Source organism: Bufo gargarizans, chromosome 2 (genome assembly GCF_014858855.1).
Source record: "Bufo gargarizans isolate SCDJY-AF-19 chromosome 2, ASM1485885v1, whole genome shotgun sequence".
Taxonomy (NCBI): Eukaryota; Metazoa; Chordata; class Amphibia; order Anura; family Bufonidae; genus Bufo; species Bufo gargarizans.
Genome location: NC_058081.1, coordinates 653710988 through 653783076, shown reverse-complemented (window position 1 = coordinate 653783076; position 72089 = coordinate 653710988). Strand labels below are relative to the sequence as shown.

The following is a 72089-nucleotide window of genomic DNA, read 5'->3' as shown; positions in this document are numbered from 1 at the left end:
GGAGCAGAGATTACGAATGCGATTGGCGCTGCGACTACCTCTACTGGGAGAGAAACCATTGATGGAGTGGGTGTCAGAGCTTGAGACACTGGTATGGCAGGAAACCTGGCTGGATGACGCTTACCAAGCACTATGGTGGGACACAGTACGACAGTCTCCATGGATGGAGGAGTACGCCAAGCCCGAAGGTGAGGAATATAATTGCCCTGGTTTATTGTGGGAGTCTTTTGAAGACATTGACTTTGGGAGCACAGAAGAGTCTAGATTTTGGGACATTACTGACTACAGGTGGGACTTGCTCAATTGGCCTACAACTAGTGGGGTGAGGGCAGATCTGACCTTTCTGGTCCAAAGGGAGTGGGAAGTGGAGCAAGATTATCAACAGTTGTTTCGCTCCATTCAAGCCCAGCACAAGATACAAGACAGTTGGATACCAGGCCCAGACCTGCAGCCCTACCCCTGGCAAGTCACAGCTGAGGTATCCCCTACTTCCTCACCAACTGTGGAGGTAGGGGACTTCATAGACTGGTACTGGGAGGAACCCCAGTCGGCAGGTGGAGATGGGACCGTAGTCACTCCACCGGCCCAACAGGGTGGCTGGGCAGGCGGCCCAGTTCCCCAACTGCCACTGGGAGTACAGGGAGAGGAGATTGTCGGTCCCTCATCTCTGAAACAATCAGAATCACTGGTAGTGGAGACAGTCGGTCTCACTACCCAGCAGCAGTATACTCTACATGGAGAGGAGACAGTTGGTCTCTCTCCCCAGCAGAAGATGGGGTATCCAGAGGAGGGGGTAAGTGATAGCCCCCCTCCACAGCTCTTTCCCAGCCCAATACTGAGGGTAGTGGGTAAGGCTTTAAACCCCACTGACCCCTCTCCAGCAGTAGAGCTGGCATCAGAGCAGAGCGCCGCTGGCCTCTGCCCTAACCGTTCATTTACTACCCAGCAGGAGTTGGCACCATGCACCCCAGCTGAAGCGCTTCTATCCTCTTCTTCACAGCTGGACTTCCCACAGGCTACCCCAGTGGAAGAGCTGGCATCTGGGCAGAGCGCAGTCGGCCTCTGCCCACCAAGTACCTACAGCTCCAAGTTAGAGAACCACAAGGAAGCAAGGAGTCGCAGATGCCCACTCAACAGCTGGGAACATACAGAACAGAGCCAGGCCCCAAGATTCAACAGGTCCAGTATTGGGTTGTGGTTGGACTGCCAGACTAACTCAGGTACTGACCGTGAGGTCAGGTATCTGGTTAGTCTTCCCTGGGAGGGGGAGATGTGTGGCGAAACCAACCTCGCCACTGGGTTTTGGAGGGGCCTGTTTACCAGCCTCTTGCCCCAGGATTATGGGCCCTCTCATCAGCCAGGCCTCATTTGTTCACAAAGGACTTGGACTAACTTGAACCTCTGGTCTAATTCGTGCCATTTTGGGATGTTAAATGTCTATGTGTATTGAAAAGGGTGTGACATTGTATGTTTAAATGGTGATTTCTGTCCTGTTGTCTCCACATGTGTATTGGCGATTTCCCTTTGTCCTGAGAGATAATTGAATTGCTCCTCGGGTGTCTCCAGGGCAGAGAGGAGGAAACCATGATGCATTGTGGGGATGTATTGTGTCTGTGTATCCTGAATTGCTACATATCTGTCCTGTGTAACAGTCTTCCTTCTGGTCCCTAAGGGCGTGTCCACCAGATGGGGACCTGCATAAATACGGGCGGGTAGCCTTCAATAAAGAGGCTGCTTTATACCTTCATGAAGTTTTGGCTCATGTTTGTGGAATGCGATAACTACACTCTTGGGGATTGCTATATCACAATACTCCCCTGAGTATAAGCTCTTGTAAGAGCTTGTTCATGGCTCCTGCTCTGTGGATGTAGGAGAGGTTTACCCATTGGAAGCTGAAACACGGTCTTGGGTGCAGCGTGGGTGGAGGACGGTGAGACCCCAACCAAGCTGCGGCGGTTCGTGGGGTCTGCAGTGCGTACGGTGTCAAGTGGAGTGCTTGGAGTCCTTGGAAAGCACTAGGAGCATCTATCGAAGGAGGTACCCGGTCGGGGTGCTAGGTGATCCGCTACAGCCAGGACTTCACTTCCCAGATGGCAGCTCCTTCTAATTGGGCTGGAAGAATTTCCATTTGCTGCTCTGTGGAGACAGGGTACAATCTGAACAAGGCACACGTTTTCTCTTTAAAGTCTATTAGGGTGTGAGTTTCCCCAGAGTATCGGGAGAACCAAGGAGTGCCAAAGTAGTAGGGCAGGTTAGTGGCATCATGCTGGCTGCTGCAGCGGCTGACGGTGTACTGGGGCCAACTGCGGCTGCTGCAGGGGATCAGCTGAGGTCAGGCTGCGCGGCCTCCTCCTAAACAGACATGGCAATGACAGTTTATTTAAGTGCGGCAGGCTAAATCTGACTTTATGCGATTTTTGAATGGGATTGCTATAGGCAACCATTGCAGGTGTACGGACACAGGGCATACAGGTACGTCCTGCGTAGTTCCGATCACCGCCTTGCTGAGGGTGGTGATCGGAACTGGGTGCCTGCTTAAATCAATCAGCAGGCACCCTGGGTCAATGCAGAGGGGGGTCCTGTGACCCCTCCTGTATCGGTGATCACTGAAAACCGCAGGTCAATTAAAAAATGCTGTTTTCAGTGCTTTTGGGGGTTTATGATCGGACCGCGAGGATCAGAAACTTCAAAATGCCTTTTTTTTATGTTTAGGCAGTGCGGACGGGCGATCAGCCGCCCACCCTCCCTCTTATTTTCAGGATGGCCGAGCGGTTAGCAAGCAGATTGTCAGCACATTGCTGACACTGCTTGAAACGGCTGACATCATCACACAGATGTCAGCCATTTAACCCCTTCCATGCCGCGGTTTGTAGGGACTGCTGTATGGAAGGGGGTTTACAGAGAGGGAGCACCCTCCCTCTCCCATCGGGGGCTGCTGTGCCTTTTCAGCCCCCGATTCTTGACGGGATCACAGAGGGAGGGGGCCCCCTCCCTCCCCATTTCCCGCTGCTCTGTTGTGGCAGCGAGTCATGGTTACCATGGCAACCGGATGCCTTCACAGGCTTCCGGCTGTCCATGGTGCTGATCAGACTTCTGCTAAAGGCAGAAGTCTGATCAGAATTTGTAAAGTGAAAATACAGTACAGTACACTATATAGTGTACTGTACTGTATTATACAGACATCAGACCCACTGGATCTTAAAGAACCAAGTGGGTCTGGGTAAAAAATAAGAAATGAAAAAAATAAAATAAAATAAAATAAAAAAAAACATTTATCACTGATGAAAAAAATTAAATTCCCTACACAAGTTTGATATCACCGCGTCCGTAACGACCTGATCTATAACACGGTCATGATACTTTCCCCGCATGGTGAACGCCAGAAAAAATAAAAAAGATGAAATTTAAATTTTGTCCACCTTACTTCCCAAAAAAAGTAATAAAAGTGATCAATGAAGTTGTATGTACGCCAAAATAGTACCAATCAAACCATCACCTCATCACGCAAAAAATGAGCCCCTACATGAGACAATAGCCCAAAAAGTAAATAAAACTATGGCTCTCAGGCTAAAACATGATTTTTTTTGTTTCACGTGTCCGTAAGAACCTGCTCTATAAAAATACCATATGACCTAAACCCTGAGGTGAACACCGTAAAAAAATAAATATAAAAACGGTGTCAAAAAAGCAATTTTTTGTCACCTTACATCACAAAAATTGTAATAGCAAGCGATCAAAAAGTCGTATGCCACCTAAAATAGTGCCAATCTAGCCGTCATCTCATCCAACAAAAATGATACCCTACCTAAGACAATTGCCCGAAAACTGAAAAAAATGACTCTCAGACTATTGAGACATTTTGTTTCAAAAATGATATTATTGTGTAAAACTTAATAAAATAAAAGTATACATATTAGGTATCGCCATGTCCGTAACAACTGGTTCTATAAAAATATCATATGACATAACCCCTCAGGTGAACATTGTCAAAAAAATAAAATAAAAACTGTGCTAAAAAAACATTTGTTTTGTTACCTTACGTCACTAAAAGTGCAATACCAAGCGATCAAACAGGCATATGCCCCCGACAATGGTGCCAATCTAACTGTCACCTCATCCCGCAAATAATGATACCCTACCTAAGACAATCGCCCAAAAAATAAAAAAAAATATGGCTCTCAGACTATGGAGACACTAAAACATGTTTTTAAAACCTAAATAAAAAATAAAAAAAGAGTATACATATTAGGTATTACCACATCCGTACGAACCTGCTCTTTAAAAATACCACATGACCTAACCCCTTAGATGAGCACTGTAAAAAAAAAAAAAAAAAAACGGTGTCAAAAAAGCTATTTTTTGGCTAGCTTACATCACAAAAAGGGTAATAGCAAGCGTTCAAAAAGTCATATGCACCCCAAAATAGTGCCAATCTAACAGTTATCTCATCCTGGAAAAATGATACCCAACCTGAGACAATCGCCTAAAAACTGAAAAAAACTATGGCTCTCAGACTATGGAGACACTAAAACATGATTTTTATTTTTATTTCAAAAATGATATTATTGTGTAAAACCTAAATAAATAGTAAAAAGGTATACATATTAGGTATTGCTGCGTCCGTAAGAACCTGCTCTATACAAATATCACATGATCTAACCTATCAGATGATTGTTGTAAACAATAAAAAATAAAAACAATGCCAAAACAGCTATTTTTTGGCACATTTTCCAATTTAATAAAAAAAATTCCGTAACAAAGCAAGGGTTAACAGCCAAACAAAACTCAATATTTATTGCCCTGATTCTGTCGTTTACAGAAATGCCCCATATGTGGTCATAAACTGCTGTATGGCCACATGGCAGGGCGCAGAAGGAAAGGAACGCCATATGGTTTTTGGAAGGCAGTTTTTGCTAGACAGTTTTTTTTGAGACCATGTCCCATTTGAATCCCCCCTGATGCACCCCTAGAGTAGAAACTCCAAAAAGTGACCCAATTTAAGAAACTACACCCCTCAAGGTATTTAAAACTGATTTTAAAACTTTATTAACCCTTTAAGTGTTTCACAAGAGATAATGGCAAATGGAGATGAAATTTCAGAATTTCTATTTTGTGTTACTTTGCCTCACAAAAAGTGTAATATAGAGCAACCAAAAATTATATGTACCCTAAAATAGCACCAACAAAACTGCCACCTTATCCCGTAGTTTCCAAAATGAGGTCACTAGATGAGTTTCTACTCTAGGGGTGCATCAGAGGGGCTTCAAATATATAAACTACAGAATCAGGGCCATAAATATTGAGTTTTGTTTGAAAGTTAACCCTTGCTTTGTAACTGGAAAAAAATTATGGAAAATCTGCCCAAAAAGTGAAATTCTGAAATGTCATTGTAACGGATCACCTGGCACCCCGACTGAGTGCCTCCGTTGCTAGATGCTCCTAGTGCTTTCCGAGGACTCCAAGCACTCCACTTGACACCGTACGCCCTGCAGACCCCACGAACCGCCGTAGCTTGGTTGGGGTCTCACCGTCCTCCACCCACGCTGGACCTACTACAAGGCTCCAGGCTCCAGTGGGTGAACCTCTCCTACAGCCAGAGAGCAGGAACAGCTCTTACAAGAGCTAGTAGTTATGCCAGGGGAGTATAGCAAATCTTCAGCGTATAGCAATCCCCCAGTTTGATCAGTTATCCAAACACCAGTCTCAACATGATGAAGGATAAAACAGGAACACTTTATTGAGGGCTACCCGCCCGTATTTATGCAGGTCCCCATCTGGTGGACACGCCCCCAGGGGACCAGAATGGAGACTGCGACACAGAACAGATGCAACACATCCCCACAATGCATCATGGTTTCCCCCTCTCTGCCCCAGAGACAACCGAGGAATAATCCAATTATCTCTCAGCACAAAGGGAAATTGCCAATACACATGTGGGGACAACAGGACAGAAATCACCATTTAAACACACAATGTCACACCCTCCCAGCAACCACAGACATTTAACATATTCCCAGATAGCTCAAATCTGAGTGCATATCATTAGGCGAATGGCACTCAGACCACACGAATACAATTAAACTAGCCATCTGGGTGCCCTCACATAACAAAATACAATTCCAAAGACAGATTTAAGCTGTGCGGCCGGCCTGTCTTCTTTAAAGTTAGTATGGGCCATAATCCTGAGGCAGGAGGCTGGCAACCAGCCCCCTCCAAAACACCGTGGTGAGGTTGGTTTCGTCACATGGGGGTCTGAGGCAGGCACTTTGGATGGGTGTGGGGGTCCTCTGGTCACCTCTGTATACTGGGGGATGATGTGTGTATGGGGGGCTGAGGCAGGAACTTTGGATGGGTGTGGGGGTCCTCTGGTCACCTCTGTATCCTGGGGGGTGATGTGTGTATGGGGGTCTGAGGCAGGCACTTCGGATAGGTGTGGGGTCCTCTGGTCACCTCTGTATACTGGGGGGTGATGTGTGTATGGGGGTCTGAGGCAGGCACTTTGGATGGGAGTGGGGGTCCTCTGGTCACCTCTGTATACTGGGGGTGATGTGTGTATGGGGGTCTGAGGCAGGCACTTTGGATGGGTGTGGGGGTCCTCTGGTCACCTCTGTTTACTGGAAGTGATGTGTGTATGGGGGTCTGAGGCAGGCACTTTGGATGAGGGTGGGGTCCTCTGGTCACCTCTGTATACTGGGGGTGATGTGTGTATTGGGGTCTGAGGCAGGCACGTTGGATGGGTGTGGGGGTCCTCTGGTCACTGTATACTGGGGGGTGATGTGTGTATGGGGGTCTGAGGCAGGTACTTTGGATGAGTGTGGGGGTCCTCTGGTCACCTCTGTATACTGGGAAGTGATGTGTGTATGGGGGTCTGAGGCAGGCACTTTGGATGAGGGTGGGGTCCTCTGGTCACCTCTGTATACTGGGGGTGATGTGTGTATGGGGATCTGAGGCAGGCACTTTGGATGGGTGTGGGGTCCTCTGGTCACTTCTGTATACTGGGGGTGATGTGTGTATGGGGGTCTAAGGCAGACACTTTGGATAGGTGTGGGGTCCTCTGGTCACCTCTGTATACTAGGGTGTGATGTGTGTATGGGGGTCTGAGGCAGGCACTTTGGATGGGTGTGGGGTCCTCTGGTCACCCCTGTATACTGGGGGGTGATTTGTGTATGGGGGTCTGAGGCAGGCACATTGGATGGGTGTGGGGTCCTCTGGTCACCTCTGTATACTGGGGGTGATGTGTGTATGGCGGTCTAAGGCAGGCTTTTTGGATGGGTGTGGGGTCCTCTGGTCACTCCTTTATACTGGGGGGTGATGTGTGTATGGGGGTCTGAGGCAGGCACGTTGGATGGGTGTGGGGGTCCTCTGGTCACCTCTGTATACTGGGGGGTGATGTGTGTATGGGGGTCTGAGGCAGGCGCTTTGGATGGGTGTGGGGTCCTCTGGTCACCTCTGTATACGGGGGGGTGATGTGTGTATGGGGGTCTGAGGCTGGCACTTTGGATGGGTGTGGGGGTCCTCTGGTCACCTCTGTATACTGGGGGGTGCTGTGTGTATAAGGGTCTGAGGCTGGCACTTTGGATGGGTGTGGGGGTCCTCTGGTCACCACTGTATACTGGGGGGTGATGTGTGTATGGGGGTCTGAGGCAGGCACTTTGGATGGGTGTGGGGTCCTCTGGTCACCTCTGTATACTGGGGGAGATGTGTGTATGGGGGTCTGAGGCAGACACTTTGAATGGGTGTGGGGTCCTCTGGTCACCTCTGTATACTGGGAGTGATGTGTGTATGGGGGTCTGAGGCAGGCACTTTGGATGGGTGTGGGGTCCTCTGGTCACCTCTGTATACTGGGGAGTGATGTGTGTATGGGGGTCTAAGGCAGGCACTTTGGATGGGTGTGGGGTCCTCTGGTCACCTCTGTATACTGGGGGGGTGATGTGTGTATGGGGGTCTGAGGCAGACACTTTGGATGGGTGAGGGGTCCTCTGGTCACCTCTGTATACTGGGGGGTGATGTGTGTATGGGGGTCTGAGGCAGGCACTTTGGATGGGTGTGGGGGTCCTCTGGTCACCTCTGTATACTGGGGGTGATGTGTGTATTGGGGTCTGAGGCAGGCACGTTAAATGGGTGTGGGGTCCTCTGGTCACCTCTGTATACTGGGGGTTGATGTGTGTCTGGGGGTCTGAGGCAGGCACTCTGGAAGGGTGTGGGGTCCTCTGGTCACCTCTGTATACTGGGGGGTGATGTGTATATTGGGGTCTGAGGCAGGCACTGTGGATGGGTGTGGGGTCCTCTGGTCACCTCTGTATACTGGGGGGTGATGTGTAGATGTGTGTATGGGGGTCTGAGGCAGGTACTTTGGATGGGTGTGGGGGTCCTCTGGTCACCTCTGTATTCTGGGGGGTGATGTGTGTATGGGGGTCTGAGGCAGGCACTTTGGATGGGTGTGGGATCCTCTGGTCACCTCTGTATACTGGGGGTGATGTATGTATGGGGGTTTGAGGCAGGCACTTTGGATGGGTGTGAGGTCCTCTGGTCACCTCTGTATACTGGGGGGTGATGTGTGTATGGGGGTTTGAGGCAGGCACTTTGGATGGGCGTGGGGGTCCTCTGGTCACCTCTGTATACTGGGGGTGATGTGTGCATAGGGGTATGAGGCAGGCACTTTGGATGGGTGTGGGGGTCCTCTGGTCACCTCTGTATACTGGGGGGTGATGTGTGTATGGGGGTCTGAGGCAGGCTTTTTGGATGGGTGTGAGGTCCTCTGGTCACCTCTGTATACTGGGGGGTGATGTGTGTATGGGGGTCTGAGGCAGGCATTTTGGATGGGTGTGGGGTCCTCTGGTCACCTCTGTATACTGGGGAGTGATGTGTGTATGGGGGTCTGAGGCAGGCACTTTGGATGGGTGTGGGGTCCTCTGGTCACCTCTGTATACTGGGGGTGATGTGCGTATGGGGGTCTGAGGCAGACACTTTGGATGGGTGTGGGGTCCTCTGGTCACCTCTGTATACTAAGGGTGATGTGTGTATGGGGGTCTGAGGCAGACACTTTGGATGGGTGTGGGGGTCCTCTGGTCACCTCTGTATACTGGGGGTGATGTGTGTATGGGGGTCTGAGGCAGGCACTTTGGATGGGTGTGGGGTCATCTGGTCACTGTATACTGGGGGGTGATGTGTGTATGGGGGTCTGAGGCAGGCACTTTGGATGGTTGTGGGGGTCCTCTGGTCACCTCTGTATACTGGGGGTGGTGTGTATGGGGGTCTGAGGCAGACACTTTGGATGGGTGTGGGGTCCTCTGGTCACCTCTGTATACTGGGAGTGATGTATGTATGGGGGTCTGAGGCAGGCACTTTGGATGGGTGTGGGATCCTCTGGTCACCTCTGTATCCTGGGGGTGATGTGTGTATTGGGGTCTGAGGCAGGCACGTTGGATGGGTGTGAGGTCCTCTGGTCACTGTATACTGGGGGGTGATGTGTGTATGGGGGTCTGAGGCAGGCACTTTGGATGGGTGTGAGGTCCTCTGGTCTCCTCTGTATACTGGGGGGTGATGTGTGTATGGGGGTCTGAGGCAGACACTTTGGATGGGTGTGGGGTCCTCTGGTCAACTCTGTTTACTGGGGGTGATGTGTGTATGGGGGTCTGAGGCAGACACTTTGGATGGGTGTGGGGTCCTCTGGTCACCTCTGTATACTGGGAGTGATGTGTGTATGGGGGTCTGAGGCAGGCACTTTGGATGGGTGTGGGGTCCTCTGGTCTCCTCTGTATACTGGGGGGTGATGTGTGTATGGGGGTCTAAGGAAGGCACTTTGGATGGGTGTGGGGTCCTCTGGTCACCTCTGTATATTGGGGGTGATGTGTGTATGGGGGTCTGAGGCAGACACTTTGGATGGGTGTGGGGTCCTCTGGTCACCTTTGTATACTGGGAGTGATGTGTGTATGGGGGTCTGAGGCAGGCACTTTGGATGGGTGTGGGGTCCTCTGGTCACCTCTGTATACTGGGGGTGATGTGTGTGACGAAACCAACCTCGCCACGGTGTTTTGGAGGGGGCTGGTTGCCAGCCTCTTGCCTCAGGATTATGGCCCATACTAACTTTAAAGAACACAGGCCGGCCGCACAGCTTAAATCTGTCTTTGGAATTGTATTTTGTTATGTGAGGGCACCCAGATGGCTAGTTTAATTGTATTCGTGTGGTCTGAGTGTCATTCGCCTAATGATATGCACTCAGACTTGAGCTATCTGGGAATATGTTAAATGTCTGTGGTTGCTGGGAGGGTGTGACATTGTGTGTTTAACTGGTGATTTCTGTCCTGTTGTCCCCACATGTGTATTGGCTATCTCCCCTTTGTCCTGAGAGATAATTGGATTATCCCTCGGTTGTCTCTGGGGCAGAGAGGAGGAAACCATGATGCATTGTGGGGATGTGCTGTATCTGTTCGGTGTGTCGCAGTCTCCATTCTGGTACCCTGGGGGCGTGTCCACCAGATGGGGACCTGCATAAATACGGGCGGGTAGCCCTCAATAAAGTGTTCCTGTTTTATCCTTCATCATGCTGAGACTGGTGTTTGGATAACTGATCAAACTGGGGGATTGCTATACGCTGAAGATTTGCTATACTCCCCTGGCATAACTACTAGCTCTTGTAAGAGCTGTTCCTGCTCTCTGGCTGTAGGAGAGGTTCACCCACTGGAGCCTGGAGCCTTGTCGTAGGTCCAGCGTGGGTGGAGGACGGTGAGGCCCCAAGCAAGCTACGGCGGTTCGTGGGGTCTGCAGTGCGTACGGTGCCAAGTGGAGTGCTTGGAGTCCTCGGAAAGCACTAAGAGCATCTATCGACGGAGGTACCCGGTCGGGGTGCTAGGCGTTCCGTTACAATGTGTGTATGGGGGTCTGAGGCAGACACTTTGGATATGTGTGGGGTCCTCTGGTCACCTCTGTTTACTGGGGGTGATGTGTGTATGGAGGTCTGAGGCAGACACTTTGGATGGGTGTGGGGTCCTCTGGTCACCTCTGTATAGTGGGGGGTGATGTGTGTATGGGGGTCTGAGGCAGGCACTTTGGATGGGTGTGGGGGTCCTCTGGTCACTGTATACTGGGGGGTGATGTGTGTATGGGGGTCTGAGACAGGCACTTTGGGTGGGTGTGGGGGTGCTTTGGTCACCTCTGTATACTGGGGTGTGATGTGTGTATCGGGGTCTGATGCAGGCACTTGGGATGGGTGTGGGGTCCTCTGGTCACCTCTGTATACTGGGGGTGATGTGTGTATGGGGGTCTGAGGCAGGCACGTTGGATGGGTGTGGGGGTCCTCTGGTCACTGTATACTGGGGGGTGATGTGTGTATGGGGGTCTGAGACAGGCACTTTGGGTGGGTGTGGGGTCCTCTGGTGACCTCTGTTTACTGGGGGTGATGTGTGTATGGGGGTCTGAGGCAGACACTTTGGATGGGTGTGGGGTCCTCTGGTCACCTCTGTTTACTGGGGGTGATGTGTGTATGGGGGTCTGAGGCAGACACTTTGGATGGGTGTGGGGTCCTCTGGTCACCTCTGTATACTGGGAGGTGATGTGTGTATGGGGGTCTGAGGCAGACACTTTGGATGGGTGTGGGGTCCTCTGGTCACCTCTGTTTACTGGGGGTGATGTGTGTATGGGGGTCTGAGGCAGACACTTTGGATGGGTGTGGGGTCCTCTGGTCACCTCTGTATACTGGGGGGTGATGTGTGTATGGGGTACTGAGGCAGGCACTTTGGATGGGTGTGGGGGTCCTCTGGTCTCCTCTGTATACTGGGGGGTGATGTGTGTATGGGGGTCTGAGGCAGGCACTTTGGATAGGTGTGGGGGTCCTCTGGTCACCTCTGTATACTGCGGGTGATGTGTGTATGGGGGTCTGAGGCAGGCACGTTGGATGGGTGTGGGGTCCTCTGGTCACCTCTGTATACTGGGGGGTGATGTGTGTATGGGGGTCTGAGGCAGGCACTTTGGATGGGTGTGGGGGTCCTCTGGTCACCTCTGTATACTGGGGGGTGATGTGTGTATGGGGGTCTGAGGCAGGCTCTTTGAATTGGTGTGGGGGTTCTTCAGGCTAGCTGTATAATTTGGTTTTTGGGTGCTGCACCTTCTCTCTTGTAGTCTGACTCTGAATTGTGCTATACCAGGGAGTCGCCCTCTCCTGGCTCCTGAGGCTCTAAGCTTCTGCCTCCATCTCCAGCTGGCCTGGACAATGTACCTCCAGCAGGGACATGCACCTGCTGCATACCCTCCCTTGGCAGGAGGTAGAACTAGCCCTTCCCCTAGCAGGGGGTAAGCTGAACTAACTCTAAACTAAAACTGCTCCCTCCCTGCAGCAAGTGGGAAACGCCCTCCACACCACAGAGGGGGTTAGAAGGGAAAGGAAGGTTCCACTCTCTGTCCCTGCAGCTCTGCCATTTACGCTGCCACCTGCTGTTGAACCAGGAACATTACATTATAACATAAACAGCTTCAAAATAGGAAATGCACATTGCTTAGGACCTGGAAATAAATTCATTAATGACAGGCTAACCAATAAAGACCGTAGCAGGGTGCAGAAGTGGTAATGCGTCTCTGGGGCGTTACAGATGTGGTTAATATTTCACTCACTTCTCTGTGACTGTGACAATCCGATGTCACCAGCGATTCAGAAAGCAGCAAACCAGGAAGAAGAAAGGACAAAGTCTGAAGGAGAAGAAGTCACAGCAGAAGTGAGAGGAGAGCTGGCAGCACGGAGCGCACAGGAGCCGCAGAATGGACCGGTACCAGCCCATCCTGGCCCTCATCCTGCTGCTGGGACTGACAGGTAAAGCCACCGCTGCAGGCTGGACATGAGGTCCTCGATGTGACACGGACGGGGGGACTTTCCTCTGTATATATTGTATAGAACTTATACTACAACCCGTCACTGACACCACACAGAAGGTGTCCATAATAAGGTGTCAGATAACGGATACAACGTAGCGTCTGTAGCAGAGGAATAGAACCCCGGCCTCTCCGCGGACTGACAGGTAAAGCTACCGCTACAGGCTGGACATGAGGTCCTAGATGTGTCACGGACGGGGGCACTTTCCTCTGTATATATTGTATAGAACTTATACTACAACCCGTCACTGACCCCACACAGAAGGTGTCCATAATAAGGTGTCAGATAACGGATACAACGTAGCGTCTGTAGCAGAGGAATAGAACCCCGGCCTCTCCGCGGACTGACAGGATCAGTCTGAGATGTTTCTTCTGCGTCTCTCATGAATGAAGTGCAAAGAGTTAAATGGAAGCCGTTGTATATTACATACAGGAGATGTGTATACCGTTATATCTCCTCAGTGTACATTGTATATTACATACAGGTGATGTGTATACCGTTATATCTCCTCAGTGTACATTGTATATTACATACAGGAGATGTGTATACCGTTATATCTCCTCAGTGTACATTGTATATTACATACAGGAGATGTGTATACCGTTATATCTCCTCAGTGTACATTGTATATTACATACAGGAGATGTGTATACCGTTATATCTCCTCAGTGTACATTGTATATTACATACAGGTGATGTGTATACCGTTATATCTCCTCAGTGTACATTGTATATTACATACAGGAGATGTGTATACCGTTATATCTCCTCAGTTTACATTGTATATTACATACAGGTGATGTGTATACCGTTATATCTCCTCAGTGTACATTGTATATTACATACAGGTGATGTGTATACCGTTATATCTCCTCAGTGTACATTGTATATTACATACAGGTGATGTGTATACCGTTATATCTCCTCAGTGTACATTGTATATTACATACAGGAGATGTGTATACCGTTATATCTCCTCAGTGTACATTGTATATTACATACAGGAGATGTGTATACCGTTATATCTCCTCAGTGTACATTGTATATTACATACAGGAGATGTGTATACCGTTATATCTCCTCAGTGTACATTGTATATTACATACAGGTGATGTGTATACCGTTATATCTCCTCAGTGTACATTGTATATTACATACAGGTGATGTGTATACCATTATATCTCCTCAGTGTACATTGTATATTACATACAGGTGATGTGTATACCGTTATATCTCCTCAGTGTACATTGTATATTACATACAGGAGATGTGTATACCGTTATATCTCCTCAGTGTACATTGTATATTACATACAGGAGATGTGTATACTGTTATATCTCCTCAGTGTACATTGTATATTACATACAGGAGATGTGTATACCGTTATATCTCCTCAGTGTACATTGTATATTACATACAGGTGATGTGTATACCGTTATATCTCCTCAGTGTCTATACATTGTATATTACATACAGGTGATGTGTATACCGTTATATCTCCTCAGTGTACATTGTATATTACATACAGGAGACGTGTATACCGTTATATCTCCTCAGTGTTCATTGTATATTACATACAGGTGATGTGTATACCGTTATATCTCCTCAGTGTACATTGTATATTACATACAGGTGATGTGTATACCGTTATATCTCCTCAGTGTACATTGTATATTACATACAGGTGATGTGTATACCGTTATATCTCCTCAGTGTACATTGTATATTACATACAGGGACGTGTATACCGTTATATCTCCTCAGTGTTCATTGTATATTACATACAGGAGATGTGTATACCGTTTATATCTCCTCAGTGTACATTGTATATTACATACAGGAGATGTGTATACGTTATATCTCCTCAGTGTACATTGTATATTACATACAGGTGATGTGTATACCGTTATATCTCCTCAGTGTACATTGTATATTACATACAGGTAGATGTGTATACCGTTATATCCCTCAGTGTACATTGTATATTACATACAGGAGATGTGTATACCGGTATATCTCCTCAGTGTACATTGTATAGTACATACAGGAGATGTGTAAACCGTTATATCTCCTCAGTGTACATGTATATTACATACAGGTGATGTGTATACCGTTATATCTCCTCAGTGTACATTGTATATTACATACAGGTGATGTGTATACCGTTATATTCCTCAGTGTCTGTACATTGTATATTACATACAGGAGATGTGTATACCGTTATATCTCCTTAGTGTTCATTGTATATTACATACAGGTGATGTGTATACGTTATATCTCCTCAGTGTACATTGTATATTACATACAGGTGATGTGTATACCGTTATATCTCCTCAGTGTACATTGTATATTACATTCAGGTGATGTGTATACTGTTATATCTCCTCAGTGTTCATTGTATATTACATACAGGTGATGTGTATACCGTTATATCTCCTTAGTGTTCATTGTATATTACATACAGGTGATGTGTATACCGTTATATCTCCTCAGTGTACATTGTATATTACATACAGGTGATGTGTATACCGTTATATCTCCTCAGTGTACATTGTATATTACATACAGGAGATGTGTATACCGTTATATCTCCTCAGTGTACATTGTATATTACATACAGGTGATGTGTATACCGTTATATCTCCTCAGTGTACATTGTATATTACATACAGGAGATGTGTATACCGTTATATCTCCTCAGTGTACATTGTATATTACATACAGGAGATGTGTATACCGTTATATCTCCTCAGTGTACATTGTATATTACATACAGGAGATGTGTATACCGTTATATCTCCTCAGTGTACATTGTATATTACATACAGGTGATGTGTATACCGTTATATCTCCTCAGTGTACATTGTATATTACATACAGTTGATGTGTATACCGTTATATCTCCTCAGTGTACATTGTATATTACATACAGGTGATGTGTATACCGTTATATCTCCTCAGTGTACATTGTATATTACATACAGGTGATGTGTATCCCGTTATATCTCCTCAGTGTACATTGTATATTACATACAGGTGATGTGTATACCGTTATATCTCCTCAGTGTACATTGTATATTACATACAGGGATGTGTATACCGTTATATCTCCTCAGTGTACATTGTATATTACATACAGGTGATGTGTATACCGTTATATCTCCTCAGTGTACATTGTATATTACATACAGGTGATGTGTATACCGTTATATCTCCTCAGTGTACATTGTATATTACATACAGGAGATGTGTATACCGTTATATCTCCTCAGTGTACATTGTATATTACATACAGGAGATGTGTATACCGTTATATCTCCTCAGTGTACATTGTATATTACATACAGGAGATGTGTATACCGTTATATCTCCTCAGTGTACATTGTATATTACATACAGGAGATGTGTATACCGTTATATCTCAGTGTACATTGTATATTAAGGGTATACCGTTATATCTCCTCAGTGTACATTGTATATTACATACAAGAGATGTGTATACCGTTATATCTCCTCGGTGTACATTGTATATTACATACAGGTGATGTGTATACCGTTATATCTCCTCAGTGTACATTGTATATTACATACAGGTGATGTGTATACCGTTATATCTCCTCAGTGTACATTGTATATTACATACAGGAGATGTGTATACCGTTATATCTCCTCAGTGTACATTGTATATTACATACAGGAGATGTGTATACCGTTATATCTCCTCAGTGTACATTGTATATTACATACAGTTGATGTGTATACCGTTATATCTCCTCAGTGTACATTGTATATTACATACAGTTGATGTGTATACCGTTATATCTCCTCAGTGTACATTGTATATTACATACAGGTGATGTGTATCCCGTTATATCTCCTCAGTGTACATTGTATATTACATACAGGTGATGTGTATACCGTTATATCTCCTCAGTGTACATTGTATATTACATACAGGAGATGTGTATACCGTTATATCTCCTCAGTGTACATTGTATATTACATACAGGTGATGTGTATACCGTTATATCTCCTCAGTGTACATTGTATATTACATACAGGTGATGTGTATACCGTTATATCTCCTCAGTGTACATTGTATATTACATACAGGAGATGTGTATACCGTTATATCTCCTCAGTGTACATTGTATATTACATACAGGAGATGTGTATACCGTTATATCTCCTCAGTGTACATTGTATATTACATACAGGTGATGTGTATACCGTTATATCTCCTCAGTGTACATTGTATATTACATACAGGAGATGTGTATACCGTTATATCTCCTCAGTGTACATTGTATATTACATACAGGAGATGTGTATACCGTTATATCTCCTCAGTGTACATTGTATATTACATACAAGAGATGTGTATACCGTTATATCTCCTCGGTGTACATTGTATATTACATACAGGTGATGTGTATACCGTTATATCTCCTCAGTGTACATTGTATATTACATACAGGTGATGTGTATACCGTTATATCTCCTCAGTGTACATTGTATATTACATACAGGAGATGTGTATACCGTTATATCTCCTCAGTGTACATTGTATATTACATACAGGTGATGTGTATACCGTTATATCTCCTCAGTGTACATTGTATATTACATACAGGAGATGTGTATACCGTTATATCTGCTCAGTGTACATTGTATATTACATACAGGTGATGTTTATACCGCTATATCTCCTCAGTGTACATTGTATATTACATACAGGTGATGTGTATACCGTCATATATCCTCAGTGTTTGTACATTGTATATTACATACAGGAGATGTGTATACCGTTATATCTCCTCAGTGTACATTGTATATTAAATACAGGAGATGTGTATACCGTTATATCTCCTCAGTGTACATTGTATATTACATACAGGAGATGTGTATACCGTTATATCTCTTCAGTGTACATTGTATATTACATACAGGAGATGTGTATACCGTTATATCTCCTCAGTGTACATTGTATATTACATACAGGTGATGTGTATACCGTTATATCTCCTCAGTGTACATTGTATATTACATACAGGTGATGTGTATACCGTTATATCTCCTCAGTGTACATTGTATATTACATACAGGAGATGTGTATACCGTTATATCTCCTCAGTGTACATTGTATATTACATACAGGTGATGTGTATACCGTTATATCTCCTCAGTGTACATTGTATATTACATACAGGAGATGTGTATACCGTTATATCTCCTCAGTGTACATTGTATATTACATACAGGAGATGTGTATACCGTTATATCTCCTCAGTGTACATTGTATATTACATACAGGTGATGTGTATACCGTTATATCTCCTCAGTGTACATTGTATATTACATACAGGAGATGTGTATACCGTTATATCTCCTCAGTGCACATTGTATATTACATACAGGAGATGTGTATACCGTTATATCTCCTCAGTGTCTGTACATTGTATATGACATACAGGAGATGTGTATACCGTTATATCTCCTCAGTGTCTGTACATTGTATATTACATACAGGAGATGTGTATACCGTTATATCTCCTCAGTGTACATTGTATATTACATACAGGTGATGTGTATACCATTATATCTCCTCAGTGTACATTGTATATTACATACAGGAGATGTGTATACCGTTATATCTCCTCAGTGTACATTGTATATTACATACAGGTGATGTGTATACCGTTATATCTCCTCAGTGTACATTGTATATTACATACAGGAGATGTGTATCCCGTTATATCTCCTCAGTGTACATTGTATATTACATACAGGAGATGTGTATCCCGTTATATCTCCTCAGTGTACATTGTATATTACATACAGGTGATGTGTATACCGTTATATCTCCACAGTGTACATTGTATATTACATACAGGAGATGTGTATACCGTTATATCTCCTCAGTGTACATTGTATATTACATACAGGTGATGTGTATACCGTTATATCTCCTCAGTGTACATTGTATATTACATACAGGTGATGTGTATACCGTTATATCTCCTCAGTGTACATTGTATATTACATACAGGTGATGTGTATACCGTTATATCTCCTCAGTGTACATTGTATATTACATACAGGAGATGTGTATACCGTTATATCTCCTCAATGTACATTGTATATTACATACAGGAGATGTGTATACCGTTATATCTCCTCAGTGTACATTGTATATTACATACAGGTGATGTGTATACCGTTATATCTCCTCAGTGTACATTGTATATTACATACAGGTGATGTGTATACCGTTATATCTCCTCAGTGTACAGTGTATATTACATACAGGAGATGTGTATACCGTTATATCTCCTCAGTGTACATTGTATATTACATACAGGAGATGTGTATACCGTTATATCTCCTCAGTGTACATTGTATATTACATACAGGAGATGTGTATACCGTTATATCTCCTCAGTGTACATTGTATATTACATACAGGTGATGTGTATACCGTTATATCTCCTCAGTGTACATTGTATATTACATACAGGTGATGTGTATACCGTTATATCTCCTCAGTGTACATTGTATATTACATACAGGTGATGTGTATACCGTTATATCTCCTCAGTGTACATTGTATATTACATACAGGTGATGTGTATACCGTTATATCTCCTCAGTGTACAGTGTATATTACATACAGGAGATGTGTATACCGTTATATCTCCTCAGTGTACATTGTATATTACATACAGGAGATGTGTATACCGTTATATCTCCTCAGTGTACATTGTATATTACATACAGGAGATGTGTATACCGTTATATCTCCTCAGTGTACATTGTATATTACATACAGGTGATGTGTATACCGTTATATCTCCTCAGTGTACATTGTATATTACATACAGGAGATGTGTATACCGTTATATCTCCTCAGTGTACATTGTATATTACATACAGGTGATGTGTATACCGTTATATCTCCTCAGTGTACATTGTATATTACATACAGGAGACGTGTATACCGTTATATCTCCTCAGTGTACATTGTATATTACATACAGGAGTTGTGTATACCGTTATATCTCCTTAGTGTTCATTGTATATTACATACAGGTGATGTGTATACCGTTATATCTCCTCAGTGTACATTGTATATTACATACAGGTGATGTGTATACCGTTATATCTCCTCAGTGTACATTGTATATTACATACAGGAGACGTGTATACCGTTATATCTCCTCAGTGTTCATTGTATATTACATACAGGAGATGTGTATACCGTTATATCTCCTCAGTGTACATTGTATATTACATACAGGTGATGTGTATACCGTTATATCTCCTCAGTGTACATTGTATATTACATACAGGTGATGTGTATACCGTTATATCTCCTCAGTGTACATTGTATATTACATACAGGAGATGTGTATACCGTTATATCTCCTCAGTGTACATTGTATATTACATACAGGAGATGTGTATACCGTTATATCTCCTCAGTGTACATTGTATATTACATACAGGTGATGTGTATACCGTTATATCTCCTCAGTGTACATTGTATATTACACACAGGAGATGTGTATACCGTTATATCTCCTCAGTGTACATTGTATATTACATACAAGAGATGTGTATACCGTTATATCTCCTCAGTGTACATTGTATATTACATACAGGTGATGTGTATACCGTTATATCTCCTCAGTGTACATTGTATATTACATACAGGAGATGTGTATACCGTTATATCTCCTCAGTGTACATTGTATATTACATACAGGTGATGTGTATACCGTTATATCTGCTCAGTGTACATTGTATATTACATACAGGTGATGTGTATACCGCTATATCTCCTCAGTGTACATTGTATATTACATACAGGTGATGTGTATACCGTTATATCTCCTCAGTGTACATTGTATATTACATACAGGAGATGTGTATACCGTTATATCTGCTCAGTGTACATTGTATATTACATACAGGTGATGTGTATACCGCTATATCTCCTCAGTGTACATTGTATATTACATACAGGTGATGTGTATACCGTCATATATCCTCAGTGTTTGTACATTGTATATTACATACAGGAGATGTGTATACCGTTATGTGGCGAAACCAACCTCGCCACGGTGTTTTGGAGGGGGCTGGTTGCCAGCCTCCTGCCTCAGGATTATGGCCCATACTAACTTTAAAGAAGACAGGCCGGCCGCACAGCTTAAATCTGTCTTTGGAATTGTATTTTGTTATGTGAGGCACCCAGATGGCTAGTTTAATTGTATTCGTGTGGTCTGAGTGCCATTCGCCTAACGATATGCACTCAGACTTGAGCTATCTGGGAATATGTTAAATGTCTGTGGTTGCTGGGAGGGTGTGACATTGTGTGTTTAAATGGTGATGCCTGTCCTGTTGTCTCCACATGTGTATTGGCAATCTCCCTTTGTCTTGAGAGATAATTGGATTATCCCTCGGTTGTCTCTGGGGCAGAGAGGAGGAAACCATGATGCTTTGTGGGGATGTGTTGTATCTGTTCGGTGTGTCGCAGTCTCCATTATGGTCCCCTGGGGGCGTGTCCACCAGATGGGGACCTGCATAAATACGGGCGGGTAGCCCTCAATAAAGTGTTCCTGTTTTATCCTTCATCATGTTGAGACTGGTGTTTGGATAACTGATCAAAACTGGGGGATTGCTATACGCTGAAGATTTGCTATACTCCCCTGGCATAACTACTAGCTCTTGTAAGAGCTGTTCCTGCTCTCTGGTTTTAGGAGAGGTTCACCCACTAGAGCCTGGAGCCTTGTCGTAGGTCCAGCGTGGGTGGAGGACGGTGAGACCCCAACCAAGCTGCGGCGGTTTGTGGGGTCTGCAGGGCGTACGGTGTCAAGTGGAGTGCTTGGAGTCCTCGGAAAGCACTAGGAGCATCTATCGACGGAGGTACCCGGTCGGGGTGCTAGGAGATCCATTACATTGGTGGCAAGCAGTGGGATGGCGTCCTAGTGTGAGGAGAAGCAGCTCGGAGACACCTTTCGTGGAGTATATTGAGGGCAACGCTAGTATCCGTACAACGCCCCTGGCTACAGCAGGATGGAATCGGCTAGTCTTCGAACAGCGTTCCACTACGAGGAGGATGATGACCCGGACTGGAGGGATGCAGTCCGGAAAGGCGTCTGGCACGAGGCCCTGGAAGATGTACAGCGTCGGCGGGGCGAGTGTCTCCCCAGTGAGGAGCAGCAGTTGCGGATGCGAGTGGCCCTGCGAATGCCCCTTCTGGGAGAGAAGCCCCTGAATGAGTGGGTGACAGAACTGGAGAGCCTGGTATGGAAGGAGCTTTGGCTAGATGACGCCTACCAGGCACTCTGGTGGTATGTGATTCGGCACTCTCCCTGGATGACTGAGCACGACAGACCCGAGGGTGAGGATTATGATGGCCCTGGCCTGTTGTTTGAGGGCTTCGCAGAACCGGAGATCGGAGATGCTGGAGGGTCCCGGTTCTGGGATATCTATGACTACAGAGAGGCTATGCATGATTGGGCTACAGCGAGAGAGGTGAGACAAGACCTGGCATCTCTAGTGACAAAGGAGTGGGAGCTGGAGCAAGACTACCAATACTTCTTCAGCTCAATTCGGTCCCAATATACACTGCCAGAGAGCTGGGTGGCAGTCCCAGACCTGCAACTCTACAGCTGGGAAGACCCGACTGAAGTATCCCCTGCTTCAGTACCAGCCACAGAGGTAGGGGTCCTCATAGACTGGTCCTGTGAGGAACCACAACAGGCAGGTGGAGACGGGACCGAGGGCTCTCCACCGGGATGCTGGGATGCTGGCCCAGACCCTCAGCAGCAGCTGGAGTTGCTAGCTGTGGACGCAGGTGGTCCTTACTCGCAAATGTTGAGGGACCTCACAGACTTGTCCTGGGAGGACCCACAGATGGCAGGTGGAGATGGGACCGAGGTCTCTCTACCGGCCCTACAAGGATGCTGGGCCGCCTGCCCAGATCTCCAGCGGCAGTGCATATCACAGGGAGAGGAGACAACCGGTCTCTCTCCCCAGCGGCAACCTGAGTTCCAGGGGGAGGAGATGCGGGGTCCCTCTGCCCTACAGCAACCAGAGTCCTGGGGAGGAGAGGCAACCGACCTCACCTTCCACCAGCAGCCGGAGATACCGGGAAAAGTGGAACACAAGCCCCTCGGCATGGGCGCAGATGAGACCGCGGGCTCGGTGCCAGTCCTACAGGGATGCTGGACAGTCGGTCCAGATCCCCATCCTTCTCCGCAGGGATACCAGGAGGAGGAGGTAAGCGAGCCCTCCCCTTCCCAGCTACTTCCCAACAGAGTTCTGGGGGCAGGGGATGAGCCTGCGCTACCCACTGATCCCTTCCCAGCAGAAGAGCTGGCATCAGGGCAGAGAGCCGCTAGCCTCTGCTCCACCAACCCCCTTGTTACAGGACTGGCTTGTACCCCCCTCACTGCAGCGGAAGTGCTAGCATCTGGGCAGAGCGCAGTCGGCCTCTGCCCTCCCCTATCCTCTTCTCCAGAGCCGGACTTCCCACAGGCTACCCCAGCGGAAGAGCTGGCATCAGGGCAGAGCGCAGTTGGCCTCTGCCCACCAAGTACCTACAGCTCCAAGCTAGAGAGCAACAAGGCAGCAAGGAGTCGCAGATGCCCACTCAACAGCTGGGGACATACAGAACAGAGCCAGGCCCCAGGATTCAACAGGTCCAGTATTGGGTTGTGGTTGGACTGCCAGACTAACTCAGGTACTGACCGTGAGGTCAGGTATCTGGTTAGTCTTCCCTGGGAGGGGGAGATGTGTGACGAAACCAACCTCGCCACTGGGTTTTGGAGGGGGCTATTTGCCAGCCTCTTGCCTCAGGATTATGGCCCATACTAACTTTAAAGGAGAAGACAGGCCGGCCGCACAGCTTAACTCTGTCTTTGGAACTGTATTTTGTTATGTGAGGCACCCAGATGGCTAGTTTAATTGTATTCGTGTGGTCTGAGTGCCATTCACCTAATGATATGCACTCAGACTTGAGCTATCTGGGAATATGTTAAATGTCTGTGGTTGCTGGGAGGGTGTGACATTGTGTGTTTAACTGGTGATTTCTGTCCTGTTGTCTCCACATGTGTATTGGCGATCTCCCCTTTGTCCTGAGAGATAATTGGATTATTCCTCGGTTGTCTCTGGGGCAGAGAGGAGGAAACCATGATGCATTGTGGGGATGTGCTGTATCTGTTCGGTGTGTCGCAGTCTCCATTCTGGTCCCCTGGGGGCGTGTCCACCAGATGGGGACCTGCATAAATACGGGCGTGTAGCCCTCAATAAAGTGTTCCTGTTTTATCCTTCATCATGTTGAGACTGGTGTTTGGATAACTGATCAAACTGGGGGATTGCTATACGCTGAAGATTTGCTATACTCCCCTGGCATAACTACTAGCTCTTGTAAGAGCTGTTCCTGCTCTCTGGCTGTAGGAGAGGTTCACCCACTGGAGCCTGGAGCCTTGTCGTAGGTCCAGCGTGGATGGAGGACGGTGAGACCCCAACCAAGCTATGGCGGTTTGTGGGGTCTGCAGGGCGTACGGTGTCAAGTGGAGTGCTTGGAGTCCTCGGAAAGCACTAGGAGCATCTATCGACGGAGGTACCCGGTCGGGGTGCTAGGAGATCCGTTACACATTATATCTGCTCAGTGTACATTTTATATTACATACAGGTGATGTGTATACCGTTATATCTCCTCAGTGTACATTGTATATTACATACAGGTGATGTGTATACCGTTATATCTCCTCAGTGTACATTGTATATTACATACAGGAGATGTGTATACCATTATATCTCCTCAGTGTACATTGTATTTTACATACAGGTGATGTGTATACCGTTATATCTCCTCAGTGTACATTGTATATTACATACAGGAGATGTGTATACCGTTATATATCCTCAGTGTTTGTACATTGTATATTACATACAGGAGATGTGTATACCGTTATATCTGCTCAGTGTACATTTTATATTACATACAGGTGATGTGTATACCGATATATCTCCTCAGTGTACATTGTATATTACATACAGGAGATGTGTATACCGTTATATCTCCTCAGTGTACACTGTATATTACATACAGGAGATGTGTATACCGTTATATCTCCTCAGTGTACATTGTATATTACATACAGGTGATGTGTATACCGTTATATCTCCTCAGTGTACATTGTATATTACATACAGGTGATGTGTATACCGTTATATCTCCTTAGTGTACATTGTATATTACATACAGGTGATGTGTATACCGTTATATCTCCTCAGTGTACATTGTATATTACATACAGGTGATGTGTATACCGTTATATCTCCTCAGTGTACATTGTATATTACATACAGGAGACGTGTATACCGTTATATCTCCTCAGTGTACATTGTATATTACATACAGGAGATGTGTATACCGTTATATCTCCTCAGTGTACATTGTATATTACATACAGGTGATGTGTATACCGTTATATCTCCTCAGTGTACATTGTATATTACATACAGGTGATGTGTATACCGTTATATCTCCTCAGTGTACATTGTATATTACATACAGGTGATGTGTATACCGTTATATCTCCTCAGTGTACATTGTATATTACATACAGGAGATGTGTATACCGCTATATCTCCTCAGTGTACATTGTATATTACATACAGGAGATGTGTATACCGTTATATCTCCTCAGTGTACATTCTATATTACATACAGGAGATGTGTATACCGTTATATCTCCTCAGTGTACATTGTATATTACATACAGGAGATGTGTATACCGTTATATCTCCTCAGTGTACATTGTATATTACATACAGGAGATGTGTATACCGTTATATCTCCTCAGTGTACATTTTATATTACATACAGGAGATGTGTATACCGTTATATCTCCTTAGTGTACATTGTATATTACATACAGGAGATGTGTATACCGTTATATCTCCTCAGTGTACATTGTATATTACATACAGGAGATGTGTATACCGTTATATCTCCTCAGTGTACATTGTATATTACATACAGGAGATGTGTATACCGTTATATCTCCTCAGTGTACAGTGTATATTACATACAGGAGATGTGTATACCGTTATATCTCCTCAGTGTACATTGTATATTACATACAGGAGATGTGTATACCGTTATATCTCCTCAGTGTACATTGTATATTACATACAGGAGATGTGTATAGCGTTATATCTCCTCAGTGTACATTGTATATTACATACAGGTGATGTGTATACCGTTATATCTCCTCAGTGTACATTGTATATTACATACAGGTGATGTGTGTACCGTTATATCTCCTCAGTGTACATTGTATATTACATACAGGAGATGTGTATACCGTTATATCTCCTCAGTGTACATTGTATATTACATACAGGAGATGTGTATACCGTTATATCTCCTCAGTGTACATTGTATATTACATACAGGAGATGTGTATACCGTTATATCTCCTCAGTGTACATTGTATATTACATACAGGTGATGTGTATACCGTTATATCTCCTCAGTGTACATTGTATATTACATACATGAGATGTGTATACCGTTATATCTCCTCAGTGTACATTGTATATTACATACAGGTGATGTGTATACCGTTATATCTCCTCAGTGTACATTGTATATTACATACAGGTGATGTGTATACCGTTATATCTCCTCAGTGTACATTGTATATTACATACAGGAGATGTGTATACCGTTATATCTCCTCAGTGTACATTGTATATTACATACAGGTGATGTGTATACCGTTATATCTCCTCAGTGTACATTGTATATTACATACAGGAGATGTGTATACCGTTATATCTCCTCAGTGTACATTGTATATTACATACAGGAGATGTGTATACCGTTATATCTCCTCAGTGTACATTGTATATGACATACAGGAGATGTGTATACCGTTATATCTCCTCAGTGTACATTGTATATTACATACAGGAGATGTGTATACCGTTATATCTCCTCAGTGTACATTGTATATTACATACAGGAGATGTGTATACCGTTATATCTCCTCAGTGTACAGTGTATATTACATACAGGAGATGTGTATACCGTTATAGCTCCTCAGTGTACATTGTATATTACATACAGGTGATGTGTATACCGTTATATCTCCTCAGTGTACATTGTATATTACATACAGGTGATGTGTATACCGTTATATCTCCTCAGTGTACATTGTATATTACATACAGGTGATGTGTATACCGTTATATCTCCTCAGTGTACATTGTATATTACATACAGGAGATGTGTATACCGTTATATTTCCTCAGTGTCTGTACATTGTATATTACATACAGGTGATGTGTATACCGTTATATCTCCTCAGTGTACATTGTATATTACATACAGGTGATGTGTATACCGTTATATCTCCTCAGTGTACATTGTATATTACATACAGGAGATGTGTATACCGTTATATCTCCTCAGTGTACATTGTATATTACATACAGGAGATGTGTATACCGTTATATCTCCTCAGTGTACATTGTATATTACATACAGGTGATGTGTATACCGTTATATCTCCTCAGTGTACATTGTATATTACATACAGGTGATGTGTATACCGTTATATCTCCTTAGTGTACATTGCATATTACATACAGGTGATGTGTATACCGTTATATCTCCTCAGTGTACATTGTATATTACATACAGGTGATGTGTATACCGTTATATCTCCTCAGTGTACATTGTATATTACATACAGGAGATGTGTATACCGTTATATTTCCTCAGTGTCTGTACATTGTATATTACATACAGGTGATGTGTATACCGTTATATCTCCTCAGTGTACATTGTATATTACATACAGGTGATGTGTATACCGTTATATCTCCTCAGTGTACATTGTATATTACATACAGGTGATGTGTATACCGTTATATCTCCTCAGTGTACATTGTGTATTACATACAGGAGATGTGTATACCGTTATATCTCCTCAGTGTACATTGTATATTACATACAGGTGATGTGTATACCGTTATATCTCCTTAGTGTACATTGCATATTACATACAGGTGATGTGTATACCGTTATATCTCCTCAGTGTACATTGTATATTACATACAGGTGATGTGTATACCGTTATATCTCCTCAGTGTACATTGCATATTACATACAGGTGATGTGTATACCGTTATATCTCCTCAGTGTACATTGTATATTACATACAGGTGATGTGTATACCGTTATATCTCCTCAGTGTACATTGTATATTAAATACAGGAGATGTGTATACCGTTATATCTCCTCAGTGTACATTGTATATTACATACAGGTGATGTGTATACCGTTATATCTCCTCAGTGTACAGTGTATATTACATACAGGAGATGTGTATACCGTTATATCTCCTTAGTGTTTATTGTATATTACATACAGGTGATGTGTATACCGTTATATCTCCTCAGTGTACATTGTATATTACATACAGGAGATGTGTATACCGTTATATCTCCTCAGTGTACATTGTATATTACATACAGGTGATGTGTATAGCGTTATATCTCCTCAGTGTACATTGTATATTACATACAGGTGATGTGTATACCGTTATATCCCCTCAGTGTACATTGTATATTACATACAGGTGATGTGTATACCGTTATATCTCCTCAGTGTACAGTGTATATTACATACAGGTGATGTGTATACCGCTATATCAGGTCAGTATCTCACGCTCTGTATATTACTTACAGGTGATGTGTATACCGTTATATCCCCTCAGTGTACATTGTATATTACATACAGGAGATGTGTATACCGTTATATCTCCTCAGTGTACAGTGTATATTACATACAGGTGATGTGTATACCGCTATATCAGGTCAGTATCTCACGCTCTGTATATTACTTACAGGTGATGTGTATACCGTTATATCCCCTCAGTGTACATTGTATATTACATACAGGAGATGTGTATACCGTTATATCTCCTCAGTGTACAGTGTATATTACATACAGGAGATGTGTATACCGTTATATCTCCTCAGTGTACATTGTATATTACACACAGGAGATGTGTATACCGTTATATCTCCTCAGTGTACATTGTATATTACATACAGGAGATGTGTATACCGTTATATCTCCTCAGTGTACATTGTATATTACATACAGGAGATGTGTATACCGTTATATCTCCTCAGTGTACATTGTATATTACATACAGGTGATGTTTATACCGTTTTATCTCATCAGTGTACATTGTATATTACATACAGGTGATGTGTATACCGCTATATCAGGTCAGTATCTCACGCTCTGTATATTACTTACAGGTGATGTGGACGCTGTCGTCGATGTGACAGGAATCACCGGGAGATCGGTTCTATTAGACGTGAATCCTCCACCCCCAGAAAATTCTGGATTATCCTGGACTTTTAAAAACCAGAATGTGGCTGTGAATTTTCCTTCTCCTGTTTGTTTTGATCAGTTGATAGGAAAATGTCAGCTTTATGTGAACGGATCTCTGAGAATCGACAGCGTCTCCTCCGCTAATGAAGGGACTTATTATCTGAATGTAGTAGCTCCAGATTCTTCACCACCTGACATTACAGAATACCGGCTCTGGGTGTACGGTACGTAGACTCCTGCCCTATATGTGACTCATGATGTAATCCTCGCCGTCTGATGTACTGACTGCAGAGATCAGACCCTCATCCTCCTCACTCCTCCGCCCTCCTCTGCTGCTGGAGGACACTGAACATTTGTTGGATGGGAGTCGGTCCGCGCACCTCCGGTTAGGAGGCAGCACGCCATGCACCCGACTCCCATTGGCCAAGTCCACCTTCAGTTTATCCACATCCAACCATTTTATCATAATCTACAGAAGAACTCTTGCAAAAACCATCAACCAATAAAGCAAAAAGAAATGTAGGGAGGAGAGAGGGACGTCCCTGACAGGCAGCCGGGGAAAGAGGCCGCACCCTGGTAAGACCGCATTATTTAACCCATTCTAGATGGGAGGGGAAAAGCAACCATGTTAGCCAACTCAAGGGGGGTGGCACTAACCCTGGTCTCCCGGGCAAGCTCCCGACTTCCCATAGCATAAATCACCCTGCGGGATGCATAGGTTTCCAGGAAAAAAGGGGAAGGGGTTTATTTTCCGAAACCCCATGGCAGCCACTCTTTCAAAGTCTGTGCAGTCAGGGACGTCCTCCCCAACCGTCCGGTGTCAATCAAACCTGTCATACATCATATGATGGTTCCTTATATGGTTCCGAACTCCAACAGCGGGTCTCTTTACAAAATCCCCAATTATCTGATGTCGTTATATAGAAACATAATTGTATCATCTCGGAAGTGTTTTCTCTGAATATCCGTATAATAGTTCAGATTTCACACCAGACACCGAAGCTTTGCTGTGTAGACTGAGGCAGAGCTAGCAGAGGATCTAGGGTTTAATAGCAGCCATTCTGCTGGATGACCGTGATGTCTGGTGTTTGGGGTGACAGCAGGGCATGCAGAGTTCAGGGGTCAGTAACCCAGCATGTGGAGGAGAATTAGACGTCTGCACAATCAGGGCCGTCTTTAATATTGATTGGACCCTGGGCAAAAATTTACTTGGGCCCCTGGATCCCGCCTTCCCACACCTTAGCAGGCAATCACGCCCTCGACCACAACACACACACACAAATCCACACATCTGGTAGAGTCCAGTGATATAAATACTGCCAGTTCTGAAGACTCCAGCGGCTCAGGATCAGTGCTCTGGGCTCAGGCTGGAAGTGGGCACCGCTCTGCAGGAAGGATACCAGGGCTCGGCTCACCCTAGTATTACAGTGCACCCCAGCACCCACAGTATGCAGTGTAGCACCCTATAGTATACAGCACCACACAGTATGCAGTATAGCACCCTATAGTATACAGCACCACACAGTATGCAGTATAGCACCCCACACTATACAGTACCCCACAGTATATAGTAGAGCAGTATAGCAGCCCACAGTATACAGCACCCCACAGTATACAACACCTCACAGTATACAACACCTCACTGTATACAACACCCCAAACTATACATGATACAGCCCCCCACACTATACAGTACAGCAGTATAGCACTCCACACTATACCGCACCCACAGTATACAGTATACAGACCCCCACAGTATACAGTACAGCAGTATAGCACTCCACGCTATACAGGCCCCCCCCCACACTATACAGGCCCCCACAGAGTATACAGGCCCCCACACAGTATACAGGCCCCCACACAGTATACAGCCTCCACAGTATACAGCCCTCCCACACTATACAGGCCCCCACACAGTATACAGGCCCCACACACAGTATACAGGCCCCACACACAGTATACAGGCCCCCACATAGTATACAGGCCCCCACACTATACAGGCCCCCCACACTATACAGCCCCCCCACAGTATACAGGCCCCCACACAGTATACAGGCCCTCACACAATATACAGCCCCCACACATAATACAGCCCCCCACACAGTATACAGCCCACCAACAGTATACAGGCCCCCACAGAGTATACAGGCCCCCACACAGTATACAGGCTCCCACAGAGTATACAGGCCCCCACACAGTATACAGGCCCCCACAGTATACAGGCTCCCACACAGTATACAGGCCCCCACACAATATACAGGCCCCCACACAGTATACAGCCCCCCACACAGTATACAGCCCACCACACAGTATACAGCCCACCCACAGTATACAGGCCCCCACACAGTATACAGGCCCCCACACAGTATACAGTCCCACACAGTATACAGCCCCCCACAGTATACAGGCCCCCACAGTATATAGGCCCCCACACAGTATACAGGCCCCCACACAATATACAGCACCCCACTATACAGTAGTTTACAGTATATTAACATAACAGCCCCTGTCACCTTTTTTTGATGTAATCTTCACACAAAAAAGCTCCACAGTTAACTTCTGCAACACTCCTGATAGGACCTGTGATGACCTCATAGCCATGTGACCAGTAATTGCTAGGTTACTAGTCACATGGTGATGATGTCATTAAGGTCCTAGATCACAACTTTAACACAATACGATCATGATGCCTGGACAGCTTGACACCCGGGGCAGTGGCTAGCGGGGCTCAAGAAGCAGCTGCCTTGGGCCCCCAGGAGCAACTGTGCCCGGGGCAGCTGCCCCTTTTGCCCCTTGGTAAAGACGGCCCTGTGCACAATATGTCCCACTAGAACATATGAAGTTCAGCAAGGGTGGGAGTGTAGACAGATGTGTGGTGTATATAAAGCATCCTCACTAGGGGGGCTCTAACTTACCAGGCTGGCCCTAGATCATTCTACGGAAAATGGCGAAGTCCTTGTCATCCACCCAGAATCTCCCTGCCTAGAACACTGATAATGTGGTGTTGGGCAGACAGGATCGGTGAGACTTGTCCTCCTGCGCATGAGGGCGCGCAATACCACATGTACACCTCAACACTACGGCTGGCCCCCCAAACCTAGGGACCCCCAGACTAAGGATGCAGAACTAGAGATGAGCGAATCGGTTCCTAACAAACTGGAATCATCATAAATTTCACAAAAATGTGTCTGCCAAATGAATCCAAAGTTTTAGCAAATCGCTTTAGATGAAATGTGCAAAACTGTAAGTGCCGTTTTACTTCTACAGAGAAGCGGCAGGAGGATGAAGCCGGAGGATCACCCGGTGGGGCCCAGGCCAGCAGACCTGCACATAATGCTTTGCAGGCAGCCTGACGGCCAATCAGGAAGCCGGATATTGGCTGGTCTATCAGGCTGTATGTTAGACGCCATTGTGAGCTCAGCCGCTGCTGTGACAGGACAGACACAAGCTGCCATGATAAGGTCCAGCAGAGATAGTGCAGGGATCACAAATAGTACATATATATATATACTTTTTATTATGACGTAGGAAACTCTTCTACCCTGACGAATTATCTTTTTTCCCGTTTTTATTTTTCACTCCCTGCCTTCCCAGAGCCATAACTTTTTTACTTTTATGTTCACATAGACATATGAGGCCTTGTATTTTGTGGGATGTACTTAATAATGGAACCACTCAGTATTGAAAACAATGCAGTGCAAAGCTGGAAAAAAAATTGAGATGGGGTGAAATTGTGAAAATAAAAATTCTGCCACAGTTTTATGGGTTGTGTTTTTACAGCGTTCCCTATGAGATAAAATTGACCTGTTCTCCTCATTCTCCGGGTCAGTACGATTACAGTGATACCACATTTATATAGTTTTATGGGTTGTGTTTTTACAGCGTCCCCTATGAGATAAAACTGTCCTGTTCCCTTCATTCTCCGGGTCAGTACGATTACAGCGATACCACATTTATATAGTTTTATGGGGTTTGTTTTTACAGCGTTCTCTATGAGATAAAACTGACCTGTTCTCTTCATTCTCCGGGTCAGTACGATTACAGAGATACCACATTGATATAGTTTTATGGGTTTTGTGTTTACAGCGTTCCCTATGAGATAAAACTGACCTGTTCCCTTCATTCTCTGGGTCAGTACGATTACAGTGATACCACATTTATATAGTTTTATAGGTTTTGTTTTTACAGTGTTCCCTATGAGATAAAACTGACCTGTTCCCTTCATTCTCCGGGTCAGTACGATTACAGAGATACTACATTTATATAGTTTATGGGTTTTGTGTTTACAGCGTTCCCTATGAGATAAAACTGACCTGTTCCCTTCATTCTCCGGGTCAGTACGATTACAGTGATACCACATTTATATAGTTGTATGGGTTTTGTGTTTACAGCGTTCCCTATGAGATAAAACTGACCTGTTCCCTTCATTCTCTGGGTCAGTACGATTACAGTGATACCACGTTTATATAGTTTTATGGGTTTTGTGTTTACAGCGTTCCCTATGAGATAAAACTGACCTGTTCCCTTCATTCTCCGGGTCAGTACGATTACAGAGATACTACATTTATATAGTTTATGGGTTTTGGTTTTACAGTGTCCCCTATGAGATAAAACTGACCTGTTCCCTTCATTCTCCGGTCAGTACGATTACAGAGATACCACATTTATATAGTTTTACTAGCTGATGACCCGAAGTTGCTCGGGTATTTATTTATTGCAATTTTATATTAAATAACAGTGACTTTAACAGTGGCCGCCCCTATAACAGTGACCACCCCTATAACAGTCACTTTCACAGTGGCCGCCTCTTTAACAGTGACTGCCCTTTTAACCCCCTCAGTCCCCCTAGCTTAAACCCCCTTAATGACCAGACCACTTTTTACACTTCTGCACTACACTACTTTCACCGTTTATCGCTCGGTCATGCAACTTACCACCCAAATAAATTTTACCTCCTTTTCTTCTCACTAATAGAGCTTTCATTTGGTGGTATTTCATTGCTGCTGACATTTTTATTTATTTTTTATTGATCGGAATTTACCTAAATTTTTGCAAAAAAATTACATTTTTCACTTTCAGTTGTAATTTTTTTTTTTTAAAACTACATTTCTATATAAATTTTTCTCTAAATTTATTGTTCTATATGTCTTTGATAAAAAAAAAGCAATACATGTATATTTATTGGTTTGGGTAAAAGTTATAGCGTTTATAAACTATGGTACAAAAATGTGAATTTCTGCATTTTGAAGCAGCTCTGACTTTCTGAGCACCTGTCATGTTTCCTGAGGTTCTACAATATTCCACTAACTTGTTACAAATATATAAAAAATTCCATGAACTCACTATGCCCATCACGAAATACCTTGGGGTGTCTGTGACGAAACCAACCTCGCCACAGTGTTTTGGAGGGGGCTGTTTGCCAGCCTCCTGCCCCAGGATTACGGCCCTTTGAGATACTTTTGCTAACTTTTAAACCCCTGAACCTATCCTAGTGAATTTTGGATAGGGTTGTCCCCAAGTTATACTGGTAAAATTGATGTAAGTTATATGTATGGACAATGTAAACTCACAAAGTTGTAGCAATTTATAATAAGTGTAACTTGTCAGCTTGGGAGGAATATGCTGGGTGTGTTTCTATTGTCCCATTGTCCCATTGTGTGTTTAAATGGTGATGTCTGTCCTGTTGTCTCCACATGTGTATTGGCGATTTCCCTTTGTCTTGAGAGATAATTGGATTGCTCCTCGGTTGTCTCCAGGACAGAGAGGAGGAAACCATGATGCATTGTGGGTGTAGCAGAGAGCTGATATTCCACAGCCAATCTCCACCTAAGATCCCAGTGAGGCTCAGGAACAAGTATCATAAATCCTAGGGTAGTAATTCCAGCAGGCAAAATAGTCCAATAATATCCCAAAAGCAATCCCAATGACTGGACGACACACAGCATCAGGAGCAGAACTCACTTTATTTGGACATGGCACACACTTTAAACCCCCCAACAGCCTTATTTACATACAATGGGGCACATAGATGACCATGGTACAAGGAAGGGTGGGGACAGACAATAGCAAGGGCTGATGGGAGATGGAGGAGGGACAGAACAGCTAGATTACTGGTCTCCCAGTGTCCCTGAGACCACACCCTGCTGGGAAAAGAATGGGACAGGAAAAAAAAAGGGGGAGGGGAGGAGGCACAGAAAAGCAATGCATCCAACACAGTAAACATTACAGTTTACAATACATAGCCATACAATCAACCGAATGTCGTCCTACATGATCCAAACAGGCCAGGCTAAATACAATCCGCTACACTGCTCCCCCTTGCCCACAAGCCGGCATACACAGTCTGATCCAGCATGGATCGGCTTGGGGATGTCCGGGGTGCTCACGGATCATTTCTCCAAATCAGTTTGTCTCGACAACCCGTCAGCGTTTCCATTTTGTTTGCCCGGGCGGTACTGAATATTAAAGTCAAAAGGCTGCAGCGCCAAACTCCAGCGCAGCAGCCTGGCATTGTCCCCAGCCACCCGGTTCAGCCATACTAACGGGTTGTGATCCGTGAGCAGGGAAAAGGCCTGTCCATATAAATACGGCTGTAACTTCTTTAGGGCCCACACCACAGCCAGGCATTCCTTCTCGATGGCGGCGTAGCTTACTTCTCTGGGTAACAGTTTGCGACTGATGTAAGCCACGGGGTGTTCTCCGCCATCGGCCCCAACTTGGCTCAGCACTGCCCCCAATCCAAACATAGAAGCGCCTGTGTGAACAAGAAAACGTTTAGTTGGATTGGGAGCTGCCAAGACAGGGGCATTAATAAGTGCATTTTTCAGATGTTGGAAGGCCTGCTCACACTCCGGGGTCCAGGTTACTTGGCGGGGAAGGTTCTTACGGGTCAGGTCAGTAAGGGGTTTGGCCAGGGCGCTATAATTGGGGAAAAACTTTCTGTAATATCCTGTGGTCCCTAGAAATGCCAACACCTGAGTCTTAGTCCTAGGGGTAGGCCATTGGGCTACAGCCTCTACTTTGGCTGGTTCTGGCTTCTGTTTCCCACAACCCACTCGATGGCCCAGGTACTGTACCTCGGCCATTCCTATACTGCATTTGGCCGGTTTCAACGTCAAACCGGCCTCCCTAATCCTGTCTAGAACCGCTCCTATATGGGTTAAGTGCTCCTGCCAGGTATTGCTAAAAATTGCAATATCGTCGAGGTAGGCACAGGTGTAGTCCTGGAACCCATCTAGAAGTCGGTCCACCATCCGCTGGAACGTAGCCGGAGCGTTTTTCATCCCAAATGGCATAACCTTAAAGTGGTATAGGCCGAATGGGGTGACAAAGGCTGACTTAGGGATGGCGTCCGGAGCCAGGGGTATCTGCCAGTACCCCTTACACAGATCAATAGTAGTGAGGTATTGGCCTCTGGCCATCCGGTCTAACAGTTCATCTATCCTGGGCATCGGATAGGCGTCTGATACAGTCTTTTCATTCAACCTCCGGTAGTCTACGCAGAAGCGGGTTGTACCGTCCCGCTTTGGTATGAGGACTACCGGAGATGCCTTTGGGCTGTCTGAGGGCTCAATCACCCCCAGCTGGAGCATCTCGTCCATCTCCTTACGCATATTCTCTCGCACCGCTTCAGGGATGCGGTACGGGGTCTGGCGCATGGGTAGTTGCCCTGGGGTTTCTACTCTGTGAGTGGCCAGAGGAGTGTACCCAGGCACATTGGAGAAGGTCTCCTGCTTCTCTCTTAGCAGCTGTTCTACCTCGGTACGTTCCTGTGGGCTCAGCCGGTCCCCCAGTACAACTTCTCCTAAATCCCCAGACAGCTGACCGTCCCCCAGTAAATCCGGCAGGGGAAGACTGTCAAACTCTTCAGAGCTGGGTGCACAAATAGCGGTCACCTCTTCTGAGCGTTCCTGGTAGGGCTTCATCATGTTCACATGGAGCATTCGTCGCCCTCCGGTCGCTGCGCAGGGGCCAATTATATAAGTGGTGTCACATCTCTGTTCCACTACTTTATAAGGGCCTTGCCAGGCGGCCTGTAACTTATCATGTCGGACAGGTTTCAAAATTAAAACTTTCTGCCCAACCTGGAAGCTACGGTCCCCGGCGCCCCGATCGTACCATGTGCGCTGGCGCGTCTGAGCCGCCTGGAGGTTTTCCTTTACCGTCTTGGTTAGAGCTTCCAAGCGATCTCGGAGCGCCAACACATATGGTACAATGGGGGTGCCGTCTGCGCTCCTGTCTCCCTCCCAATGCTCCCTAATTAAGTCCAGCGGTCCCCTTACTCTCCTCCCGAACAACAATTCGAATGGGGAGAATCCTGTGGATTCCTGCGGCACCTCCCGGTAAGCAAAGAGGAGGTGAGGCAGGAATCGTTCCCAGTCTCGGTGGGTCTCAGCAAAGGTTCGGAGCATTTGTTTTAAGGTGCCATTGAACCGTTCGCAGAGCCCGTTGGTCTGAGGATGGTAGGGGGCACTGATTATAGGTCTGATTTTGCAAAATTTCCAGAGCTGCTGGGTGACCTCTGCAGTGAATTGAGTACCCTGATCCGAGATGATCTCCCTGGGTAATCCCATCCGGGAGAAAATCTGCATCAGGGCCTCTGCCACGGTTTCTGCGTGGATGTTTGTCAAGGCTACGGCCTCTGGGTAGCGAGTGGCATAATCCACCACCGTCAAAATATACCTCTTGCCAGAGGGGGTAGGTTTCCGGAGGGGACCTACTATATCTATGGCTATTCTATGGAACGGTTCCTCAATTATAGGTAGCGGGTGTAACTTTGCTTTCCGCCGGTCCCCCCTCACGTATCACAGGTGCTGCAATATTTGCGTACTCCCTGGCTAATTCCTGGCCAAAAGAAACTTTGGGTCAGCCGATATCTAGTACGACTGACCCCCAAATGTCCGGATAACGGAATATCGTGCGCTATCCGGAGCAGTTCGGCTCGGTACCTCTGTGGTACAACTAGCTGTCTCATAACGATCGGGTCTGACCCAGCTACCTGCTTGTCTGACTCCCTGTATAATAGCTGCCTATCCCATACAAATCTTTCCCCCTCCGCCCCCGGTTGGTCAGAGGTGACTTTGTCTCTATATACCTGTAGAGTAGGGTCAGTGATCACCTCTGCCACAAATTCGTCAGGAGGGGCCCAAGGGACACAGTCTAGGGAAGGGGAAGGTTGTCTTACCTGGACCTCCGGCAGTGTGTTGTAGTCCTGGGTGCGGGCCTGTTGCCTGGTGACCACTGGATGTGCTTCCTCAGTGGTTGTGGTTTGTGGCTCAAATGCAGATGTGAGCTTTCCCAGGTCATTTCCCAGTATCACCTCTGCGGGTAATTGGGGCATCAACCCCACCTCCACAGTCCCTGACTCTGCACCCCAATGCAAATGAACCCTTGCTGTATTCAGCCGATATACGGCTCCCCCAGCAACCCTAACAGCCACAGTCTTATTGGTTTTAGCTTTGTCCGCGACCAAGTGGCTTTGGACCAAGGTTATGGTTGCTCCCGAATCTCTGAGTCCCTGCAAAGGTTTCCCCTCCAGGTATACTGTTTGCCTGTGGTGCTGCCGATTATCCGCCTGTGCTTGTAGTGGGTTGGCTTCGTGGAGTACTTCCCACTGTTCTATAGTGGTGACTGGAACTGCAGAGCCATAAGCGGTGGGTGTCTCCTCCTGATAGTGGTGTGCTGCTGCTCTCGGTGGTGGTCCTGGTCGAATCCAGGTGGATCGGTCTCTAAGCTCCGGGCATTCCCGCTTGTAGTGTCCCCACCTCTGGCACTGGTGGCATTGCACAGAGGAGGGTGGGCGAAGCCTCGGTTGAGCCGCTGTAGGAGCTGGTGGGGGTAACGGTCTCAGTGGTGTGTTGGTGCTAGCTGAAAATTGCTTTCCCCCTAGAGGTCGCACAGCTGGTTTAACACCCACAAGCTTGTGCTGCCTGCGGGCATCCATATAGTCATCGGCCTTTTTAGCTGCTTCTGTGATAGACGTGGGGTTACGGTCTCTCACCCATTCCTGCAGGTCTGCGGGTATCCCATCATAGAACTGTTCTAGTAGCAGCATTTGTAATAGGTCTTCCATGGACCGTGCCTGGTTTGCTTGTACCCATCCGAGGGCTGCCCTTTGTAAACGGCAAGCCCATTCTGCATGCGAGTCTTTTTCAGCTTTTTCCAATTCCCTGAACCGTCTCCGGTATGCCTCTGGTGTCATAGCATATCGGGCCAGGATAACCTCTTTGACACGGCTGTAATTCCTAATTTCCATATCTGGTATCGTACGGTAGGCTTCAGCTGCCCTCCCAGTTAACCGTCCTGCTAAGATGGGTACCCAATCTTTCATATGTATTTTATGTAACGTGCATAGTCTTTCAAAGTCTTGGAGGAATGCATCTATATCTTCCTCCGCTTCTACATACATTTTAAATGCCTGGTATGGAATTTTTGGCTTACCCTCTTGCACCATAGACACTGCTGGGCTTGGTGTTTGTGGTCTCCTTTGCCGCGTTATAAATTCTTGAACCTCTGTCATTGTCTTGGAGATAATGTCCACTGGTGGGTTCTCCCCATAAAATGACAATCTGAATACGAGCTGCCTTTGGAACTCTGCTTGCTCTGTTCCGTCTGTCTCGTCCCTCTGTGCAGTGACCGAATCATCCTCTGCTCGGATTTCTGCCATTATTTCAGAGATAAGTGTTGCCTTTGTTTTGTTGCTGGCTGAAATACCTCTTGCTTCCAGAAGATCTTTAAGTGTGGATCGTTTTAAAGTGGAGTAATCAATCTCCATTAATCCTTGTTCCTCTGTGAGTCTGGATCCCAGCGCTGCCAACCAATGTAGCGGAGAGCTGATATTCCACAGCCAATCTCCACCTAAGATCCCAGTGAGGCTCAGGAACAAGTATCATAAATCCATAGAGTAGTAATTCCAGCAGGCAAAATAGTCCAATAATATCCCAACAGCAATCCCAATGACTGGACGACACACAGCATCAGGAGCAGAACTCACTTTATTTGGACATGGCACACACTTTAAAGCCCCCAACAGCCTTATTTACATACAATGGGGCACATAGATGACCATGGTACAAGGAAGGGTGGGGACAGACAATAGCAAGGGCTGATGGGAGATGGAGGAGGGACAGAACAGCTAGATTACTGGTCTCCCAGTGTCCCTGAGACCACACCCTGCTGGGAAAAGAATGGGACAGGAAAAAAAAGGGGGAGGGGAGGAGGCACAGAAAAGCAATGCATCCAACACAGTAAACATTACAGTTTACAATACATAGCCATACAATCAACCGAATGTCGTCCTACATGATCCAAACAGGCCAGGCTAAATACAATCCGCTACAGTGGGGATGTGTTGTATCTGTCCTGTGTCGCAGTCTTCCTTCTGGTCCCCTAGGGGCGTGTCAACCAGATGGGGACCTGCATAAATACGGGCGGTTAGCCCTCAATAAAGAGTTGCTGTTTTTACATTCAACATAGAGCCTCGTCTCATGTGTATGGAGATTGCTATATGTGTATACTCTCCTGGCTATTACTACTAGCTCTTGTAAGAGCTGTTCCTGTTCCTGGTTCCTGTGGTGGTATCGGTGTCGAGCGGAGTGCTTGGAGTCCCCGGGAGGCACTGGGAGCATCCATTAATGGAGGTACCCGGTCGGGGTGCTAGGAGATCCGTTACAGTGTCTTCTTTCCAAAATGGGGTCACTTGTGGGGTAGTTATACTGCCCTGGCATTTTAGGGGCCCTAATGCGTGTGAAGTAGTTTGAAATCAAAATGCGTAAAAAATGCCCTGTGAAATTCTAAAGGTACTTGTGGCGGAACCTGCCTCGCCACTGGGCATTGGAGAGGCCTGGCTGCCCGCCTCCTACCTGCTGACTATGGCCCCTGGTGATTTTGTACGTTTGAATGCAATATTTGGGCATGTGGTATTTTATATTGCTGCTACTGGCCCTTTAATGGCCATGTTATGACTTTTAGGAACAATGCCCCTTTAAGACTGTGTAGCAGATTGCATTCAGGCTGTCTTAAATACTATGTATGTTATTATGTGTTCGGTTACATTGTATCTGTGTATGCCAGGGTTCAAGTTAGTCCATTACGTTTGGTAATTGTATTTTGTGGATTGCGTCTGAGACAATGCTATTGTGTTGGTTAATTACATCTCAGACAATGCTCATTGTGTTTTGTTTATTGCGTTACAGATAGAGGGAAGGGGATTTTGTGTACAATTGCTGGGAAGGTTTAAATACTGTAGATACATATGATTGGCTGTGGGTAGTACCTTGTTGGAAGATGTGTATAAATCAATGCTTGTGTTAAAATAAAGGGAGTTTCTGTTTTTACCCTCAAGGTGAAGTGTTGTCTCATTCTTGGGGGAGGATTTATTGCATGCTGTCCCAGTTTGACTGCTAGGAGTGTAAACCTATTCGTATGGTTTCCTATTCAACTGTCTACAGCATTCAGGCTTGAAGAGGATTTATATGCTGCTTTGGTTCGGTGATTGTGGTGTCTGCCAGAGTGCTTGGAGATCTCAGGAAACGCTAGGAGCATCCAGCAACGGAGGTACTCAGTCGGGGTGCCAGGTGATCCGTTACATTGGTGGCAAGCGGTGGGATGGCGTCCTGGTGTGAGAGGAACAACACCCTGGAGACACAGGAATTATTATGGAGCGGCATAGAACCAGCGAATCCCTGGACGACGCTCGAGGTAGAAAAGGAATGGAACCGGAGGTTACAGAACCTCTTGGCACCACTGGTCAAGCCAATAGGAGAGGCAACCAGGTTGGACTGCGGAGAGAGCGCCCGACAAGAGATGTGGGAAGAAACCCTAGAAGGTGTCCAGCGTTGGCGAGGTGAGCGTCTTCCCAGCAAGGAGCAGCGGTTACAAGCCAGAGTGGCCCTACGGATACCTATGCTGGGAGAACAGGCCCAGGAGGAATTGGTGAGGCAACTTAATTCACTGGCATGGAGGGGACTGGGTCTCGATGATGCATACCAAGCTCTACGTTGGTACGCGGTTCAGCGGGTTCCCGGAATGGCCAAATTTGACAAACCCGAGGGCATGGATTATAATGGCCCTGGCTTATTATGGGGGGCCTTTGCAGAACCGGAATTTGGGAGTGCGGCAGATTCACGGCTTTGGGACATTTTTGACTATAGAGAGGCCGTGCTGGATCTCCCTATGGCCGAAGACCTAAGGCCAGACCTGATTGAACTGGCTGTCCAGGAATGGGAACTGGAGCAGGATTACCAGCACCTGGTCAGCTCCAGTCAGTCACCCTATACCCTGCAAGTACCACCAGAGCAGTGAGAGATCAAACAGAATTATGCGGACTTATATGATCAAGTGACACCGCCTGTCTCTAACCTGATGGGGCTTATGGACTGTACACCATTGGGAGCGTTGAGTTTCGTTCCCCCTCCCCAACAACTAAGCCCATCATCAGGAGACCTGCATTCGGTACCTCCTACTCCCCAACCAGCCCCAGAAATGAGGGACCTTATCGACTGGTCCTGGGAAGACCCACAGATGGCAGGTGGAGATGGGACCGAGATCTCTCTACCGGCCCTACAGAGATGCTGGGCAGCCGGCCCAGATCTCCAACTCCAGCAGCAGTACCAGGAGGAGGAGGTAAGCAACCCCTCCCCTCCACAGCCAACTCCAAACCAGGTACTGGGGTCAGTAGAGGAGTCGTTAGCCCCCTCTGGCCCCCTCCCAGCAGAAAAGCTGGCATCTGGGCAGAGCGCCGCTGGCCTCTGCCCTACTTGTCCCCTTACTACCCAGCAGGACTGTACTCCAGTCCCTCCAGCAGAAGAGCTGGCATCAGGGCAGAGAGCCGCTAACCTCTGCTCCACCGACCCCCTTGTTACAGGGCTGACTTGTACCCCCCTCGCCCCAGCAGAATTGCTGGCATCAGTGCAGAACACCGCTGGCCGCTGTTCCCCAAGTAGCCCCAGCGGTTTGCCTAGCACACCAAGGGGAGACAGTAAGCCCCACAACAGTGCAGATGGGACCGTAGTCTCTGTACCTGCACCACTGGAGATATGGACAGTCTGTCCTGGTCCACAACAACAGGACAATGTATTGGAAGGAGAGGCAGTCTGTTTTCCCCTACAACAAGGGAGGGTGTCGCAGAGAGAGGAGCCTGTTACCCCTTCCCCCCAGCAACAGCTTTGTTCAACCAGGGGAGAGGGCACCCTGGTTACCTTCCCCCCAAGTCATGGATCTACAACTGGGCACAAGTGGCAGGGGGCCATAGGGACAACTACACCCTTGGAGAAAGGCCGGCTGACTATCAGAGCCCCAGACCGCCTGGAGGTCTGGAGTCTGGATAGTCTCAATGGGAAAGGGGAGAAATGTGGCGGAACCCGCCTCGCCACTGGGCATTGGAGAGGCCTGGCTGCCCGCCTCCTACCTGCTGACTATGGCCCCTGGTGATTTGGTACGTTTGAATGCAATATTTGGGCATGTGGTATTTTATATTGCTGCTACTGGCCCTTTAAGACTGTGTAGCCGATTGCATTCAGGCTGTCTTAAATACTATGCATGTTATTATGTGTTCGGTTACATTGTATCTGTGTATGCCAGGGGTCAAGTTAGTCCATTACGTTTGGTAATTGTATTTTGTGGATTGCGTCTGAGACAATGCTTATTGTGTTGGTTAATTACATCTCAGACAATGCTCATTGTGTTTTGTTTATTGCGTTACAGATAGAGGGAAGGGGATTTTGTGTACAATTGCTGGGAAGGTTTAAATACTGTAGATACATATGATTGGCTGTGGGTGGTACCTTGTTGGAAGATGTGTATAAATCAATGCTTGTGTTAAAATAAAGGGAGTTCCTGTTTTTACCCTCAAGTTGAAGTGTTGTCTCATTCTTGGGGGAGGATTTATGGTAAGCTGTCCCAGTTTGACTGCTAGGAGTGTAAACCTATTCGTATGGTTTCCTATTCAACTGTCTACAGCATTCAGGCTTGAAGAGGATTTATATGCTGCTTTGGTTCGGTGATTGTGGGGTCTGCCAGAGTGCTTGGAGACCTCAGGAAACGCTAGGAGCATCCAGCAACAGAGGTACTCAGTCGGGGTGCCAGGTGATCCGTTACAGTACTCTTTAGAATGTGTGCCCCTTTGCCCACCTAGGCTGCAAAAAAAGTGTCACACATGTGGTATCGCCGTACTCAGGAGAAGTTGGGCAATGTGTTTTGGGGTGTCATTTTACATATACCCATGCTGGGTGAGAGAAATATCTCTGTCAAATGACAACTTTGTATAAAAAAATGGGAAAAGTTGTCTTTTAGAGAGATATTTCTCTCACCCAGCATGGGTATATGTAAAAAGACACACCAAAACACATTGCCCAACTTCTCCTGAGTACAGCGATACCACATGTGTGACATTTTTTTGCAACCTAGGTGGGCAAAGGGGCTCACATTTCAAAGAGCACCTTTAGGATTTCGCAGGCCATTTTTTACACATTTTGAATTCAAACTAATTCTCACGCATTAGGGCCCCTAAAATACCAGGGCAGTATAACTACCCCACAAGTGACCCCATTTTGGAAAGAAGACACCCCAAGGTATTTCGTGATGGGCATAGTGAGTTCATGGAATTTTTTATTTTTTTTCACAAGTTAGTGGAATATGAGACTTTTTAAGGAAAAAAAATCATCATTTTCCGCTAACTTGTGAAAAAAAAAATAATTCTAGGAACTCGCCATGCCCCTCACGGAATACCTTCGGGTGTTTTCTTTCCAAAATGGGGTCACTTGTGGGGTAGTTATACTGCCCTGGTATTTTAGGGGCCCTAATGCGTGAGAATTAGTTTGAATTCAAAATGTGTAAAAAATGCCCTGTGAAATACTAAAGGTGCTCTTTGGAATGTGGGCCCCTTTGCCCACCTAGGCTGCAAAAAAGTGTCACACATGTGGTATCGCCATACTCAGGAGAAGTTGGGCAATGTGTTTTGGGGTGTCTTTTTACACATGCCCATGTTGGGTGAGATAAATATCTGTCAAATGACAACTTTGTATAAAAAAAATGGGTAAAGTTGTCTTTTAGAGAGATATTTCTCTCACCCAGCATGGGTATATGTAAAAAGACACCCCAAAACACATTGCCCAACTTCTCCTGAGTACGGCGATACCACATGTGTGACACTTTTTTACAGCCTAGCTGCGCAAAGGTGCCCAAATTCCTTTTAGGAGGGCATTTTTAGGCATTTGGATTCCAGACTTCTTCTCACGCTTTAGGGCCCCTAAAATGCCAGGGCAGTATAAATACCCCACATGTGACCCCATTTTGGAAAGAAGACACCCCAAGGTATTCAATGAGGGGCATGGCGAGTTCATAGAAGATTTTTAGATTTTTTTTTTTTTTTGGCACAAGTTAGCGGAAATTGATTATTATTTTTTTTTTCTCACAAAGTCTCCCTTTCTGCTAACTTGGGACAAAAAGTTCAATCTTTCATGGACTCAATATGCCCCTCAGCGAATACCTTGGGGTGTCTTCTTTCCAAAATGGGGTCATTTGTGGGGTGTTTGTACTGCCCTGGCATTGTAGGGGCCCTAAAGAGTGAGAAGAAGTCTGGAATATAAATATCTAAAAAATGTTACGCATTTGGATTCCGTGAGGGGTATGGTGAGTTCATGTCAGATTTTATTTTTTGCCACAAGTTAGTGGAATATGAGACTTTGTAAGAAAAAACAAAAAAAACAAAAAAATCAATTTCCACTAACTTGTGCCAAAAAAATGTCTGAATGGAGCCTTACAGGGCGGTAATCAATGACAGGGGGTGATCAGGGAGTCTATATGGGTGATTACCCCCCTGTCATTGATCACCCCCCTGTAAGGCTCCAATCAGACGCCCGTATGTGTTTTGCGGATCTGATCCATGGATCCGTAAAACACATACGGATGTCTGAATGGAGCCTTACAGGGGGGTGATCAATGACAGGGGGGTGATCAGGGAGTCTATATGGGGTTATAAGGGGTTAATAAGTGATGGGGGGGTGTAGTGTAGTGTGGTGTTTGGTGCTACTTATTACAGAGCTGCCTGTGTCCTCTGGTGGTCGATCCAAGCAAAAGGGACCACCAGAGGTGCAGGTAGCAGGTATATTAGACGCTGTTATCAAAACAGCGTCTAATATACCTGTTAGGCGTTAAAAAAATGACATCTACAGCCTGCCAGCGAGCAATCGCCGCTGGCAGGCTGTAGTTCCACTCGCTCACCTGCAGTTCCTGTGAACGCGCGCGCCTGTGTGCGCGCGTTCACAGGAAATCTTGCGTCTCGCGAGATGACGCGCCGATGAGTGACTGTGCCTGAGTGAGCCGCCTCCGGAACGCGATCCTGCGTTAGGCGGTCCGGAGGCGGTTAACTGTGACCTTCACGGTAGCCGCCCCTTTAACAGTGACTTTTACAGTGGCCACCCCTTTAACAGTGACTTTCACAGTGTCTGCCTCTTTAACGGTGACCGCCCCTTTAAAAGTAAACTCCGCAGTGCCCACCCCTTTAACAGTGAACTCCACAGCGCCCGTCCGTTTAATAGTGGCTCCTGCCCCCCATGCATGTAGCAGTGTTGTTGTGCCGTCATACATCATATGACTGAACATTTCAGGACCTGCGAACTGCTAAAACCTGTAATCAGTTGTTATGACAACCTGGAGTAGGACCTGCAAGCTTCTATTGGCTGATAAGGGACATGTGACCGTGTGTGTGGCAGTTAGGACTTAAGTGAAAGGCTTGTTGGCTTCTATTGGCTAATGCAGGTCATTTTTGGGGAATATCTTGGGAACGGTACGTCCTAGAGAGCGGAGACCCCCGCAAGATTTCTTTCCAGGTTGCAAGGGATGTGTATACCAAGTTTCGTTGAAATGGTTGGTTGTGGATTTGAGTTTTTGCGGAACATACATACATCTAGATTAAGGCTGACGTGTCAGCCTGCATTTGTGGGAGGGGCGCAGGCTCGCATAAAACAGAAGCAGGCCCTCACCACACTTGCGTGCGTTTCTGGTGCCACTTTCCCGCCACTAACGTCACGCCCCCTGCTGCCGCGCAGCTCGCCAGGTAAGTGAGTCCCGTCGGGTCCCCCGATGCTTCGTCTGCTTCCTCCTGCCGACAGGGTAAGTTACGCCTATCTCAGCCCCCTGTGTTCCCCCACCAATGCCCGGTTCACCCTCCACACACCTACCACTCCCGGCGAGGCTGCAGCGCTGTTCCCGCTTCCGGCGCCCGGCAGAGGGAGGTCACGTGGTAGGCTCTCCCTCACAGCTCCGGGCGCGTTGTCTCTTCAGCTCCCATCGTGTCCCTGGTCCTCCCCTTGCCCAGCTCAGTCGGGGGGGGGGGGGGGTGTCCGGAGCCAGTTACGCGCGGGGGGGGGGGGGGGGGTTCTGCTGCTGCAATCACGCCGCTGCACCAACACCATTTCCGCCCGTGTCCTTCAGCCACCCCCCGCTGGTCCAGCCGGGTGTCTCAAGCACGTTCATTCCTCAACATCACACGTCCCGCTGGCACTGGCCATTCGTCAGGCCTTCCAATTGATAGTTACGGGTCACCATTAGCGTAACAGCCAGGTCAATAAGCTTGCAGGGTCCCTAGGTCACGGGTACAATGGCGCGGTCTGGACTTTACGTACTCCCCCTCACAGTACTGATTGTCTTGCAGACCCCGGGTGCTGTGCCACTCTAGCTACATATTGTCAGCCAAGGTTCTCTCATTCGTCCCGTCTGAGCTGACCATCGCCATTTCCACTCTGCTACATCCGCGGACGTTTCGGTAACTGCTTCATTTTCTTACCACACACTCGTTCGATCTCTCAGTCCAACGCTGCAATGTCTCGGCCAGTCACGGTTGGCCCCCATAGGTGTGGGAACTTCTATTCCATTTGTCGCCCGCTTCAGGCTCACTTCATAGTCACCAGGTTGTCTCCAGTCACGTCACAGGTTCACTTCTTTGTTCATGTCACAATGTTCATTTCCTGTTTGCATCACGCTCAAGTCTGTCAATAACATGTTGTTGCCTGTTACGTGTCAGGCTTACGTATCAATTGTCATCCATGGCCTGTTGGCCTTCTGACTTACGTCATAGCATAGCATGTCTGTTGCCGGTTACGTTTCTGGCTTATGCTTCATTTGCTATTCCATGGCCTGTTCAGTTTCAGGCGTATGTATTATTACTTGCCATCAGTTGCCTGTCACGCCTCAGGCTTCCGTTACAACATACCATGTCTGTTTCCTGTCACGTTCAGGCTTACGTGTTATTGCCATCTGTAGCCTGTTACGCTCCAGGCTTACGTTTATACCTTACCATGTCTGTTGCCTGTTACGTTTCAGGCTTACGTTTTTAATTTGTTATCTGTTGCCTGTTACGTTTCAGGCTCATGTTTCTAATATACCATGACTGTTGCCTGTTACGTTTCAGGCTTATGTTTTCATTTATCATCTGTTGTCTGTTACACTTCAGGCTTACGTTTTTAATATACTATGTCTGTTGCCTGTTACGTTTCAGGCTTACGTTTTTAATTGACCATCTGTTGCCCGTTACGCTTCGGGCTTATGTTTATATCACACCATGTCTGTCGCCTGTTACGTGTCAGATGTACGTTTCCATTTTTCTGCTGCCTCTTACGCTTCGGGCGTACGTTTACAACTATTTATGGCTATGGCCTATCACGCTCAGGCTTACGTGGGTCATTTATCTCTTCTGGTGCCTTAAACGCTAAAGGTCTCACGTTGTATTATTTCATTTCTGTTGCCTGTCACGTCTCAGGTTCACGCTGTTAATTACTATTTCTGTCGCCTGTCATGTTTTCAGACTTGATTACATATTCATTTCTCCGGTACGATTTGAGGTTTGATGTTCAGTTTCTTCTGTTTTTTCAATTCCCTGTCTGGGGCAACATCCTGGTAGCTTTCTTACGTCAATTCACGCTTAGTCAGGCCAGGTCCTCCACAGTACCGCCCGTTTAGAGCACTAGACACTCGCTCACTCTAGTCCTCCTTTAACCACCATTCATGGCTCGGGTGTCGCTTTCGAGGTACAGCGCCTCCAGCTCAACTATTAATTATCTGTTTATCACCTCACAGCTGCAGTATGTTGCATACTTCCAACATCGAGGAAGCCCTATCGGTTCCGGAAACACCCGCATCCAAGCGGCCCAGCTCCTCGTCAATAAGGAGTTGGACAATTCCTAAATTTATTGTGGAACTTAACCGGAGAGGGATCCAACACCCTGCTTCCACCCGAAAAGCAGAGCTATATAGACTGCTGATGGCTGAACCAGCAGCCCCGGACTTGGAGCAAGTCTCTATGTCCACTCTTCAAGTGTCTCTGACACAGCTGCATGCCATGATGAACACCATCGCCTCCTCAGTTTCGGACGTGCAGTCCAGACTCCTGGCCGTCGAGTCCTACCAGGGGCTGGCATCTGATCGATCCGCTCCATCTTTGCCTGTAGCCTCCACTTCAGGGCCCGTTCCCCCAGGTAGGGTCCCATGCGCACCTGAGATAGCTCCCTCGCATTTCATGCGATAGCTCCCCAGCAACATCAAAAAGGACATTTTAGAGGGAAAAAAATCTAGCGTCCATCCTGATAGCCACCCACGACACGGTAGATAGCAAAACCATAGCTTGCGGCGACGTGTCCATTGTTCTTAAGCCAGGGATCCCTGCCTAAACAAGAAGCTTACCATCACGGAGTTCGTCCTCGCGTTCAGTTTACTTAGGGATGTCATCTGCTCTGTCCATCCTGAGAGGCCGGAGGAGTTAGACACGTACCTTTACAGAGTCACGGACTTGGGCCACCAGTACGGTGGGCAGGCTTTCTACGATTACCATTGCTCTTTTTCAGCCAAAGCCGCTGCCGCAGCACTGTTCCGATTCCAGCACACCACAAACTGGGCTGCCATGGACATTTTCTGCCGGCATTTTGCGGGGCTCAAGGCCCCGGCATGTGCTTCTTGCCAATCGATCGCCCACTCTGCAGATTGGTGCCCCAATGCAGGTCCCTCCACGTCCCAGGGCAGATCCCTTCCCAGTAGTTCTGGGTCCCTACAACGGTCTGGCCCAACCACGGACAAGCTAGGGCGGCCCATAGTTTTCCTGGGCAACAGCCAGGTGTGTAACAACTTCAACCAAAACGCCTGTTACTACAACAAATGTAGGGCCCTCCACGTATGTGCAGTTTGTTTCAGGGCTCACCCCCAAATGGCGTGTCCTCAAAGGTCCAGGCCACCATGACTAACCGGGGTCAACTTTTTTTTTTTTTTTTTAACAAAGATATTTATTGGTATTTAGGGATGAGCGAACCCGAACTGTATAGTTCGGGTTCGTACCAAATTTTGGGGTGTCCGTGACACGGACCCAAACCCGGACATTTTCGTAAAAGTCTGGGTTCGGGTTCGGTGTTCGTCGCTTTCTTGGCGCTTTTTGAAAGGCTGCAAAGCAGCCAATCAACAAGCGTCATACTACTTGCCCCAAGAGGCCGTCAGAGCCATGCCTACTATTGGCATGGTTGTGATTGGCCAGTGCAGCATGTGACCCAGCCTCTATTTAAGCTGGAGTGACATAGCGCCGCCCGTCACTCTGCTCTGATCAGTGTAGGGAGAGGTTGCAGCTGCGACGTTAGGGCGAGATTAGGCAGTGATTAACTCCTCCAAAAGACTCCATCCAGTGATCGATCTGCAGCTGTGGATGATTGAACTGCTGCTATTCAACTGCTCACTGTTTTTAGGCTGCCCAGAGCGTTTTTCAGTCACTTTTTTCTGGGGTGATCGGCGGCCATTTTGTGTCTTGTGGTGCGCCAGCACAAGCTGTCACCAAGTGCATTTAACCCTCAATGGTGTGGTTGTTTTTTGGCTAAATCCTACATCAGGGTGAAGCTGTCACACCAAGTCCATTTAACGAGCAATAGTGTGTTTATTTTTTGGCCATATACTAAATCAGGGGCAAGCTGCGCCTTTCACCAAGTACATTTAACCCTCAGTAGTGTGGTTGGTCAAGCTGTCACACCAAGTGCATTTAACCATCAATAGTGTGGTTATTTTTTGGCCATATCGCAGTCTAATTCTGTCAGTAAACCTATACCTGTCACCCAGCGCCTAAATACTAGGCCTCAAGTTTATATCCAGCTAAATCTGTCGTTACTGCTGTACTGTTGGGGCTGGGCAAGTTATTTAGTGTCCGTCAAAGCACATTTTTTGTTCTGGGTTGAAATACAATTCCCAATTTAGCAATTTCCTAATTTAGTGGTTTCTGCTGTATCAGGCCTACTTTAAATACATCCCTAAAAGGGTATATTAGATTCAAGGTGCACATAGGGTCATTCTCAATAACTTCACACACACGCTACTGTGCATTTCCCAGTCTAATTCTGTCAGTAAATCTATACCTGTCACCCAGCGCCTAAATAATAGGCCTACAATTTATATCCAGCTAAATCTGTGGTTACTGCTGTGCCTGTATTAGTGTAATACGGGACCTAAATAGATGCCAGATAGTGTTAGGTGTCTGTAAAAAAAGGCCTGAATTTGAATTCAATACATTGGGCCAAATAATATTTTTGTTGTTGTGGTGAACGATAACAATGAGGAAAACATCTAGTAAGGGACGCGGACGTGGACATGGTCCTGGTGGTGTTAGTGGACCCTCTGGTGCTGGGAGAGGACGTGGCCGTTCTGCCACAGCCACACGTCCTAGTGTACCAACTACCTCAGGTCCCAGTAGCCGCCAGAATTTACAGCGATATTTGGTGGGGCCCAATGCCGTTCTAAGGATGGTAAGGCCTGAGCAGGTACAGGCATTAGTCAATTGGGTGGCCGACAGTGGATCCAGCACGTTCACATTATCTCCCACCCAGTCTTCTGCAGAAAGCGCACAGATGGCGCCTGAAAACCAAGCCCATCAGTCTGTCACATCACCCCCATGCATACCAGGGAAACTGTCTGAGCCTCAAGTCATGCAGCAGTCTCTTATGCTGTTTGAAGACTCCGCTGGCAGGGTTTCCCAAGGGCATCCACCTAGCCCTTCCCCAGCGGTGAAAGACATAGAATGCACTGACGCACAACCACTTATGTTTCCTGATGATGAGGACATGGGAATACCACCTCAGCACGTCTCTGATGATGACGAAACACAGGTGCCAACTGCTGCGTCTTTCTGCAGTGTGCAGACTGAACAGGAGGTCAGGGATCAAGACTGGGTGGAAGACGATGCAGGGGACGATGAGGTCCTAGACCCCACATGGAATGAAGGTCGTGCCACTGACTTTCACAGTTCCGAGGAAGAGGCAGTGGTGAGACCGAGCCAACAGCGTAGCAAAAGAGGGAGCAGTGGGCAAAAGCAGAACACCCGCCGCCAAGAGACTCCGCCTGCTACTGCCCGCCGCCATCTGGGACCGAGCACCCCAAAGGCAGCTTCAAGGAGTTCCCTGGCATGGCACTTCTTCAAACAATGTGCTGATGACAAGACCCGAGTGGTTTGCACGCTGTGCCATCAGAGCCTGAAGCGAGGCATTAACGTTCTGAACCTGAGCACAACCTGCATGACCAGGCACCTGCATGCAAAGCATGGACTGCAGTGGAGTAAACACCTTAAAACCAAGGAAGTCACTCAGGCTCCCCCTGCTACCTCTTCTGCTGCCGCCGCCTCGGCCTCTACTGCTGCTGCCGCCTCGGCCTCTTCTGCTGCTGCCGCCTCGGCCTCTTCTGCTGCTGCCGCCTCGGCCTCTTCTGCTGCTGCCGCCTCGGCCTCTTCTGCTGCTGCCGCCTCGGCCTCTTCTGCTGCTGCCGCCTCAGCCTCTTCTGCTGCTGCCGCCTCGGCCTCTTCTTCCGCCTCTGGAGGAACGTTGGCACCTGCCGCCCAGCAAACAGGGGATGTACCACCACCACCACCACCACCTCTGTCACCAAGCGTCTCAACCATGTCACACGGCAGCGTTCAGCTCTCCATCTCACAAACATTTGAGAGAAAGCGTAAATTCCCACCTAGCCACCCTCGATCCCTGGCCCTGAATGCCAGCATTTCTAAACTACTGGCCTATGAAATGCTGTCATTTAGGCTGGTGGACACAGACAGCTTCAAACAGCTCATGTCGCTTGCTGTCCCACAGTATGTTGTTCCCAGCCGCCACTACTTCTCCAAGAGAGCCGTGCCTTCCCTGCACAACCAAGTATCCGATAAAATCAAGTGTGCACTGCGCAACGCCATCTGTGGCAAGGTCCACCTAACCACAGATACGTGGACCAGTAAGCACGGCCAGGGACGCTATATCTCCCTAACTGCACACTGGGTAAATGTAGTGGCGGCTGGGCCCCAGGCGGAGAGCTGTTTGGCGCACGTCCTTCCGCCGCCAAGGATCGCAGGGCAACATTCTTTGCCTCCTGTTGCCACCTCCTCCTTCTCGGCTTCCTCCTCCTCTTCTTCCACCTGCTCATCCAGTCAGCCACACACCTTCACCACCAACTTCAGCACAGCCCGGGGTAAACGTCAGCAGGCCATTCTGAAACGCATATGTTTGGGGGACAGGCCCCACACCGCACAGGAGTTGTGGCGGGGTATAGAACAACAGACCGACGAGTGGTTGCTGCCGGTGAGCCTCAAGCCCGGCCTGGTGGTGTGCGATAATGGGCGAAATCTCGTTGCAGCTCTGGGACTAGCCGGTTTGACGCACATCCCTTGCCTGGCGCATGTGCTGAATTTGGTGGTGCAGAAGTTCATTCACAACTACCCCGACATGTCAGAGCTGCTGCATAAAGTGCGGGCCGTCTGTTCGCGCTCTCGGCGTTCACATCCTGCTGCTGCTCGCCTGTCAGCGCTACAGCGTAACTTCGGCCTTCCCGCTCACCGCCTCATATGCGACGTGCCCACCAGGTGGAACTCCACCTTGCACATGCTGGACAGACTGTGCGAGCAGCAGCAGGCCATAGTGGAGTTTCAGCTGCAGCACGCACGGGTCAGTCGCACTACAGAACAGCACCACTTCACCACCAATGACTGGGCCTCCATGCGAGACCTGTGTGCCCTGTTGCGCTGTTTCGAGTACTCTACCAACATGGCCAGTGGCGATGACGCCGTTATCAGCGTTACAATACCACTTCTATGTCTCCTTGAGAAAACACTTAGGGCGATGATGGAAGAGGAGGTGGCCCAGGAGGAGGAGGAGGAGGAGGAGGAAGAGGGGTCATTTTTAGCACTTTCAGGCCAGTCTCTTCGAAGTGACTCAGAGGGAGGTTTTTGGCAACAGCAGAGGCCAGGTACAAATGTGGCCAGCCAGGGCCCACTACTGGAGGACGAGGAGGACGAGGAGGAGGTGGAGGAGGATGAGGATGAAGCATGGTCACAGCGGGGTGGCACCCAACGCAGCTCGGGTCCATCACTGGTGCGTGGCTGGGGGGAAACGCAGGACGATGACGATACGCCTCCCACAGAGGACAGCTTGTCCTTACCCCTGGGCAGCCTGGCACACATGAGCGACTACATGCTGCAGTGCCTGCGCAACGACAGCAGAGTTGCCCACATTTTAACGTGTGCGGACTACTGGGTTGCCACCCTGCTGGATCCACGCTACAAAGACAATGTGCCCACCTTACTTCCTGCACTGGAGCGTGATAGGAAGATGCGCGAGTACAAGCGCACGTTGGTAGACGCGCTACTGAGAGCATTCCCAAATGTCACAGGGGAACAAGTGGAAGCCCAAGGCCAAGGCAGAGGAGGAGCAAGAGGTCGCCAAGGCAGCTGTGTCACGGCCAGCTCCTCTGAGGGCAGGGTTAGCATGGCAGAGATGTGGAAAAGTTTTGTCAACACGCCACAGCTAACTGCACCACCACCTGATACGCAACGTGTTAGCAGGAGGCAACATTTCACTAACATGGTGGAACAGTACATGTGCACACCCCTCCACGTACTGACTGATGGTTCGGCCCCATTCAACTTCTGGGTCTCTAAATTGTCCACGTGGCCAGAGCTAGCCTTTTATGCCTTGGAGGTGCTGGCCTGCCCGGCGGCCAGCGTTTTGTCTGAACGTGTATTCAGCACGGCAGGGGGCGTCATTACAGACAAACGCAGCCGCCTGTCTACAGCCAATGTGGACAAGCTGACGTTCATAAAAATGAACCAGGCATGGATCCCACAGGACCTGTCCGTCCCTTGTGCAGATTAGACATTAACTACCTCCCCTTAACCATATATTATTGGACTCCAGGGCACTTCCATATTCAATCCTATTTTTATTTTCATTTTACCATTATATTGCGAGGCTACCCAAAGTTGAATGAACCTCTCCTCTGTCTGGGTGCCGGGGCCTAAATATATGACAATGGACTGTTCCAGTGGTGGGTGACGTGAAGCCAGATTCTCTGCTATGGGACCTCTCTCCAATTGATTTTGGTTAATTTTTATTTATTTTATTTTTATTTTTATTCATTTCCCTATCCACATTTGTTTGCAGGGGATTTACCTACATGTTGCTGCCTTTTGCAGCCCTCTAGCCCTTTCCTGGGCTGTTTTACAGCCTTTTTAGTGCCGAAATGTTTGGGTCCCCATTGAATTCAAAGGGGTTCGGGTTCGGGACGAAGTTCGGGTTGGGTTCGGATCCCGAACCCGAACATTTCTGGGAAGTTCGGCCGAACTTCTCGAACCCGAACATCCAGGTGTTCGCTCAACTCTAGTTATGACATATGTGTATACCACTTTAAAGAACCAAGCGTATATATGTTTGTGTAATATGGTTCAGGTGGGCTGTAACGCTCCTATGCTGGCGGCATGACAATCGCCAGCAGTCATGCAATTGCTTCACGAACAAACTGCCGAATGGAGACCACAAACAGGAGGTCGTGGGGCTCCCATTAAGGATTGCAACATTGTTACAATCGGTAGTTAAGAGGAGTTTGGGTGGCCGTCGTTCGACTACCAACCATGCGGCGGTCGGCCATTTTAGATCCTTTGTTCGTGCAGCGGTGCCTGATGGGAGAAATGCAATGCTTGATGGGAGAAATGCAATGCCTGATGGGAAAAATGTGGGGAATGCCCCTGCCATGTCATTATGGAAACCCCTTGCATGAGGACTTGTACAAATGTTGGAACTTGGAATAAAGACCTCAGTTGACTCCCAGCCTATGTTTTGTCTAGTTCTTGGGAGGGAAGGATTGTATGCTGTACCGGCCTATTTGGATTATTGCCTGCTTTTCCTGTCTACCAGTGGAGACCTCGTGGATTGTACTACCTCTCCGCTACACTATTATAGCAGAGGTCTGAATTTCCACAGTTCGATTCTCCGGTCTGGACATTTCAGAGACCTAAAGTCGAAGGATCTCTTTCCAGGGATCTCATTTCAAACCATTAGTATTTGTTTGCTGGAGATTCTAATGCCCTCACCCACAGCCAATCAAACACAAAAAGGATACATATATATTTTAATCCTAAACAACATACTCAATCGGTCCAAAACCTGAACCGCTGTAGGGCACCTCTGCATCAGATGGAATAAATTCCCTGTGCCGATAGGCGTCGCTCTTGCAATCACTGCACACCTCACTTATTTGGGCAGTCACGGGACCATAACTGACCAAATACCTCAAGTGTGAACTCAGCCTTACAGGTCGATGTTAGCGCCAAGAAGAAGCGCGCTCCTTTTACACCATCATCAGCTGACTCATAGATGTCTACAGAACCTGTTCTATTAAGGCCTCATGCACACGATCGTTGTTGTGTTCCGTTCCGCAAAATGGGGTTCTGATGTTCCGTGATCTGTTTCCGTTTTTGTTTCCGTGTGTCTTCCTTTATTTTTGGAGGATCACCAGACATGAAGGAAAGTAAAAAAAAGTCTAAGTCAAGTTTGCCATGCAAATGATAGGAAAAAAACGGACGTGGATGACAATCTTGTGTGCCTCCGCGTTTTTTCACGGACCCATTGACTTGAATGGGTCCGTGAACCATTTTCCGTGAAAAAAATAGGACAGGTTATATTTTTTTGACAGACTAGAACCATGGATCATGGACGCGGATGACAAACGGTGCATTAGCCGAAAGTCAATGGGTCCGCAGAAAATCACGAAAAACGGAACAACGGACACGGAATGAAACAACGGTCGTGTGCATGAGGCCTAACCCCTTATACAAGTAGAGCCCCCGACAGAGTGGAGAGGGGGTCAGCGGTAAGGTTGTGGTGACGTCAATGATTATTTTGCCCTTCCTCTGATCCGTCAGAACAATAACCCCAAAAAAACGGATCCTGTCTGTGGAGCGTCCGCCTTCACTCGGTCAGCATTTGGTCAGTAACCCATCAGTATTGCTAATGCCAAAAACAGGAGTGGATCCAAAACAGAGGTGACCGAGTCAACCATTCAAGAACCGCTGGGTTGCTGGTTGTAACGGATCACCTTGCACCCCGACTGAGTACCTCCGTTGCTGGATGCTCCTAGCGTTTCCTGAGGTCTCCAAGCACTCTGGCAGACACCACCATCACCGAACCGAAGAAGCAGATAAATCCTCTCAAGCATATGAATGCTGTAAACACTTGAATAGGAAACCATACGAATAGGTTTACGCTCCTAGCAGTCAAACTGGAACACCATACCATAAATCCTCCCCCAAGAATGAGACGACACTTCACTTTGAGGGTTAAAGCTGGAACTGACTTTATTTAGACATAGCACACCTACTGTAAACCCCCCCAACAGCCTCATTTACATACAATAGGGCACATGGAGGGCTATGGTACAAGGAAGGGTGGGGCCCGACAATAGCAAGGGCTGATGGGAGATTGAGGAGGGACAGAGCAGCTGGTTTAAACTGGTCTCCCAGTGTTCCTGAGACAACACCTTGCTGGGGAAACAATGGGACAGGAGAAAGGGGGAGGAGAAGAGGCACAGAACAGCAATGCCTTTACATAGCAAACACCACAGTAAGAGCAAGACATATACAGTTTACAACACATCGCAATACAATTTAATCAAACCCATAATAACATACATAATATTTAAGACAGCCTGAATGCAATCTGCTACAGTCTTAAAGGGCATTGTTCCTAAAAGTCATAATCTGTCCACGGATGGTCCTTAAAGGGCCAGTAGCTGCAATATAAAATACCAAATGCCCAAATTGCATTCAAACGTACAAATTTACCAGGGGCCATAGTCAGCAGGTAGGAGGCGGGCAGCCAGTCTTCTCCAATGCCCAGTGGCGAGGCGGGTTCCGCCACATTTCTCCCCTTTCCCATTGAGACTATCCAGACTCCAGACCTCCAGTCGGTCTGGGGCTCTGATAGTCAGCCGGCTTTTCTCAAAGGGTGTAGTTGTCCCTATGGCCCCCTGCCACTTGTGCCCAGTTGTAGATCCATGGCTTGGGGGGAAGGTAACCAGGGTGCCCTCTCCACTGGTGGAACAAAGCTGTTGCTGGGGGGAAGGGGTAACAGGCTCCTCTCTCTGCCACACCCTCCCTTGTAGGGGAAAACAGACTGCCTCTCCTTCCAATCCATTGTCCTGTTGTTGTGGACCAGGACAGACTGTCCACATCTCCAGTGGTGCAGGTACAGAGACTACGGTCCCATCTGCACTGTTGTGGGGCTTACTGTCTCCCCTTGGTGTGCTAGGCTGCCGCTGGGGAGAGGGGGTAACTCCTCTCCCTTACACACTTTCAGCCGCTGGGGAGAGGGGGTAACAGGCTCCTCTCCCTGAACCGTAGACTGCAAGTGGGGAGAGGGGGTAACAGGCTCCTCTCCCTGGACCGTAGACTGCCAGTGGGGAGAGGGGGTAACAGGCTCCTCTCCCTGGACCGTAGACTGCCAGTGGGGAGAGGGGGTAACAGGCTCCTCTCCCTGAACCGTAGACTGCCAGTGGGGAGAGGGGGTAACAGGCTCCTCTCCCTGCGACACCCTCTTTTGTTGTAGGGGAAAAGCGACTGTCTCCCCTTCCAATACTTTGTCTTGCTGTTGGGGACCAGGACAGACTGTCCCTATCCCCAGTGGTGTAGGTGCAGAGACTACGGTCCCATATGAACTGTTGTGGGGCTTACTGTCTCCCCTTGGTGGGCTAGGCTGCCGCTGGGGAGGGAGAACGAGACTCACCCCTCCCGGTGGAATATTCTGCTGCTGGGGATCTGGGCCAACTGCCCAGCATCCCTGTAGGGCCGGTAGAGAGACCGCAGTCCCATCTCCACCTGCCTTCTGTGGGTCTTCCCAGGACAAGTCGATAAGGTCCCTCATTTCTGGAGCTGGTTGGGGAGTAGGGGGTACCGAATGCAGGTCTCCTGATGACGGGCTTAGTTGTTGGGGAGGGGGAACGAAACTCACCACTCCCAATGGTGTACAGTCCATAAGCCCCATCAGGTTAGAGACAGGCGGTGTCACTTGATTATATAAGTCCGCATAATTCCGTTCGATCTCCCACTGCTCTGGTGGTACTTGCAGGGTATAGGGTGACTGACTGGAGCTGAACAGGTGCTGGTAATCCTGCTCCAGTTCCCATTCCTGGACAGCCAGTTCAATCAGGTCTGGCCTTAGGTCTTCGGCCATAGGGAGATCCAGCACGGCCTCTCTGTAGTCAAATATGTCCCAAAGCCGTGACTCTTCCGCACTCCCAAATTCTGGTTCTGCAAAGGTCCCCCATAATAAGCCAGGGCCATTATAATCCTTGCCCTCGGGTTTGTCAAATTTGGCCATTCCTGGAACCCGCTGAACCGTGTACCAACGTAGCGCTTGGTGTGCATCATCGAGACCCAGTTCCCTCCATGCCAGTGAATTAAGTTGCATCACCAATTCCTCCTGGGCCTGTTCTCCCAGCATAGGTATCCGTAGGGCCACTCTGGCCTGTAACCGCTGCTCCTTGCTGGGAAGACGCTCACCTCGCCAACGCTGGACACCTTCTAGGGTTTCTTCCCACATCTCTTGTCGGACGCTCTCTCTGCAGTCCAACCTGGTTGCCTCTCCTATTGGCTTGACCAGGGGTGCCAAGAGGTTCCGTAACCTCCGGTTAAATTCATTTCCTACCTCGAGCATTGTCCAGGGACTCGCTGGTTCTATGCCGCTCCATAATAATTCCTGTGTCTCCAGGGTGTTGTTCCTCTCACACCAGGACGCCATCCCACCGCTGCCACCAATGTAACGGATCACCAGGTACCCCGACTGAGTACCTCCGTTGCTGGATGCTCCTAGCGTTTCCTGAGGTTTCCAAGCACTCTGGCAGACACCACCGAACCGAAGAAGCAGATAAATCCTCTTGATGCATATGAATGCTGTAGACAGTTGAATAGGAAACCATACGAATAGGTTTACGCTCCTAGCAGTCAAACTGGGACAGCATGCCATAAATCCTCCCCCAAGAATGAGACGACACTTCACTTTGAGGGTAAAAGCAGGAACTGATTTTATTTAGACATAGCACACCTACTTTAAACCCCCCCAACAGCCTCATTTATATACAATTGGGCACATGGAGGACTAGGGTACAGGGAAGGGTGGGGCCCGACAATAGCAAGGGCTGATGGGAGATTGAGGAGGGACAGAGCAGCTGGTTTAAACTGGTCTCCCAGTGTCCCTGAGACAACACCTTGCTGGGGAAACAATGGGACAGGAAAAAGGGGGAGGAGAAGAGGCACAGAACAGCAATGCCTCTAACATACATAATATTTAAGACAGCCTGAATGCAATCTGCTACACAGTCTTAAAGGGCATTGTTCCTATAAGTCATAATATGTCCACGGATGGTCCTTAAAGGGCCAGTAGCAGCAATATAAAATACCACATGCCCAAATTGCATTCAAACGTACAAATTTACCAGGGGCCATAGTCAGCGGGTAGGAGGCGGGTAGCCAGGCCTCTCCAATGCCCAATGGTGAGGCGGGTTCCGCCACACTGGTCAAGACACGACCGCTAGTTGACACCGGGAGCTCAGGCCTCTCGCTGTGACCACTGCTGCCACGACCACTTACTCTGCTGCGACCTTTGCCTGCTCCAGAAACATTTAGGTCTCTGCCCCTCCCCTGTGCAGGACCGGGCACTTCTCTGTCCCACATACTGTTAGATCAAATACATAAAGAGGAAAATAAGCCCTTTTTTCCCACTAATACACTCCACAAAATGCTGTAGAAATATATAAGCAACGCACAAGGGCAAATAAGAGGTAGAAATATCCCCTGTAATACCCCTGTTAATGCCGCTATCACACAGCACTTTACCCCAATAAGAGCGGTTTGCTGGAATCACAGAGCTGTATACTGCAATGCGGCTGCGCAGTCAGTGCAGCAAGGTGTAATAGGATTGTGCCTGTTCCCCAGGCTGTGACCTCCCGACTGATCCCTGTTCTACAGAAACACTGGGGATGATTCCTCCCTGTCCTTTCCCTGCACCACAATGAAGTCTTCCCTCGCACTGTCCCTAGCGCCTGCTGACGTCTCTCCCTGCACTAAGTGCACTGGGAAATGGCAGAATCCAAGATGGCTGCCGCTATTCATAGGGCTGTGACATCACAGGGCTGGCTGCTGATTGGCTGCACGCATGGCATTATGGGTGATCCCGCCTTCCCAGAGCTCCTTGCTCCATGTCCTCACACATGCAGCAGCCATTTTAGGAAAAAATGTCATTCGTTACCATGAAGCGCGAGGAAATTTGGATTTGTTGTGAATCTAATTCTTTTTGAAATTCGTATTGAATTCCACTTCGTCAGCTTCGAGTCGCTCATCTCTAGCCTAGGACTTACCACTTTGTCCTCTCACCAGCCGAGGTACAGGTAGGTGTATGTACTGTAGGTGCTCAGGGGCTCCCCATCATGGCTCCTCGCCTCTGGTGGAAGAACGTGTCCCCAAAGAGGAATACATTGTGGGTCAGGAGATGGTGGAGAAGGTTCTATTACATTCCAGTGTAGTGACCTCTGACCCGGCCAGACGACGTCAGTCCGGCATAAACAGTGCCCAGTAACAGAACGCAGCGTTATAGCGTGCAATGTGAGCGCAGTGACGGGCAGAACGCCAGGGGGTGCATAGTACCTGCCTCGGGGCCCATAGACACCAGTGTGTTGTGGTATATGGATGGTGGACGGCTGGTACTGACTGACGTGTTCTTCTCTCTTCTCAGCTCCTCTGGATAAACCCGTCCTCAGGATTAGATCTGACTCCATGTATGTCGTCGATGGCACCAATGTGACCCTCCTGTGTGACGCCGGTGGTCAGACTGTGACTACTTACACCTTCTACCGAGACCAGACGCCTATATGCACCGCGCCCCATGTCTTCTGCAGCGGATCATCCCTGGACTTCACCCCGATATCTGAGATGTACAGTGGGTCCTACACCTGCCGCATCGAGAACCCGGTCAGCTTCAACCTCAGCGACCCCATCAATGTGACCGTATCATGTAAGAGAAGCCTCCTGAGATGTCTGAGGGTCGCCCTCCCGTCCCTCCATGGTCTCATACAGGGGGTGGACGGGAACATGTTTATCTTAGAAAATGGGTCAAATTATGCAAGAAATCCTAAAGTTGTCAGATACTCCATATCATGTGTAGTAGCCAGAGAACCCAAGACCAAAATGTCTACTGCAGGTGCGGGTATGAGAGGAGTAAGATCTGTGTAGGAGTATTGTAGGCGCTCATGCGCACTCCTGTAAGCTCATGTTCCCCTGATCTCATCAGACCCTCGCGGTGCAGACGTCTGTCCTCATTCCATACAAAGAGCAAACCATGGCGTGCTCCACCCTGTGCTGTATGTGCGGAGGTATGAGGAAGCATCAGTCCTAGGGGAGACGCCATACACATGGAATCAGCAGCAGCCATATACCGTCCACACACTGCTACACTGGCTTCATACACTGCCATATACACTCCACACACTGCTATACTGGCTTCATACACTGCCATATACACCCCACACACTGCTATACTGGCTTCATACACTGCCATATAAACTCCACACACTGCCATATACACTGCCACACACTGCTATACTGGCTTCATACACTGCCATATACACTCCACACACTGCTAAGCTGGCTTAATACACTGCCATATACACTCCACACACTGCTAAGCTGGCTTCATACACTGCCATATACACTTTGTACACTACTATACTGGCTTTATTCACTGCCATATACACTCTGTACACTGCCACACACTGCCATATACCGTCCACACACTGCTATACTGGCTTCATACACTGCCATATACACTCCACTCACTGCTATACTGGCTTCATACACTTCCATATACACTACACACACTGATATACTGGCTTCATACACATCCATATACACTCCATACACTACCATATACACTCCCCTATACACTACATACACTGCTATACTGGCCTCATACACTGCCATATACACTCCACACACTGCTATACTGGCTTCATACACTGCCATATACACTGCTACACACTGCTATACAGGCTTCATACACTGCCATATACACACCACACACTGCTATACTGGCTTCATACACTGCCATATACACTCCACACACTGCTAAGCTGGCTTCATACACTGCCATATACACCCCACACACTGCTATACTGGCTTCATACACTGCCATATAAACTCCACACACTGCCATATACACTGCCACACACTGCTATACTGGCTTCATACACTGCCATATACACTCCACACACTGCTAAGCTGGCTTAATACACTGCCATATACACTCCACACACTGCTAAGCTGGCTTCATACACTGCCATATACACTTTGTACACTACTATACTGGCTTTATTCACTGCCATATACACTCTGTACACTGCCACACACTGCCATATACCGTCCACACACTGCTATACTGGCTTCATACACTGCCATATACACTCCACTCACTGCTATACTGGCTTCATACACTTCCATATACACTCCACACACTGATATACTGGCTTCATACACATCCATATACACTCCATACACTACCATATACACTCCCCTATACACTACATACACTGCTATACTGGCCTCATACACTGCCATATACACTCCACACACTGCTATACTGGCTTCATACACTGCCATATACACTGCTACACACTGCTATACTGGCATCATACACTGCCATATACACTTCACACAATGCTATACTGGCTTCATACACTGCCATATACACTGCTACACACTGCTATACAGGCTTCATACACTGCCATATACACTACACACACTGCTATACTGGCTTCATACACTGCCATATACACTGCTACACACTGCTATACAGGCTTCATACACTGCCATATACACTCCACACACTGCTATACTGGCTTCATACGCTGCCATATACACTGCTACACACTGCTATACAGGCTTCATGCACTGCCATATACACTATATACACTACCCTATACACTACATACACTGCCATACTGGCTTCATACACTGCCATATACACCCCACACACTGCTATACTGGCTGCATACACTGCCATACACAGTCCACACACTGCCATATACACTCCACACACTGCCATATACACACACAATACACTACTATACTAGCTTCATACACTGCCATATACACTCCATACACTGCTATATACACTCCCCTATACACTACATACACTGCTATACTGACTTCATACACTGCTATATACATTCCACACACTGCTATACTGGCTTCATACACTGCCATATGCACTCCAGATACTGCCATACTGGCTTCATACACTGCCATATACAGTCCATACACTGCTATACTGGCTTCATACACTGCCATATACACCACATACACTGCTATTTACACTCCATACACTGCCATATACAGTCCATACACTGTCATATACACTCCACACACTGCCATACAGACTCCATATACACTCTATACACTGCCGTACGTCCTCCATACACTGCCGTACGTCCTCCATACACTGCCGTACGTCCTCCATACACTGCCGTACGGCCTCCATACACTGCCGTACAGCCTCCATATACTGCCGTACGTCCTCCATACACTGCCGTACCTCCTCCATACACTGCCGTACAGCCTCCATACACTGCCGTACAGCCTCCATACACTGCCGTACAGCCTCCATGCATTGCCGTACGGCCTCCATACACTGCCGTACGGCCTCCATACACTGCCGTACAGCCTCCATACACTGCCGTACGGCCTCCATACACTGCCATACGGCCTCCATACACTGCCGTACAGCCTCCATACACTGCCGTACAGCCTCCATACACTGCCGTACGGCCTCCATACACTGCGGTACAGCCTCCATACACTGCGGTACAGCCTCCATACACTGCCATACGTCCTCCATACACTGCCGTACGTCCTCCATACACTGCCGTACGTCATCCATGCACTGTCGTAAGGCCTCCATACACTGCCGTACGGCCTCCATACCCTGCCATACATTTTAATGCTTTCCTCTGTATTTGCAGATCGTATATCGGATATATCACTGACGGTGAACACATCCGCACTGGTTTGGCCGGGATTAGACTCGGTGTCTCTGCGCTGTTCGGCCCGCGGTACAAATGTCAGCTACTCCTGGAGCCTGGACGGGGCGGCCCTGCCTCCGGAGCCACATTACGTGCTAAGTGCAGATAGAAGCGTTCTCACCATCAGCCCGGTGTCTTCTAAGGATAATGGATCCTTCACCTGTACAGCCGCGAACAGTATAAACAACCTGACGAGCCCCGAAGTCCTCCTCCACCTCGGCTGTGAGTAACCCCGACCATGACCCCTCATTACATGTCCTCATATGTCCTGCTCCTCAGGGACTTACCTCCCACCACCTCATCTTCTGAGGGGAAAGTGAGTGTAGGCTTCCTGCGGCTCTTCTCCTGTACAGTGCAAAGATGTGCAAAAATGTCCTGTGTGAACACGATGCTAAAGCCATTGTGCAGATCAGCGGTACAGCGGCCGTGGTCTGCTCGGGGGCAGGGATGAGCGAACCTGGACTGTTAGGCCCCTTTCACACGGGCGAGTTTTCCACGCGGGTGCAATGCGTGAGGTTAACGGACCCATTCATTTCTATGGGGCTGTGCACATGAGCGGTGATTTTCCATGTATCACTTGTGCGTTGCGTGAAAATTGCAGCATGTTCTATAGAAGTGAATGGGGCTGCGTGAAAATCACATCTGCAAGCAAGTGCGGATGCGGTGCGATTTTCACGCACAGTTGCTAGGAGACGATCGGGATGGAGACCCGATCATTATTATTTTCCCTTATAACATGGTTTTAAGGAAAAATAATAGCATTCTTAATACAGGATACTTAGTACAAATGGACTGGAGGGGTAAAAAATAAAAAAAAATATTAAACTCACCCCATCCACTTGTTCGCACAGCCTGGCTTCGCTTCTGTCTTTTTGTTTTATGACCTGGGAGGAAAAGGACCTTTGGTGACATCACTGTGCTCATCACATGGTCCATCACATGATCCATCATCACGGTGACGGATCATGTGATGAACGCAGTGACGTCACCAAAGGTCCTTTTCCTCCCAGGACATCAAATAAGAAGATTTTTGCAGTGTATGGAGTGTATATGGCAGTGTATGGACTGTATATGGCAGTGTACGGAGTGTAAATAGCAGAGTATGTAGTGTATATAGCAGTGTATGGACTGTATATGGCAGTGTACGGAGTGTAAATAGCAGAGTATGTAGTGTATATAGCAGTGTATGGACTGTATATGGCAGTGTACGGAGTGTAAATAGCAGAGTATGTAGTGTATATAGCAGTGTATGGACTGTATATGGCAGTGTACGGAGTGTAAATAGCAGAGTATGTAGTGTATATAGCAGTGTATGGACTGTATATGGCAGTGTACGGAGTGTAAATAGCAGAGTATGTAGTGTATATAGCAGTGTATGGACTGTATATGGCAGTGTACGGAGTGTAAATAGCAGAGTATGTAGTGTATATAGCAGTGTATGGACTGTATATGGCAGTGTACGGAGTGTAAATAGCAGAGTATGTAGTGTATATAGCAGAGTATGTAGTGTATATAGCAGTGTATGGACTGTATATGGCAGTGTACGGAGTGTAAATAGCAGAGTATGTAGTGTATATAGCAGTGTATGGACTGTATATGGCAGTGTACGGAGTGTAAATAGCAGAGTATGTAGTGTATATAGCAGTGTATGGACTGTATATGGCAGTGTACGGAGTGTAAATAGCAGAGTAAGTAGTGTATATAGCAGTGTATGGACTGTATATGGCAGTGTACGGAGTGTAAATAGCAGAGTATGTAGTGTATATAGCAGTGTATGGACTGTATATGGCAGTGTACGGAGTGTAAATAGCAGTGTATGGACTGTATATAGCAGTGTATGGAGTGTATGAGGTGAGTTTAATTATTTATTTATTTTTAACCCCTCCAGCGCTGTTGTACTATGCAGTCTGTATTCAGAATGATATTATTTTCCCGTGTAACCATGTTATAAGGGAAAATAATACAATCTACACAACACCGATCCCAAGCCCGAACTCCTGTGAAGAGATTCGGGTCTGGCTACCAAACATGCCGATTTTTCTCACACGCGTGAAAAACTCATTAAAATGATTTGCACTCGTGCGGAAAAATCGCGACGCACCCGCATCCTATCCGGCCCACACGCGACGCCTGTGTGAAAGAGGCCTTAGGGTTCGTACTAAACATTAGGGTGTTTGGGTTCCCGAACTGAACACTGACATTGGCGCAATAGTCCGTGTTCATTGTTTAAATAAAGATTGTTGAAAGCCTGCTCCAGCCAATCAACAAGTGATTAAGCTGTGGCACATGGAAGCCATCACAGTCAGGCCTAGTGTTGTCATGGCTGTGATTGGCCGGCGCACCATGTGACCATGGATGAATAAATACCGGATCACATGGTGCGCCGCCATTCTGCTCTGACTAGTGTAGGGACAGGACGCTGCTGCCGGCAGGAGGGGGTTAGGCATTTTTTTTATTTTTTTATTACTCTGTGGATGACCTGTAGGCATTCATGTGGGTGCAGTACAGTTAATAGGGCTGTTAATTCTGTGGGTGACCTGAAGCCATTATTGGGGTTCAAAACTCCACATTTCCATCCGTCTTACTGCTATAGGAGAGATAATCAGTCTGTTAATTGTGTCAGTGACTTATAGCCATTTTTTGGGGTGCAAAACACGTTACTTGCACCCATGACACAGAAATACAAGTATTCATCTGTCAGCCACTTTGGTGGGTGATCGTAAAAAAATGCAAGGAGCATCAACTAGGGGCTATGGCCGTGGTGCTGCTGGTGTTGGTGGAGCTCCTGGTGCAGGGAGAGGACGTGGCCCCGGTCGTGGTGCTGCTGGTGTTGATGGAGCTCCTGCTGCAGGGAGAGGACGTGGCCCCGGTCGTGGTGCTGCTGGTGTTGGTGGAGCTCCTGCTGCAGGGAGAGGACGTGGCCCCGGTCGTGGTGCTGCTGGTGTTGGTGGAGCTCCTGCTTCAGGGAGAGGACGTGGCGCAGGTCGTGGTGCTGCTGGTGGAGCTCCTGTTTCAGGGAGAGGACGTGGCCCCGGTCGTGGTGCTGCTGGTGGAGCTCCTACTGCAGGGAGAGGACGTGGTCGATCTGTGCCAGCTACACGCACAAGTGAAACCCCTTCCTCAGGTGCGAGTAGGCGACAGAACCTGCAGCGGTATTTGGTGGGGCCTAATGCGGCTCTATGAATGGTGAGGCCTGACAAGTACAGGCGATAGTAGATTGGGTTGCTGACAGTGCCTCCAGTTCCTTCACATTGTCTCCCACCCAGTCTCCTGCTGAAAGACCACAGTTGGCACCTGCAGCCGATGTCCATCAGTCTTTCACCTCACCCCCTTGCACATCAGCCAAGCAGTCTGAGCCCCAAGTCATGCAGCAGTCTCTTCTGCTTTTTGATGACTCTATTATCAGGGTTTCCCAGGGCCATCCACCTAGCCCTGCCACAGAAGTGGAAGAGATTGAGGGCACCGATGCCCAACCACTTATCTTTCAGGATGAGTACATGGGAGGACCATCGCAGCACATCTCGGATGATGACGAAACACAGGTGCCAACTGCTGGGGCTTTCTGCAGTACGTAGACCGACAACGAGGTCAGGGGTGAAGACTGGGTGGAAGATGATGTGGAGGACGATGAGGTCCTCGACCCCACATGGAATCAAGGTCATGCAAGTGACCTATTTAGTTCGGAGGAAGAGGCGGTGGTCGCACAGAGACACCAGCACAGCAGAAGAGGGATCAGGGTGCAAAAGCGGAGCGGCCGTCCTCTAGACAGTACGCCTGCTACTGCCCACCGCAGCAAGGGACCGAGCACACCAAAGCCAGCTCCAAGGAGTTCCCTGGCGTGGCAGTTCTGCAGACAATGTGCTGATGACAAGACACGAGTGGTTTGCACGCTGTGCAATCAGAGCCTGAAGCGAGGCATAAACGTTCTCAACCTGAGGACAACCTGCATGACCAGCATCTAAGTGCAAAGCACGAGCTGCAGTGGAGTAGACACCTCAAAAACCAAGAAAGGTCTCTGGCTCCCCCTGCTTCCTCTTCTGCTGCAGTCTCGGCCTCTTCATCCACCTCTGGGTGACAGTGCCACCTGCCGCCCCGCAAACAGAGGATCTGCCAGCAACACCACCACCTGGGTCACCAAGCATCCCCACAATGTCCCATGGAAGCGTTTAACAGTTGAGAAAAAGAGGAAGTACCCCTCTACCCGCCTGCGATCCTTGGCCATAAATGCCTGCATTTCTAAGCTGCTGACCTTTGAAAATCTGTCATTACGTCTGGTGGAGACGGAGAGTTTCAAAAACATCATGATGGCAGCTGTCCCACAGTACATAGTTTCCAGCCTCCACTATTTCAGGTGAGCCATCGCTGCCCTGCACGAAGAACTGGTGGAAAAAATCTGGTGTGCAACGCCATCAGTGGCAAGGTCCACATAACCGACCATAAGTACGGGCAGCGAAGTTCTATCTCCGTAATTGCCCACTGGGTAAATGTAATGGTGGCTGGGCCAGAGGCGGAGAGCTGTAGAAGTCTCGGTGCCTCCTATTGCCTCACAGCCAATGCCTCCTCCTTCACCACCAACTTCTGCACAGCCAGGGGCAAACAACAGCAGGCAGTTCTGAAACTCATATGTTTGAAGGAAAGACTCCACACCGCACAGGAGCTGTGGGCGGCATGGAACAACAGATCGACGAGTGGTTGCTGCCGGTGAGCCTCAAGCCCGGCCTGGTGGTGTGCGATAATGGCTGAAATCTTTTAGCAGCTCTGGGACTAGCCGGTTTGGTGATGCAGAGATTCCTTAAAAATGAACAGAACTGGTGGGTAACCTCAAATAAGACTTAACTTTTAATACATCATTAAAAATATCCAAAAGGTCGCTCGCCACAGTACAGGGCACTTATTACAAATCACTCAATGGTGAAAAAGTACAAAATTGCTATACAGTTGCAAGAAGAAATATGTGAAGAAATTAGTGCAATTAACACAAAAAAAGATACTTCCTTGTATAAACATGTTTCGTATGTCCACAACGGCCGTATAGGTGTACTTAAATTCTGGGGGCTCTTTCAAGCAAAACTGGGCCCGAGGTCTGGCAACTTGGATGCCAGACTACTAAGAGAAGAAGCCAAATGGATATACAGACTGTCAAGCCAGACCCCATCTGGACTTAATGAAGGCTTCTCCTTTTCTGCCTTTTTATAAACAACATCTCGCCAGACAAATAATTGTTTGGGTGAAATCTGGACTAAATTGCCATTTATGTGAGGATTGAATTTAAAATAAAATAAAATAATAAATATATATGAAGGTATAAGATGACCCCATAAATTTCCCCCTTTTCGAAGAGTCAACATAGGTATACATGCCGTGGTTTAATGGAGAAAGGAGGCTAATATCTGACAAATATATTTTGTAATGTCCTGACTAGCCAGCTGCACACATATTGTGAACTGCTGGTGTCAGTAAAATACACACTGTTCTGCCTCGCTACCCATTAACTGTATCTAACTAACCAATACCCAATTGTCTGTATCCAGTCATTTATTATAAAAATCCAGTGGAGAGCTATTGACTATGTTATTGTATCCATTTGGATAGCCACTCCCACCTCCGTGATAGGGAGGAGGTGAAGTGATGACGCCGAACATGATGACATCAGATGGCGCCGATGAATGGATTGGGCAGAAGTCACCTGGTGATGAGGTCGTCACTAGGCGTCTGTGCATGTGGTGCAGTAGCCACACCCCTCACGGCTGTGACCAATAGATCAGCCGCTATGAACGAACGGGGATGTGACCGAGCGCATACAGCCTGTGATGACATCATCATCAGGCGTCCGTGCACGTGATACAGTGGTAAACGCCCCTCGCGGCCGTGACCAATGGGCCAGCCACGATGCACAAACAATGGGCGTGACTTAGTGCATATAACCTGTGTTGACTCAGCGCGCCAACGCTAATACCCCAAACCCCTGACGAAGCCGCATCGCGGCGAAACATGTCGGGTGGGGACTATTTGTGTTAACTTTGCCCAGTATTAGGGTTATATCAGTATGTGTTGAATGGTGTGGTGTGTTGTGGCATCAGTGAAGAGGGACACACAGTTGACATAACACGGAGTGTTAGTCGGGACCTGGGCCCAGGTCCCAGGACACCTAGAAATAGGGTTATATCCTAAGAGTGTGGCAAACTGTATACCACTCACCTGCACAATCACATCTCTCCCACATAAATTGAGAGAAAAAGTAATTTCTACACAAATTTGTACCATCGTCTGATAGTTTTAAATGTGTGGTATTTTGGGGCATCTATAATTCCCCTTTTTAAATTGTACTTAATAAAGTGTATGTCTTAATTCTCAAAAATAGTAGACCCCTATAGGGATTTCTCTTGGTCTCATTGACCAGTGGTG

General features: G+C 47.4%; 1 protein-coding gene across 1 annotated transcript; it reads left to right on the top strand.

The window, feature by feature from the left end:
• Positions 1-12612: 12612 nt before the first annotated feature.
• LOC122926264 (carcinoembryonic antigen-related cell adhesion molecule 1-like) lies at positions 12613-65914 on the top strand. The gene is made up of 4 exons (XM_044277639.1): positions 12613-12802; positions 29219-29518; positions 62345-62623; positions 65625-65914. The coding sequence occupies exons 1-4, from the start codon at positions 12751-12753 to the stop codon at positions 65912-65914; spliced, it is 921 nt and encodes a 306-aa protein (XP_044133574.1). The 5' UTR covers positions 12613-12750.
• Positions 65915-72089: the final 6175 nt, after the last annotated feature.

What these genes read in the sequence shown, in the direction of transcription:
- LOC122926264 (XM_044277639.1), top strand. Translation starts at nt 12,751, where the DNA reads ATGGACCGGTACCAGCCCATCCTGGCCCTCATCCTGCTGCTGGGACTG. An exon ending in ATACCGGCTCTGGGTGTACG is followed by an intron (nt 29,519 to 62,344) that starts GTACGTAGACTC and finishes CTCTCTTCTCAG; the next exon opens with CTCCTCTGGATAAACCCGTC. An exon ending in CATCAATGTGACCGTATCAT is followed by an intron (nt 62,624 to 65,624) that starts GTAAGAGAAGCC and finishes CTGTATTTGCAG; the next exon opens with ATCGTATATCGGATATATCA.